The sequence below is a fragment of the Cyprinodon tularosa genome, unplaced genomic scaffold (genome assembly GCF_016077235.1).
Source record: "Cyprinodon tularosa strain WSP-4 unplaced genomic scaffold, ASM1607723v1 ctg1327, whole genome shotgun sequence".
Lineage (NCBI taxonomy): Eukaryota > Metazoa > Chordata > Actinopteri > Cyprinodontiformes > Cyprinodontidae > Cyprinodon > Cyprinodon tularosa.
This window is the reverse complement of record NW_024038145.1, coordinates 29424-101512: the sequence shown is the minus strand read 5'-3', so window position 1 is coordinate 101512 and position 72089 is coordinate 29424. Positions and strand designations below refer to the sequence as shown.

At 41.1% G+C, this 72089-nt stretch overlaps 1 protein-coding gene across 5 annotated transcripts; it reads right to left on the bottom strand.

Annotated features, from left to right (window-relative positions):
- Window positions 1–22148: 22148 nt before the first annotated feature.
- LOC119778391 (NACHT, LRR and PYD domains-containing protein 3-like) lies at window positions 22149–66110 on the bottom strand. 5 transcript variants are annotated; one of them, XM_038277582.1, is made up of 11 exons: window positions 65814–66109; window positions 64115–64261; window positions 59732–59851; window positions 58365–58453; window positions 53782–55576; window positions 51544–51726; window positions 41441–41614; window positions 39313–39486; window positions 36471–36647; window positions 30352–30519; window positions 22149–22736 (listed from the first exon to the last, which is right to left on the bottom strand). In XM_038277582.1, exons 2-11 carry the CDS (start codon window positions 64240–64242, stop codon window positions 22694–22696), a joined length of 3051 nt encoding a protein of 1016 aa, XP_038133510.1. In that variant the 5' UTR covers window positions 64243–64261; window positions 65814–66109; the 3' UTR covers window positions 22149–22693. The 5 variants fall into 5 exon arrangements, with proteins under 5 accessions (XP_038133510.1, XP_038133511.1, XP_038133512.1 ...); XM_038277583.1 differs by having other exon boundaries at window positions 53782–55573; XM_038277584.1 differs by lacking the exon at window positions 59732–59851.
- Between the last annotated feature and the right edge of the window lie 5979 nt (window positions 66111–72089).

Here is a 72089-nt window from a genome sequence, read left to right as displayed (position 1 = left end):
ACTATTTTTCTAAAAGGAAGTCATAGATATTCAATGCTAGATCTTTCAGTCTAAAGGCGATTCACCTGTTTGACACTTGATTGATTGACTTTAATGATGTCACAGTGGAGAAATTTTCCATATGACATCTTGTTTTTAAAAAGTAGGATCATAATACATGGTTTTTGCACAGGGTGTTTACATTGGTAATTATATAGATGGATATATAAATAGTAATTGCACAAGTTATTGCTGTTGTGTTTCATTATAGAGTCTGGTGGCAACAATGATAAATGACCCGCTTTAGTGCTCCTTTTTACAGATGGGGTGTAAAAGTCTTTCACTAAAGGAGCTACTTGATCAAAAAACAGAACAGATTCTGATCAACTAGAATCAAACTTTCCATCAAGGTTTTATCAGCATTAAAACAAAGCTTCTGGTAAAAAGGCTCCAGTTGGTCTGTTTCTGAAAGTCAAAGTCTGTGAAGAGTTCAAAGCAAGAGTTCCTGTCAGTGACGGTCGCAAAAAAATTTTTTACTGCTGACATCTGTCCATAGATCCTGGTTAGTTAGAATCACCTCATTCGAGGGTTAAAGCTGGAGGTCAAACTGGAGGCACAATAACAGAGCGGTCGCATATTATGGGATGTGCTGCTGGTCAGGATCACTTTGACTCTCTTATAGTAGAAGACAAAGAGAAGAGAAAGAAGTCAGACCTGCAGGGAACCAGTGGATGAAATAAGAGAATCTGATCAAACCCAGTTCATCCTCACCTGTTCTGATCACGTGGTGACAAAAAAAAATCCACAACTAGCACATGAGACCAGCACTGATGTTATAAACACTCTTCAGTTCAGCAGCTAAAATCTATATCTGAATCCGACTAAAGGCTGGAGGAAAGTTAGTGAATAATGAGCAAACAATGGAGCGAGCTTCCACTAGATGCTCAGGAACCATGTGTTGGAGAATCATCCTCTGCTCCTCCTGCAGGCACATTTAAAATGCTATAAATCATCATGGAAAGCTTTCAATAGAGCATTGTAATCAGATTTACAGCTGACTTCATCAGAGATGTTTTAGGGTTAAAATCTTCTGTATTAGAACAAGAACTGAGTCTCTCTAAAGAAACAAAATAAAACTGAAAGGATCTGCATATTGAAAATTCACAAGATCTGACATCAAGAACCATCTGGACCAGGACTCATCTGCCTTTAATACTAAATATATAGAATATTACAAACCACAGACATGCTGATGGTTACAAAATGTTTGGAATAAAAATGAACATCCTTAATAACAGACCTTGAACAGAAAAACGTAAACATTGAACTTGAGCTGCTTTTGCTTAAAGGCAGTTATAAATTCATCATGTGAATAAATGAAATAAAAACAATAATATGGAAGAAAAATAGTCTCATTAGAATCTGGCCTCTTTTAAACATTGAATTTATAACACTGAACTTTTGAACCTGTGCAATTATGGATATGATTTTTTTTACTTAAAATTAACCACCAAAACAATCACTTGTAAAAATTCTACTGCAGAAATTATAATGCTAAAATTTATCAGCAGAATTTCACCTTAAACATTTCAAATGCAGAAATTCAGAACTAAAAATGTTTTGACCTTTTGAAGACTGAAGCCAAAGGAATCTGCACTGGATTAATTCCAAGCTGCTTTTAGCCAATCAAATTACACTCATTTAATCACATGACACACCAGTGCGAGTCAGTGGAGCACTCAGTAGCCCTCAGATTCAACTTGGTTTATTCTTTTTTTAGCTACATAACCTGTTAGCTGTTAAAAACTGGAGCAATAGAAACAGCAGAGCAACAGAAACAGAAGAAGAACAAACCGTGAAGAAAACTCTACATATAATTTATCTCTGGATGGATTAATAAGAGCAGTCTGTCTGCAGCCTGTAGGACAGAGGCTGTTTCCATCATTTCTAGGTGTGTTACTGTGTGAATGAGGATCAATGGGATTCAGTTCCATCGATCAGGTTTAAACCATTAAAGCTGAAAATCTGAAACAAACATCTACAGCAGCTGAGGTTCAGGGTAGAATCTGGACGCTTCCAGGAGGTTCTTCATCAAACAGGAAGCTCCAGGTTTTAGAACTAGAACCACCAGAACTACCAGAACATCCTGACCCAACCTGTGGCCTGCCTCCTCTGAGCCCAGACTGCCCCCTGCTGGTGTTCTGATGGATGAGGAAGATGAAGAAGATGTTCTGATGAAAAATGTTTTATTGATAAACAGCAAAGCTTTAGATTTGTTCAGGATATCTATCCTGGTTCTGATCCAGTTACTGATGGAGGAGATTCTGTCTCAGTCAGCATTTAATGATCCTCAGGATGTTGTCCAAACTGTTCCTCACCTGTCCAGGTATCTTGGCTCCGCCCACTCACTGCTGTCTGCATGTTGTTCTGGTTCTTTCTGACGAGACCCGTTGGACCCTCTTCCAGATATCTCTGCTGATTCAATTTGTTTTATTTTATTAATTTCAGTATTAAAGTACTTTGAACCACACAGGCTGTACTATTTATTAATAACTTTAAACGGAATAATTCATTTTTTAAAATTATAATCATAAACTGATTTCAGAAGAACACAGAAAAGGGGACATGGCAGTTAAACTAAATTATAATTTAAAAAAATGTAATTATTTTATGTAAATATGTTTTATGGCAGACGTGGTCAAACACGCAATGTACTTGATTATTTATATTTAGATAAAGAGCCACACCTTTATCTCCAAATGTAGCCAAAAAACACACAAGGCTCAGTGAATCTCCCTAATAAATATATCTATAGATATATATCTATATACAGAGAATTTCTTAAAAAAAAATAATAATAATTTTATTCAGTCTTGTCTTCTATCCTCTTCTCTCCCCTTCCCTTCATTCCATCTAACCTCTATTCAGTTTCCACCTTTCTGCTTTTCCCACCTTCTCTTTTCTTCTATCATCTTCCTTTCCTTCCTAACCTCTTCTCTTTTGTCCTATCCCTGTTCCTTCTATCTATCTCGGTCAGATTAATGTAACCTGGCCGTTTAGACACAGGTCGCATTTAAAAAGATCAGATACATATCGGATTCAGGACATAGCCAAGTGGCCTGGGTTGCATTTGAAAAAAAAAATCTGATCTTTATTGTTCAGACTGTCATGAAAAGATCAGATACAGATCGCATATGGGCAACACAACAACAAATGAATTAAAAATCATACTTGGGTCCCTTCAGGCTGCATTGTGAACACAGCCATAGTTAGATCCTTCATTCCTCTAGTTGCTTGGTTGTAGCGGCTCTGGACACACACAGTTACAGCAACTGAAACACTTGTTTTATCAGGAGCCAAACCAACTGGGCCAGAATACGTACCTACATTATTTCCTAATCTAAGTTCTCCAACAAGCAAAGGAGGATTTATCCAATGGCCAGATTTGAACTCAGGCTCTAAAAAGCAAAAACCATTAATGCTGATGGAGGAGCAACAGGAACGACTGGAGAAGACAGAAGGTGAATGCCATTAAACTATTTATTTTAGAGCTTTAGTTCGTATGAAAACATCAGAGAAAACATGGAAGAAGATTGTAATTAATATGAAACCATATAAAGAAGCAAATTGTTTCAATCTATGAGGTTTTTATTGCTGCTAATTCATCAGTTTAGAAGTGATTACAATAATTAAAAACATCCACAGCAGAATATAAAACATAAAATCAGTTGTATAAAATAGAAAATCTACAGAATCAAGAACAAAACTATTAGAATTAATTCAAAGGAAAATTATACTTTCAAAAATCTCTAAAAAGCAGAAACTTCACACTTCTAGAGGAGAGTCAGATTTCTTTAATACATTTTAAAACAAAGGCTTTTTACCGAGTTAAAGCAGGTTCAAACTGATCAGTAAAATAACAGCAACATCATCAATCTAGTTTATCTTTTTAAACAAACATGTTTCATCATTTTAGGACTTCAATTTACCTGAACTACAGACTCCAGCCTCTAAACTGAGTTCTTTGATGTCCCGTAGTTTAACCCCATAATCCCAGCACCCCCTTTCAAGGTGGCTGGAGCTACTTTGCAACATTAATTAGCTTGTAGCTGACTAACTCTGAGACTGACACACACTTCTATATGTCCCAAATCTTCATCTGAGACTCCTCTATAGATGATCTACTTCATTCTAATATCTATTGACCATAGCTCTAACACTGTGGCTAAAACAGTTGGAGTTTTGGTGGGCCTGGTTTCAACAACACACGTAGCAGGGCTGATTGATGCATTGCTAATGAAAGCCAACAAGACACTGAATTAGCAAAACTCTGATCATTTGCAGCTGAATTCTTAAAAAATCCCCCAGAATAATCAGCAAAACTGAGCAAAGCTCATTAAATCTGTCCTACCTTTGCTTTTATTTTCATCTGAGGATATTTTCATCTGAATGTATGTTTCTGGAATATTTCCAACCAATAGATTATCACTGAGCTAAAAGGTTCTTTTAGCTGAATGATGAATACAAACACCTTTTTTTTGTCAGGGCAACTTTCTTACTAATTTACTCAGGTCCAAAATAATCAACTTTCAAATGTTCACATCCACATATTCACCCAGGACCTGAATATTTACTAGTTTACAATAGAACACCTTATCTGTTCTAGTTTCTATGTAAAAAGAGCTGTTAATTAAAGGCTTTCTCAAAACTTTGCTTGAAAAAGACCATTAACCAGTGAGTTTCTCATATAGTGAGGTGAAGGAGTTTCTAGATGGACATTTTCTCACCAGTCAAACATGGAACTAGTGTTCATACCTGTGGCGTCTAACTGTGGAGGAGAATAAATGAGCAGTATGCTGCAGAGAAAGCTGCTAAAGTTGATTGAGGCGACGTGTTTAGCACTGACGAGGGACCACTAGACATCTGTCTATAATGAGAACTACCTCAGCATTAGTGGACACCTCATTGATGCCAGCTGGGAACTGCACTCCTTCACTTTAGGTAGGCCATGTTTTGTCATTTTAAATTTCATTTTACCAAGACACCACAAATTATTACCACATTATGTTTGCTTCTTGATGATTGCTTTGGTGAATGTGGGTAAAGTTGGATGCTTTTTGAAAATGTTGCTTTCAGTAGTATTATGTGATGCATTCTGGAAACAGGAGATGAGCCCCTGGTCTAATGCACCAGTTCAAAGACTTACTTTTAATTATTATTTAGGTACCACACACATATCATCCTTATCAGATTTTATTCTTATATCTTATTTGTACTCACAATCTAATTTTTCCCCTCTTCTGTAAATTTCTTTCGCACGGCAAGAAAAAAATTTCCCTCAAGGGATTGATAAAGTTATTCTGATTCTGATTCATGAAGCCATTTGGCAGAATTCAAATCAGCCGTTTTAATCTAGATTGATCTAGATTAATTTCAAGACTACAGAAATTAATACCGTATTTTCACGACTATAAGGCGCACTTAAACGTCTTTTTTTCCCTCAAAATGTGAGGTGAGCCCTTTGGTGCGGTGCGCCCTATGTGTGTCGTAACTGCGACTTTTGAGACCACCTCATTGAGGAGATGATGAAAGAGTGGCTGAATGTAAGGAGACCAGGTGTTTTTTTTCCACTCATCACCATCGCTGTTAATCTGTGACTCCATGCGTGCCCATCTCACAGCTGATGTGAAAAACATGGGGAAACAAATTAAGCTGTGCTCGCTGTTATTCAACCGCTCGACATCGGTGTGAACCGGACCCAGCAGGTGCAGCAGAAGCAGCGAGTTTACATGCAAAGTCAATGGTTGACGCGCGTATAGGTGCAGCAAAAGGTCCCGCAGCGCGTTTTGAGCAGTAGGCGCAGCGCGTCGGGAGCGTTTAAGCATCTGCCAACGTGCTGCTGCTGCTCGAGATGGAAAAATTGAAGTTTTGCTGCTGGACACGCCGCATCAACCAATCAGAGAAGCTAAACTGGGAGCTGACAGCGAGACAGACACATCGTTCTGATGACATATGATATTAAGGCAAATGAAAAAGGCTGGATGGATGAGGAGATGATGAAAGCGTGACTGAGGCAGGTGTATGTGAGGAGACCAGGTGTTTTTTTCCACACATCACCATCGCTGTTAATCTGTGACTCCATGCGTGCCCATCTCACAGCCGATGTGAAAAAAAAGGTGAATCAAATGAACGCTGTGCTCGCCGTTATCCCGGGAGGTCTGACAAAGGAACTTCCACCGCTCGACATCGGTGTGAAGCGGCCGTTCAAAGTAATGCTGCGAGCGGCGTGGGAGCGATGGATGACAGACGGAGACCACAGTTTCACGATAAGTGGAAGGCAGCGCCGGGCAAGTTACGCCACCGTTTGCGGATGGATTGTAGATGCTTGGACTAACGTGTCGGCTGGCTTTGTTCTTCAAGCTTTCGCAAAAGCCGGCATTATTTCTGAGGAGCACGGAAAGTGACTCTGACAGCGAAGAAGGGGAAATAGCATGTCTGATTTAGCGCAGCTGTTTAATTCAGAAACAGAGGATGATGACTTTGATTAAAGGAGAAGTTAACTTTTTAACACTTTAAGCCCATTTTCTGTAGTGTCCAGGATGAAATCGAATGATCGCACCAACATTTTGACAATTGGTCCTGTCTCTGCTTTTTGGCTCATGCAGAATCCCCCCCTGGCTGCTTCAGAATGGCTTCCATTGTGCATGTCCGATAATGTCCTTAAAACAACCTTAAACGTTCTTTTTTTAAAATATGCTACTCACCGTGTCGTCAGCGCTGTTCAATGACGTTCCAAAAAAAGTTTCGTAAAGAAAAAACGTTCCTGTAGTTTTTTATTTATCATTTTGTAAATCCCATTGAGTTCTGTAGGAATAGTCAATATTCCGCTGCCACCGGAAACGGAAATGGGGCCTGTTTACACAGTCTTTTCGCTTCACTCTGTGTACTCCGACGTCGAGAATCAAGAATCCACCTTTCGTATTTCATTTTCAGAGTTTTTTAAAGTGTTTAACAGAGACGTTAGCACCTTCCTAGTTTAAGATGTAGAGATGAAGAAAGGATCCAGTTCTGGTTCTGATGATTAAGCTGAATCTGTTTAGAATCAGATCTTTCTGCTTCTGAAGGTGAAGATGTTCTGGTCTGACCATCTGCTTGTGGAGTGAATCCAGAGCAGAAGATCCAACCTAACTAGAAGCTGTGGAGGAGTGGGATCCGCATCAGAACCAGCTGTAGAACCAGCTCTGCTTGGACCTCTGGGTTCTGAAGCTGATGCTTTGGAGAAAATGAGGATTTGGAAGAGAAATGTTCAGGCGTCACATGGATGATGTCATGGATTCAGATGTTGGAGTCACTTTCTGGATAGCTCAGAGAGGAAAGGAGGCAGGAAGGAGTTTAGAGGGTCTGGAGTTCAATTCCTCAGAGAGACCAGAAGGATTTGTTTAATAATATAAACATATTTCAAGAACAGTTCATGTTAACATCAGCAATCTTATCAATTCAGGATCTGGTTCCTGCTGAAAGTCTTCATTTATTATTAAAGTTAATCTATACATGAAGGAGATGAATGTGTTAGAAGAACAGATCAAAGTGTGGAGGGTCTAGTGGTGCAGAGGTCCAGTTAACCAGACCTGGATCAGAAGGTTATAGGATCAAGTCCTGCTGATACTTATTGGATTTTAGCCACCATTATTATCAAGGTTAATATAGAAACTGAGAGGTTAGATCTGCTAAGACAGTGGTCTCCAACCCTGGTCCTCAAGATCTACTGTCCTACAGATTTTAGATGCATCCCTGCCTCCAACCAGGTTATTTAAGGAGGTATTCCCTTTGATCTCCTCCTCCATTTTAGATGTGATTAATCTATCTCTGTTACAGGGATATGTACCTAAAGCTTTTAAGGTTGCTGTAATTAAACCTCTGCTTAAGAAACCGTCTCTTGACCCAGATGACTTGGTCAATTATAGACCTATATCCAATCTTCCTTTCTTATCCAAAATTCTTGAGAAAGTAGTTGCCAAACAAGTTTGCGATCACTTCCACCATAATGAACTTTTTGAAGAGTTTCAGTCTGGCTTTAGAGCTCATCATAGCACTGAAACAGCTCTGGTGAAAGTCACTAATGAAATTCTCATGGCCTCAGATAATGGACTTGTATCTGTGCTCGTCCTGTTGGATCTTAGTGCTGCATTTGATACAGTTGACCATAATATTCTTTTAGAAAGACTTGAATATTTTGTTGGAATTAAAGGAACAGCACTAGACTGGTTTAAATCTTATCTATCTGATCGAATTCAGTTTGTTCATGTTAATGATAGATCTTCAACACGCTCAAAGGTTACCTGTGGAGTACCACAGGGATCAGTGCTAGGACCAATTCTCTTTACTTTATACATGCTCCCAATTGGTAGAATTATTAGACAGCATGGGATTAATTTCCACTGTTATGCTGATGATACCCAGCTACACTATATTGCCAAAAGTATTTGCTCACCCATCCAAATTATTGGAATCAGGTGTTCCAATCACTTCCATGGCCACAGGTGTATAAATTCAAGCACCTAGGCATGCAGACTGTTTTTACAAACATTTGTGAAAGAATGGGTCGCTCTCAGGAGCTCAGTGAATTCCAGCGTGGAACTGTGATAGGATGCCACCTGTGCAACAAATCCAGTCGTGAAATTTCCTCGCTCCTAAATATTCCACAGTCAACTGTCAGCTGTATTATAAGAAAATGGAAGTGTTTGGGAACGACAGCAACTCAGCCACGAAGTGGTAGGCCACGTAAACTGACGGAGCGGGGTCAGCGGATGCTGACGCGCATAGTGCGAAGAGGTCGCCAACTTTCTGCAGAGTCAATCACTACAGACCTCCAAACTTCATGTAGCTCAAGAACAGTGCGCAGAGAGCTTCATGGAATGGGTTTCCATGGGCGAGCAGCTGCATCCAAGCCATACATCACCAAGTGCAATGCAAAGCGTCGGATGCGGTGGTGTAAAGCACGCCGCCACTGGACTCTAGAGCAGTGGAGACGCGTTCTCTGGAGTGACGAATCGCGCTTCTCCATCTGGCAATCTGATGGACGGGTCTGGGTTTGGCGGTTGCCAGGAGAACGGTACTTGTCTGACTGCATTGTGCCAAGTGTAAAGTTTGGTGGAGGGGGGATTATGGTGTGGGGTTGTTTTTCAGGAGCTGGGCTTGGCCCCTTAGTTCCAGTGAAAGGAACTCTGAATGCTTCAGCATACCAAGACATTTTGGACAATTCCATGCTCCCAACTTTGTGGGAACAGTTTGGAGCTGGCCCCTTCCTCTTCCAACATGACTGTGCACCAGTGCACAAAGCAAGGTCCATAAAGACATGGATGACAGAGTCTGGTGTGGATGAACTTGACTGGCCTGCACAGAGTCCTGACCTCAACCCGATAGAACACCTTTGGGATGAATTAGAGCGGAGACTGAGAGCCAGGCCTTCTCGTCCAACATCAGTGTGCGACCTCACAAATGCGCTTCTGGAAGAATGGTCAAAAATTCCCATAAACACACTCCTAAACCTTGTGGACAGCCTTCCCAGAAGAGTTGAAGCTGTTCTAGCTGCAAAGGGTGGACCGACGTCATATTGAACCCTATGGATTAGGAACGGGATGTCACTTAAGCTCACATGTGAGTCAAGGCAGGTGAGCAAATACTTTTGGCAATATAGTGTATATCTGTCTATAAATCCAGATGAAGCTAACCCATTACATAGATTACAGGCATGTCTTGAAGACATAAAAACCTGGATGACTCTTAACTTTCTGCTCCTGAATGCAGACAAAACAGAAGTTATAGTCTTTGGACCAGAGTCTCTGAAAAAGAAACTGATTAGCCAGTCACTTCATTTGGATGGGATTAAACTGATTTCAGATAATAAAGTAAAAAATCTTGGTGTTGTTTTTGATCAGGACCTGTCATTTAAATCCCATATCAAAGAGGTTTCTAGAATTTCCGTCTTTCATCTGAGGAACATTGCAAAAATTAGAAATCTCCTGTCCAGGGGTGATGCTGAGAAACTAGTCCATGCATTTGTTACTTCAAGGCTGGACTATTGTAATTCTTTACTATCAGGAAGTCCACAAACTGTAGTTAAAAGCCTTCAGCTGATCCAAAATGCTGCAGCCAGAGTTCTGATGAAAATTAAAAAGAGAGATCATATCTCGCCTATCCTGGCTTCTCTTCATTGGCTTCCTGTTAAATCAAGAATAGAATTTAAAATCCTCCTTCTCACATATAAAGCCTTAAATGGCCAAGCTCCATCTTATATCAGATTGTTCCTTATGTTCCTAACAGAGCACTTCGCTCTCAATCTGCAGGTTTACTAGTGGTTCCTAGAATTTCTAAAAGTAGAATGGGAGGCAGATCTTTTAGTTATCAGGCTCCTCTCCTGTGGAACCAACTACCAGTTTTAGTCCGTGAGGCAGACACCCTGTCTACTTTTAAGGCTAGGCTTAAAACTTTCATTTTCGATAAAGCTTATAGTTAGGGTGGCTCAGGTTATCCTGAGCTATCTCTATAGTTATGCTGCTATAGGCTTAGACTTTTGGAGGACATAGGGACCCCTTTTTCATCATTCTGCTTCATTCTCTCTCTGTTCTCCTATTCTGCAGAATCTGTTAGTTCAATCTCTAACCTTCTGCTCTCTCTGCTTTTCCTCAGAGCAGCTTTGCCTCGTCTGTTCCTGTTTGGCTGTGACGTCATCCTGGAAAGAAACATCAGCTGTGCTGCTTCTATCAACACCCTTGTTTATAGATGTTGGAGATCGGCCTGTTTTCCAGTGTGGTCCTGTTTCTCTGACCGTGACTGAGTGGATGTGCTCTCTTCGTCCTCTGGCATGGGAGCTGCCTTGGAGCTCGTCTGCCTGGCTGTGTGTTTCCTGGACGGGGCCGCCTTTTACAGCTGCTTTTTGTATCTCTGCTTCTGTCTCCTTGAACCCCAGTGGGCCTCAGCAGATGGCCGCTCACACTGAGCCTGGTTCTGCTGGAGGTTTCTTCCTGTTAAAAGGGAGTTTTTCCTCTCCACTGTCGCTACAAGCATGCTTAGTGTGGGGGATTGTATTTGAGTCAATGAGTCAATGCAATCAACTGGTTTTCCTTAGATAGAAAACTTTGTATCAATTTGACTGTATGATCTGGTTGAACTGTAAAGTGCCTTGAGATGACATGTGTTGTGAATTTGGCGCTATATAAATAAACTGACTTGAAATTGAAATTGCTTCAACACAGCTGAATCAAATGATTGATTACCTTTTCAAGCCATTCATTTGATTCAGCTGTGTTGAAGCAGGGATGCATCTAAAATCTGTAGGACAGTAGATCTTGAGGACCAGGGTTGGAGACCACTGTGCTAAGAGAACAGGTTGAAGTGTCATTATGATTGGCTTTGAAATTAGAAGCAACAGAAATATATATTGTATTTTCTTCAGCGACTGAAGTGAAAACAAAAAGATAAATGTGCCTGGAAAACATTTATCACAGAATTGTATAAATCAAGAATTTTATGCAATTCTGGGTTTCTAATCTAAAGTATGTCAGAGCTTTTAATAGGAAGGTGGTTCATCTGCCTTGGTAGCTCAGAGAGAAGAGATGCTGGCTTAGAGTTTAATGCATCCTGAGTTCAACTCCTGGTTCTACTTTGAAGTCTCAGAGAATTGAATATTAAAAAACTTAGAATCCTGATACATACTATGTGATTTTTAAGGTGAATGTTTATAGCAGAAATATAAATCAGCTACAAGAAGAGGTTAAACTGTGACAGTGAATGTGGTGTATGGCATGCTTGTTAAAGCATTGACTCTCAAGCTGGAAGCTCATGGGTTCAGATCCCTCAGAGGAAACTATCATCATTTTCCAACAACTGTAGAAGAAGAAACAAAAAGATAAATGCGCCCGGAGAAAAGTCCAAAGTGTGACAGGTGTCATAGCAGAGTGGGATTGTCTGCAACTGTAAGGTGCCAGTGGTGCAGAGTCTGAGTTCAGTTCCATCTGTGGTTGATGTAGCCTGGAACTACCCACTGTGGTGGGTCAGGGAGGGGGCCGTGTCCCCTCCCTGACTTCCACAGCAACAACTGGAGGAGGTTATACATCAGGAAACAAGGTCTGACTGGAAATTTTAATGACAGTCAGGAAAATAATAAAGTTCATCTTTTTTAACAAAACTTGAAAATGACCACTTGCATTATACTACATTACTTATTAACAGATGTAACCCATCTTTATTACATAGATGCATATACAACAAACAAGTGTTATACTTTTGACAACTTGACTACAAATAAAACAATACTGAAAGAAATCTTAATTAATTTAACTAATTATTGGTCTCAGGTGGCTTCCATAAGTAATGTTCTTAGACATATATGCAAAATGTTTATATATATATATATATATATATTTTTTTTTTTTTTTTTACAATTTTGGTATATTTACTGATCTAAGTTGGTCACTCTGTCAGGGAAAGACACATTTCACATTTATATAATGTTTTAGAGTCTCTATACTCCAGCTAATGATTAATCACTCACTAAATTAGTTGATGAATATTCAAATAATCAATTAATATGATTCATTTTTTCAGCCCTAGATAAAATACATGAAATGGACTACACAGAGTAACTAAAGCCCAGATGTTCAACTTTTATAGTGAAGTTATTATTTTAATGAATGTATTATTTTGCTTGATACAGAGAGAGTATAGTAGGTAAAAATATAAGAGTGGGAGACACCTCTTCACAATTCTATATCTTCAAAAGAAAATACTGTATTTACCTTCTCTCTTAGTCATTCAAATGAAACCATTTCAAAGTGGAAAACAGTCCTAATTCCACATTCATCAGAGCTGGTGATACTTCAAACATTGATAAACAGCATCTAGTGAGTGAAGTGCTTATAACATTTTTATTAATGTAGCTGCTTTTCTCTTTAAACAATGAATTCCTCTGGTCAGTACTGATGCTCATGTCAAGCATAAAAAAGGGCATGCAAAATAATTTATTAAGAGGAAAGAAATTGAAAAATGGCAAAAAAGGTGGAATGAAGATAAAAAAGGAAGAAGGTTATATAAAGTACAAAAGTCAGTATTAAATAGAAATATTAATGAGAGAAACCGAAGGGAAGAAATAATAATGATCAGATTAAGAGTAGGTCATACTTATTTAAATGACAATTTATACTTAATAGGGAGGAAAAATAATGATAAATGTGAAGGAGTTGGAGAGATAGAAAATATAGAACATGTATTGATGAACTTTAAAACATCTGGACCTGAAAGGAAGAAATTGAAAAGAGTTGAAAGGACAGGCCAAGAATGGAGTCTTAAAGGATTATTGGGAAATAAAGGAAATATAAAAGATATTTATAGATTAAGGAAAGCATTATTTATTTATCTTCAGAATACAAAATTAAAAAATAGAATTTAATAGATGTAAAACAATGTTGCTGCACACTCATGAACAGTAGGTGGCGGTATGCCCGCCCCTTCCCTAGAGCCCGGTGGGATAGAAAACATTTTGAATGGAAATCAGTGGGGAGAAATTAATAAACTTCTGGTCCCAGTCGCTCTCTGTCACTGATTACAGATATGCTGGTTGTGTATTGAAATTGTTTTTTTAGTTCCTCTTTGGTCAAAATCTGGTCAAAACCCATCAATGAGATCGCACCAAACAGGAAGTTAAATGCACAAAGGATCCGGTAGATTTCCAAATAAAACACATCCGATCTTAACCCATGATCCTTTTTTTAAACTAGTTTAATTAGTTTCTCCCGGATGCCACGACGTAATGCATTGATCTGAAAATCAACCTCAGACGCAACGCACGCAGTGGCGAAGGTTTGATCCGTCAGATGGAGTTAAATCACAAAGAATTCAATGTTGAATCGGGGCGGCAGCTAAATGCTAGGCGATGGGTAGCAGCCAAAACGTTGCAATTTCACATAATCCTGACGAGATCCGAAAAACGTAGCAAAAACTAGCAAGCGGGTGATTATGTATGTTCACTAAGTAAATATTATGTAAATAAACCCTACACTTCTCGCTATAAATGTAATCAAAACCCATTTAAATGCAGAAACTGATTGAAATTATTGATTTTCCCACTAAAAGTTAGAGAAATCTCAGCCATGTTTATACCAAAATGTTACAGTTTCACATTATCTTGAAAAATCTTTGCAAGAAACGAACAAGCAAGTGAATATGTACATTCCCTGAGTAAATATTCTGGCAACAAACTATGCATTTCTCACTAGAAATGTAATCAAAACTCATTTTAATGCAAAAACAAACTCAAGTCATTAATCTTTCCACAAAAAAATGAGCGAATGTCGGCCATATATATGTTTATTTTCTTCTCCCAGCTGGAATCTTGAAAGTCACGTGACTAGGACTTAAAACAATAGAAAGCGTATAGGCAGAAGAAACGTAACAGTACCACAAAAAAAATGGCCATTAATGTACCTCCACTACGTTTTGCAGTGTGGACCAACGTAGTGGGGGTACATTTTCCCATGAGACTGGGTTGACACAGACCAGTGTGATGCATTCATGAGCGTCAGACAGCTATGGTGCATTCAGGAGAATGGGACATTTCATACTTACAAGGAAAGAGACAAAAACGGAACAGAACTCATAAAATAATGTATTTATTCAGAAACAGTGTGGGCTTTCTTATAATACTGAATGCTCTATAATTGTGTTTCTGTTATTTTTTGATTATTCACATCTGCTAGCTTTTTATTCTAAAAAATCTATAATATTACAGCAGCAAATTATCAAAGTTTTTTAAAAGCCTGTTTAAAAGCTCCAAATGAGGCTTCGGATCGTACAGCGACAATTGCGCTGTCATTGTTTTACAGGCAGAATTTGCATTTGCTGAATCTTGTCTTTTAACTAGTGATGGATATACAGGAATACAGTCATACAAGTGTCAACTCCTCTCAGATAGAACAGGATGCAATATTTGGCAATTTCTATTTTTAATTTTTCATCTTTTACTTTTTTATTCAATGTAACATGAATGCATAAATAAAGGTCATTTTATTTGAGTGTTAAATTCTGTTTAAAGTAACAGATCATTAAAAATGTCTCCTGACATGTACTGGTTGATTTTCTTTATTCGGACCCCACTGATTTTTTATTAGTTACCCGTGGTTTAATGTTTATAAATATATATTTCACATCATGTGCGCCATCCAATGCAGATCATTGGCTCCATCCACATCTACTGAAAACTAGTGTGATTGGATGAGTCATAGAACGCAAACACTCATTGGTTAGCTCAGTGGTTCCCAAAGATTTTCTTCTGGGCCCCTCTTTGGATTACAATAAAATTTCCACGCCCCCCCACGCCCCCAAAACAAAGTTTTCTTTGTACTTTAATCCTCCCATCTTTTCAGTGGTTGTAGTGAGCCTGCTTTTTGCTGTAGATCTTCTCAAATCTGGGTTGCAGTGTCACAACTGTCCATTATGCTCAGTCAAGCAAGCGCTGTTTTTTTTTTTTTTTTTCATTCATCCATACCGCTTCCCGCGCCCCCCCTGCAATGGCTTTGCGCCCCCCCTAGGGGGCGCGCCCCACACTTTGGGAACCACTGGGTTAGCTAAAGGAAATCATCAGAAGCAAGCAGGTGTTCTTCAAACTGCTAACGTGAATTGTCTATGCCATGCTACAATGTTGGACTCAGAAAAACATTTCTAAATGTCTGAAAGGTCGGACACAGGCGAGAGTGTATCGGTAGATGGAGACAGAGACCAACAAGACCTCCCTCATCCATGGCCCTATCTCAAAGAATTTTTTGAAATAGTGGAAAAATTGTGTTTTGAATTCATATAGTGTTATCTGGCCTTTTTCTTAAAGGTTACTTTATACTTTTATACTTTAAGTAGTTTTTGGAGCACATACTTTTTCACTTTTACTTGAGTAATAAGGTCAAGTTGATACTTCTACTTTTACCAGAGTGTTTTTAAGCTGCAGTATCTATACTTCTACTTAAGTAACAAATATGTGTACTTTTGACACCACTGGAAAACAAACTCCTTTAGGGAGAAGCAGTCACAAGAGTGACACATGTTTCTCTGTCCGAGATGTTTGGCCTCACTATCCAGAAGGGCTTGAGCTATAAAAAACTGGGAGCGGGACACATTGAGGCCTGGGTGTCTTCCCATGGTGTCTGAGAGGAACCTCTTCCTGTAAATTTGTCCACTCTTCCTGACTTCCCCAGCTTTACCATTTATTAATATGGACACATCGTCTCTGTTTAGGAACAGTCTGACATTATTACTCATCTTTCTTCTCTCACTGCTTCTTGCGGTTCTCTCTTCTCTGTTTGGATAGACTTGTAGGTATAGTAGGGGTGTAAATCACATCCATCATAGCGATTCGATTAAGTATTGATTTCCTTACCCAACGATTCAATTATTTTCGATACTCAAGAATACACCACGATTCGATTTGATTAATCGGTTATTTATTTATTTTTTTTTACACCTTACAGACTAAACAAAGTTTCAAGTTTGAAATAAATCAATGAAAGCTGGAATATCTTTATGCATTTTTCTTTTAGAAACAACAGCAAATAACAGAAGTAGAAATGTTGCATAAAAAAATACTGCAAAAATACTGCACAATATCAGTGTAATGAGTTCAATGCAATACCTCGGCTCCAGACGCCCCCCCCCCTCCACAGGCGCTCCGATGCTCCTCTCCCAGATCGTAGCTGACCGCAGACAGCGCCGCAGACAGGAGGCCGGCTTGTTTTGTTTTTATGACCGAAATTGCAGAAAACAACTCGTGAAGTTTGACCAGCTAGAAGAGTGAGGTGCGCAAGAAAGCTGGGACCCTTTTTCCAGGATCTCCACTCTTTTTGGCCCTCATGTCCCTCCGTCGTCGGACTAAACTCGTCCCCACTTCCTCGCCGCCTCGGCCGTATCTAGACCCACAGCGTGTAGCACAGACCACGCTTCAATATTGAGCATAAATCAAAAATGTCTGTGTCAAGCTCACTGCAGCACACTGCTGTAAGAGTATAACCAGGAAGCGAGGTAGGAGGGCAAAATAGGTTTAGCGCCACCCCAGCACGGGAGGGAGAATTACACCCAGGAGCAAATGGATAAAAATAGACCGGAGGAAAAAAAATAAAAAATGAATCGATTCTCTTGCGGACGTATTGATGCATCGGATCGTCGGCTGTTGGATCGATGCATGGATACAAAACTATTATTATTTACACCCCTAAGGTATAGCTGTGGTAACATGACAACAGCCAGATGCATGTCTCGCTCCGCCTAGCTCCACTCACATACATCTGGGACATCGCTCACTGAAAGTGATTTCCCCAACCAAATTTATGGTCTGGCCAATCAGGACGCAGGGCGGGTGTTTCCTGGATGTGACGTAGTGGAATAAAAATAAGTCTGCTGTGCACAATGTTGCCTTTTATCCGCACATTTTCATGGCACAAACGACATTGATCATTTACCAACATTGCGCTGATTCCACTGTTGCTATATCCAAGATGTGGGCTGTTCTGTTTTTTTCCTGCGTAGCTCTCACAGCGTCACGGGTTAGCTTCGGTGTGAGTGGTTGAAATAGCACGTCGATAAAGATGACAGACAAGTGGCTTATCCAATCATATGCAAGGAGTTTTGATAAGGCCCAGCCTTCAGTAAAGGCAATTCCTATGGTGGGTTCCCAGATGTATGTGAGTGGAGCTAGGCGGAGCGAGACATGCATCTGGCTGTTGTGGACCTGTGTTCCTTCATTGGTTTTAGTTTTTTCTTCAGACAATCCAGTTCCTTTGTTTTTGTCACTGAAAATTTTTGTGCCTTCCTTAGTTTTTCTCCTAATTCAGTTGTTTTATTCTGCTTTGCTGTTGATGTTGCCGATTAGAGTTTATGTTCTTTGGTTGGATGATCCTTTTACAAGGTTGTGTTTGAGGCTGAGGGTTGATTTCGTTCACACCGTCATTAAAGGGAGGGGTTTCATTTAGTACATTTTGAAAAGTTTGTTTCTTTTTATTTTAATGGTTAGAATTTTCCCTCCATGTTTTTCGCTGTTTCTGCAGCTGCCTGGGTGTCAGATCTGCAGCTGCCTTTAACAACCCTTTTTCTTTGTGCTTCTAATACCTGTTAAAATATCAATCGGTCTGCGCCAGGTGACGTCAATTGTTTACCTCGGGCGCGGTGCATCGTGGGAAAACCACCATATTAGGCGTAAAGTCGAGATAAGCCACACGCGGCTGTTCTTTCGGCACAATTATTTACCAGAAATGACACGATCGTGTTGTGTGAGAGGCTGCCAGTCCCGGTGTCTTGCCAAGGTAGTTATCCCTGCGAAAATTTGTATCCCCTCGTCGGGATCGCGCACGGAGTAGGAAGAACAACCCGAGTTAACTCCACTTCAATTCCAACGTGCAGAACTTGAAATTTGAAAGGTTTTACGTGCATGAAAGTTGAGCTTTACTGTTTTATTCTTTACTTCACATGTTATAGCAGAATATCGCCAGTGATATTGATCTAAAACTAATAATAAAACACAAACGTTGGCTTGAAAGCTGGTCGCTGACAGCAGTGTCTACTCCTCCCTCTGAAAGCAAACAAGATCCTTGTTCTTTTCCACATGTTCATTAAAAAAATCTCTCATTGTTTCACAGTGTCCAAATGTTCTCATCCCATTGAAAACTGTTGTAAACCGTATACTTGCAATAAAAATGAAATAGAAAATGGAGTGCACGTGTAATCATTAAAGACCATATGCCAGAACTGGCAATATGGGATAAAATAAAACCTGCTGTAATCTGTTCCCCCTGTCTAAATTAGGCAAAAAAGGCCCCAGCTTTTTCATTTTTGGCTTATAAACATCTTTTATGATGACAACTAACCCCTGAAACTTTGGAGTAGATTGACCTTTATTTCTTAAAGTTATAAGGGGGGAACAAATTATAGCAGGCCACCTGCTATAATCTGTTCCCCCTGTATAAATCAGACAAAAAAGGTCCCAGCTTTTTAATTTTTGGCTTATAAGTATCTTTTATGATGACAACTAACCCCTGAAACTTTGGAGTTGATTGACCTTTATTTCTTAAAGTTACAAGGGGGGGACAGATTATAGCAGACCACCTGCTATAATCTGTTCCCCCTGTCTAAATCAGGCAAAAAAGGTCCCAGATTTGTCATTTTTGGCTTATAAGCATCTTTTATGATGCCAAAAATGAAAAAGCTGGGGCCTTTTTTGTCTGATTTAGACAGGGGGAACAGATTACAGCAGGTTTTATTTCATCCCATATTGCCAGTTCTGGCAAAATGGGATGAAATAAAATGGCTGATGTTAGAACACAAACTGTTTATTAAGGATAGTACAACATAGATGAATTGCAAGTTACTATAAACACAAATATAGATTTAAGTACCAAATTTCAACGAGGAAAAAATTATTTCCTTCTGCATATACAGTAGTTTTTAATGATTACACGTGCACTCCATTTTCTATTTCATTTTTATTGCAAGTATACGGTTTACAACAGTTTTCAATGGGATGAGAACATTTGGACACTGTGAAACAATGAGAGATTTTTTTAATGAACGTGTGGAAAAGAACAAGGATCTGTTTGCTTTCAGAGGGAGGAGTAGACACTGCTGTCAGCGACCAGCTTTCAAGCCAACGTTTGTGTTTTATTATTAGTTTTAGATCAATATCACTGGCGATATTCTGCTATAACATGTGAAGTAAAGAATAAAACAGTAAAGCTCAACTCTCATGTACGTAAAACCTTTCAAATTTCAAGTTCTGCACTTTGGAATCGAAGCGGAGTTAACTCGGGTTGTTCTTTCTACTCCGTGCGCGCGCCCGACGAGGGGATACAAATTTTCGCAGGGATAACTACCTTGGCACGACACCGTAGCCTACGGTAATTTCACATTCTGCTTACTTTTTTCCATATAGTCAGAGAGACAAACTCAATCCTTTAGTCCTTCGTTTAGCTATACTGTGGTTGTTTACACTACGCCTTTACGCCAAAAATGGCGTCTTAGCAACAAATGTCACGTGACTGACGGAGACCGATAGGAACATTTCAGAGACAGAAAATTCGTCAGCATACTCCATACTGTATTCGTACAGTGTGAGCATGAAAAAGGAGAATAGAAGGAGAGACGAGGCAGAGGGAAGAGAGGTGGAAACTACCTTTCCTTTTTTCTGTTCTCCTCTAGAAGGTCTGGATTGTTATAAATCGTCTGCCTATGTTTTTCCACCCTAGCTCTTGATGGCACCCAGGGGCGGATCTAGGGGGCAGCTACTTGGGCTACAGCCCCGGCTGTTTCCCCTAGAGCCCTGGATCTCACTCGGAGCTGATCTGAGTAAAATGTGCAGTACCGGAATTCACCAGATGGTGGCAGCATGTGCAGGAAAGCAGCCTGTAGCATTCCCCCGCAGAAGAAGTTGTCACCACTAGCTGTTGCTAAACAGACTGATGTTCCAGGGATGTGAAGCTCTGACTGACTTCCAGACGTTCTTTGTCGCGGTGTTCTATGAAATTCTGGCGGACATGGAGGATGGGACCATTTTCACTGCACTCCTGATTGATTTCTGGCTAAAAACAGCTCCTATTATCATGTCAATGTTGTAACATCCAGTTTAATCCTGTTTACAGGATTGTAAAATAAATAAATAAATAAACAAGCTCCTTTAAGCTGTTTTGTATTATTTTAAATGTCAAGATAATCTGTCTTTTTCAAACTTCTGTCCTTCAGCCTGACAGAAATAAAAATCAGTCACCAAACAGTTTTCCAACACATAGTATTTATCATTTTTCATTACTGATATCAGAGGATGAAAACTGGCTGATAGCAGGACTCAGAAATTAAGAGTTCCTGAAAAGATGAGAGTGTAGACTTTGAGGTAAATCCTGTTCTAATGTAAAATATGACAGATTACTAATATTTTGAGAAGGACCTGTAGATAGATAGATAATTAGATAGCTAGATCATTAATTCAATTCAATTCAGTTTATTTTTATAGCGCCAAATTCACAACACATGTCATCTCAAGGCATTTTACAGTTCAACCATTAGAGAGATAGAATGATGGCTACTATATTCTCCATGCAGTACCAAGCTGGTCAGCACTCAGCTTTGTTCATCTTTCATCACTGTGGAAGATTTCCCAGACCTGGAAGTTAGGGAAGAAATCTAGCTTCATGCTTGATGTTTTCCAGTATTATCTTCCTGTACTGGTTGCCTGTTTGTTGTGAAATTATCTGTAAGATTTTGCATGGGACCTTTTTTTTATTTTTATGAACTAAAATCCCAGCAGAAGGTTTCGATCATTAGATAATAAGATCTAAAGTAATTCCAGGGATTCATCTTGTGAACAAAGGAGACAGCTTTTTCAGCTTCAGCTCCTAAAGGAGCAGCGGTCTGTCTGCCACTCTCTGTGGACAACAAAACTGATTCTTGGGTGAATCACTAAACAGACAAAAGAAAGAAACCGAGATATGGGCATTGATTACTCTGCAGCCCGATGTTGTTCCCTTAAGCAGCCCTGTGTCCAGACGTAAATTTCAATGTTAATTCACAATAAAACATGCTCCTATTTCAATTGTATTTGTCATGGTGTCTGTGACCGCCAATCGGTGCTGATTTATCTATTTTCAAGCAAACCAAATGGTCAACAACCTACAAGGCCACCTGGTTAAACTGGGAAATGGGGCAGCAGCTCATTACAAAAAGCTGGTCAGATTTTTCGGTTAATTTATTAAAAGAAAGGCAGTAGAACAGTTTCCAATGGCTAAAACCTGCAGTATAAAAAAATAAGATTAGGGTTCTGCTCTGGTAGAACACCACAGCCAATAAAAAGGGGGCGTGGCCTCCATCTTCTGCCCTCGCCTTGCACCCACTGGGGCCCATGTCACCATGGGCCCCACGGTCTGTCTCTCCATCATCATCTCTCCATCAGCCTTTCAGGCCACACCAGCTGATCAGAAACACCTGCGCCGACCATCTTTGTCCACGTTGGGTGAGGGGGGCCGTGCTCCTAGCATCAACGATATACTCATAAAAACAAAATGACATGCAGCATAGCAACCACACAGATCCAAAACAACAGTTGACCTCATGCAAAATTAAAACATGGCAATATTAAAAAAATATGAAAATTAGGGACAAAAAATAATCTTCCTTCATTTTCAGCCATCGTCTTACAGACAACAGGGATGTTTTTACAGACAAACTAATACATGTAACATTATTAAGTCCATCTAACTGCTTTGGCGTCTTCTGCTGAAGTCGGTGACAGAGGTGACCTTGCTGTTCTTACACTGCATGTCAGACACTGACACAGAGAAATGAGTTTTGTCACAGTGCACTGAAAATATTGCATTTAAATTTCAAAGGTTGACGCTTTTATCCAAGTTATAAACTGAAATCTATAGCTATTGAAAATATTCTCGCTTTGAAACAATGAAGGGATTTTTGTTATCTTAAGTTGAAAATAAATGGAAAGTTGAAATCTGAATTTATTGGATATATATTTTAACTCTGAAAATCTAAGCACAAACACTCAAACTTAAATAGAAATGAAATCTGACACATTTTGCTTCCATAGTCTTAAACAGTCTTAAAATATCTGAACTCGGTATATATTAACAGGATCCATTCAGACTATAAATTCAGACTCCTTTGTAGATCTTCAGGACATAGATCAGCTTCTCTTCCCCACAACGATGGTCATGTCCTCCCACCACCTGCAGAGAGAAGAAGGATGAACAGAGGAGATCATTGAGTGTTTCCAGCCTCTCTCTCTCCATCAGCTGTCAGTCAGTGATGCAGCACATCCAGGATAAAGAGCAGCAGGGACTTCAGTCCTGTTCAGAGTGGAAACCACCTGCTGAGAGTCCTGAAGGCTTCATTACTGCTGCTACATGTTAGCTGCTGCTCCATTTAGACACAGAAACTGGCTGCTGATCAACATCTCATCTGTTTCTGAATAATCAGCAGACTAATAAACATGGAGGCTGTCCCTGAACACATCTGGATGAGACTAATGACAAGGCTGGCAGCTGGAATGCATTCATTTCACTTCAGTTTAGGTTAGTTAGTTATATAGCACCATTTAATTTTCTGGGCTGTTTAATAAGAACAAGACAGCAGCTTAAGCTGGGATTTTCCACATTTCATGTTTTGTCTTAATCTGTTTTCATAATTTCTATCAGCCTACATTCAAATACAATTGATTTGTATTAACCTTCATCCATGAACTGGGATTATTTTAAAATTATTACAGTAGCATCTACCAGTGGCTTTCAATCCCAAGCCTCAGGAATCCCAGCCCTGCATGTTTTAACCATTTCTCTGCTTCGACACACCTGATCTGAATCATTGGGTGATTAACCAGGCTCTACAGAAACTGATGGTTGCTGAGCAGGTAATGCAGTCAAAGGACAGCAGGTCCAGAGGAGTAGGACTGAAAACCACTGGCCCCTATTATTACTAACTCTATAATCATCATTGTGGCCATTGTTAATGTTCCCTGTTGTTTTTGAAGAATGCTGTTGCTCTAAGTTTGACAGAAAGGCCTTTAATAAGTGAATGCATGTATTGAGATCATAGAAATGGCCGATCAGGAAGCACAGATGATTTCAATAGTCAGGCCATTAAAGCAGCTCCAAATAGTGGCTTGTCCATTGTTTAATCATATAGTAGATGAAGAAGCACCCATGCTGAAAAGGGTTTTCTAATAGGAAAGATTTTTTTTGGACCCGTCCAACCCGAGGACTTTTACTACCTGTACAGACTGCCGGGTCCCAAATTCAGCAAAGCACCAAATAGAGCCAAATCTCCACTGTTACAAAGATAATCTGTGTTGGTCTTAGATGTTTTGCTAGTGATGTGTTCCTCTGTACAGCAGGAGATACTGAACATCTTGGAAAAGCCCATATTTGCTGCACCATCAAAACCATGTTTTTGGCATTAAACAGATAATATGCACATCTTCATCACCTTGCGTCATGATCTCAGCACTAACGCCTGTTCTAATCACTCATTTCACACAACTATTTAGCTCTGCCCAGAGGTTGGGAAAGGAAGGGAAGTCTGTTGCAGAGATGTAGGGAGCACCCCACCATGCAAACCTGACGCCAAAGAGCAGAAAGCCCTGGAGAACTGAATGGCAAAGTGGATTGGGCGTTCTGGCCTGCCTGCAAGGACCATTGAGGATAAAGACTTTGTGGATATGATGAAACAAGCTGACAAAAAGTTCACTGTGTGCAGTGTGGTATATGTTAAAAAGAGAATCAGTGTGTGAAGTTCTATTCTGCACAGTGTTATATAAATAAAATAAAGAAAAAGAGAAGTTTTGTGTGGAGAAGTTTTATTATTTACAGTGTTGACTAAAATGACTAAAATTTGACTAAGACTAAAATTGATTTTTGTCATTTAGACTAAGACTAAAACTAAATCGGGAAGGCAATAACTAAATATGACAGTTCATTTTTTTTCATGAACTGACTGCTACCCTGAGTTGAGCTGTGGAGAAGCTGTTTGCTGCTGCTACCCTGAGCTGAGCTGTGGAGGAGCTATATGCTACTGGTGCTACTGCTACTGTGAGTTTATTTTCTTCCTAAGGAGGCTACAGAATGACCACTACCCGCAATAAGGGTGGAAACAAAGTAAGCAACACAGAGGAAGCTGAATATGTGACAATGGAGGCAGTTAAGCTTATGCTGGAGCAACAAAAGGATCATTATGAGGAGCTGTTGAAGAGGCAGGAGAAGGCCTTCAGTGGCTTTTGTCAAATGATCCTGGACTCTGTGAACAAAAGGGTGGATTCACTTGTGGGAGAGGTGCAGGAAATTAAAGTGAGTTTAAACTACTCACAGAAAGACATTGATGACGTAAAAAAGCAAACACAAATTCAAAAGACTGATTTGGAAGTAGTGAACAAGGAGCTGAAGAGCTTTAAGTCTGAAATGTCTGTCAAGGCCTGTGATGAAAAAATAGACTACTTGGAGAATCAGTCTAGGAGAAACAACATTGTGATCACAGGACTGGGTCCAGATAAGCCTGAAGAGACCTGGGAGGACACTGAAATCAAAGTCAAAAAGTTATTCACTGAACAACTGAAAATGGAGGCCCCAGTAGAGATTGAGCGTGCTCACAGAAATGGAAGGTTCAGGGGTGCAAAGATCCATAGTGGTAAATCTGCTGCGCTTTAAAGACAAACAGCTGATCATGGCGCGAGCAAGAGCCCAGCTGAAAAACTCCTCCATATACATTAATGAGGACTTTTCAGAGAGAGTGAGGAAGAAGAGAGCAGAGTTGTTACCTGCTCTAAGAGAGGCAAGAGCGAGAGGTGACTATGCAGTCATCAGTTATGATTGCTTGATTGTTAAACCCAAAAGCAGGGAGTGAAGGTGGAAACATGCAATATGATGGCATCACATTGTTAAATATGCTATAATGTACCTCAAACAAACTCATGGATCTAAATCTACCTAAAAAAGGTGTGAGAATTGCTCATATTAATGTAAGGAGCTTAAGAAACAAAGTACATGAATTATACAGTTATGTTCATAAGGAAGAAATACATATTATGGCTGTATCGGAGATCCATTTGGATCAGACAATTGTTGATAATTGTGTGGCTATATCTGACTATGATATTTATAGACGTGATCGGAATCTCTTCGGAGGTGGAGTTGCTTTTTACATAAAAAGCCAAATCCCTGTTAAGATTAGGATGGACCTAATGGTTCCTACGGTTGAATGTTTATGCTTAGAATTACATATTCCTTTTTGTCGACCAATTATTGTTGGATGCATCTATAGGCCGCCAAATTCGAGTGCACTGTATGTTGATGAAATGTGCGCTATTCATTCAAACATGTCTAATTTGGGTTATGAGATGTATGTGTTGGCAGATTGTAATATTGACTGGCTCTCAAAAACTTGTCATCTTAAGAAAAAGCTAAAAAGCACATTAAGAACCTGTAATCTTAAACAGCTTGTCAAACAACCAACTAGAATATTCTGTAATGAATCTGGGCATATGTCCTCAACATGCATTGATCACATATTCACAAACCATAGCTCTAGTTGCTCTCAGGTAGTTTCTGTTCCAGTTGGTTTTTCAGATCACAATATAGTGGCTTTAGCCAGAAAAGGTAAAGTGCCAAAAAGTGGGCCAAAAATAATACTTAGAAGAAGTTATAAAAATTTTAAGGTGGAGGAATTCATCAGTGATTTGGAGGATATAGATTGGAGCCTTGTGCTATGTACAAAAGATGTGGATATGGCCGTTAAATTTTTCAGTGATTTGTTTCTCTCAGTAGTAGATAAGCATGCACCACTTAAAAAGTTTACAGTAAGAGCAAACAAAGCCCCATGGATTGATGCTGAGCTTAGACAGAGCATGGCACATAGAGACTCCCTGAAAAAAGAAGCCTGTGTTTTAGGCAAAGTGGCATTTCCTGTGAAATGGAAAGCTTATTGTAAAGAGAGAAATAAAGTGACTATGCTCAATAGAAAGAAAAAAAGGGATTATTATAGAAAGTCGATAGATCAAAAGAAAAATGATGGTAAACAACTGTGGAATACCTTGAATGAGTTAATGGGCAGAAGCAAAATTAAGACACCAGCATTTTTAGAAGTGAATGGACTTTTTTTAACAAAAGGTAAAGATATTGCAGACCATTTTGGTAAATATTATTATGATAAAATATATAAGTTAATGAATGATGCAAAGTGTTACAACAATCTGGGCACTTCATCTCAAATAATCAATGATTTGATTGTTAAGAATAAAAACTGTCATTTCACATTTAAATTATTAAGCACAGATAAAGTTAAAAGTTTGCTTCTAAGCTTACATGAAAACAAACCATCAGGAATGGATGAGATTGATGGCAGATTACTGAAAATGGCTGCAAGTATGATAGCTTCACCAGTCTGCCATTTGTTTAATCTAAGCTTGACAGAAGGGGTCTTCCCTCAAATGTGGAAATCTGCTAAAATACTTCCTCTTTCAAAAACTACCAATGTTAGCCTCTCTGCAGTCAATAGTAGGCCCATTAGTATTCTGCCTATACTTAGTAAATTGCTGGAAAAGGTTGTTTTTGGACAGATTTCAACGTATTTAAACTGTAACAAATTGATTTTTGAATCACAGCATGCATATAGGGAAAATCACTCGACATGTACAGCCCTTACAGAAATGACGGAGAATTGGTTGTCTAGTATAGACAAAAAACTGATAGTTGGTGCAGTGTTATTGGATTTTAGTGCTGCATTTGATTTAGTGCATCATCAAATGTTACTTGAAAAGTTATCGGCATACAGATTTGGTGCCACTCCTCTGAAATGGATACAAAACTATTTAACATCTAGATCACAATGTGTGTTTTTTAATGGAAGCTTCTCATCACCTCAACAAATGCAGTGTGGTGTACCACAAGGCAGTTGCCTAGGACCATTGCTTTTCTCAATTTTTTTTTATGACATGCCATTTGTCCTAAACAGGTGCAACATAACTCTTTATGCAGATGATTCTACACTTTACTTTGCAGCAACAAAGATATCAGAGTTAAAAGAATCACTGCAGTTGGATTTGCAAGTGCTTCTTGCCTGGATTAATGAGAACAGACTAACCTTGAATGTTTCAAAGACAAAGTGTATGTTATTTAAAGCTAGGCATAAAAAATGTGATGATAAACTTGATATTGTGCTAAAGGATATGGACATAGAACAGGTTCAAGAGGTGAAACTACTTGGAGTAACATTTGATGAGCAGCTATCCTGGGAAAAACATATAGATATGGTGGTGAAAAATATGGGAAGAAATATGTCTTGTATTAAAAGATTTAGATCTTTCATGACCTCAGCCTCTAGAATTTTGGTGGTTAAATCGTTAGTGCTGTCTCACCTGGACTACTGCTCTGTGGTGTGGTCAGGTGCAGCTCAGAAACATCTGGCTAAATTACAAACCGCACAGAACAGAGCAGCCAGGCTGGCACTGGGACTGCCCTGTGTGTGGACTCAGAGCTCTGCTGAGCTGCATGTGCGTCTGTCGTGGCTCAGAGTAGAGGAGAGACTAAAATGTAATGTTTTGTGTTTCCTGAGGAATATTATTGTTTGTGGAAAACCTTCTCTTTTGTTCAGTTTGTTACATTATGTGAGAAATGAGCACAATTATTCAACCAGGCAGGCAGCTTCTGGTCATTTGACTCGACCCATTCCGAGAACAGAAGCAGTGTGCAGGTCTGTGTTGTTCAGAGCTGTGACTCTGTGGAACAAACTGCCTCATAACATCTCGACTGCTACTACGAGAGGTGCATTTAAAACACTTTTAAAAAAACACTTTGTTGATAGCCCTAATATATAAATATTTTTGTAACATATTGTACTGTAATGTGATATAATTTGAAATGTATCATGGTTCTTATGATGTGATCATTTGATATGTTTTGTGTATCTGTATAATTTTAAAGGGACCCCAGGAAGAGTAGCTGTCAAATTACTGACAGCTAATGGGGATCCAAATAAATAAACAAATAAATAAACAAACAAATAAACTAAGACTAAAATTGATTTTTGTCCTTGTGACTAAGACTAAATTTAAAAAAGCTAACGAAATTAACACTGCATTGGTGAGTCCTACTGTAGCGCACCTGTGTTCCAACTACCTAATCCTGACCTGTTATGCCTCTGGACATCTGAGCCTTGCTTGATAGTCTTCTGACTTCTGCCTGATCTATGCCCGCTTGTGTAATGACTGGTACCATTTCCTGACCACTGAATTTGCCTGCCCTAATCAGCTCTATTGTATACTGCACCTGAAACTGGTATATGAGGGATTTCTCCTTCGGCACTTCACCGGAACTCTGACCTCCTGGCTCTGACAACCTACCGCATCTCTGACATCGGTTTAGACTTCCCCCTCTGGTTCATCCGGCCTACATTCGCCTGCTTGGTTCTGATCTCCTGCCTGTCCTCTAATCTCCAATACATCAGGGACTCGCTGTGGGGCGTGCTGAGTTTGCAGCCAGCCAGCCTGAGCCTTCCTCTACCTCTGGACTCTGAACTATAAGACCAGGTTAGTGACTCACTCATTCGTTATCATCCACTTCCAGAAAGACATGCACACTAACCTGCTGTCTCCACATCCGGAGGTTCCTGCCTTAGATGCCCACATCTTCCAACCAATTCTGTTTTCAATAAAACTTTCAGAGAAATCTAAATGTTTGCCCGCCTCGAATACTGGATCCTTCAGTTCCGAGCTTGGCACCTTGATTGACCACAGAAGAAAGACTAACACCAAGAAAATTCCAGGTAACATGAATCAGGCTAAACATCACCAAGAACTACAGTACTTCATCAGTTCTTGATCCAGGACTCTCCTGTTGATCAGTTGGACCCACACACATTAAGGTAAAACGTCCCTCTGGTAAACATTAAGGTGATTCTGTTAACAGAAGATCCTTTCATGGTTTCATCATTCAGATAACTGTGGTTATGTTTAGGCCTGCTGTTAACTACATCTATTTATCAATGCATTAAATGACCTGAACACTTTCTATTGCTTCAGATGATCTTTGATGCTGACAGCATCTTCAGCAACATGAAGGCAAAGAAGGCTGATTCAGTAATTTCTCCAGAACCTGTCCCTCCTTAGATCCCCACTTAACTAGGCCATCCTTAGCTTATATACATGGACCGCCTCTTTTGCAGCTGTAAAGTCTGGGTATGGTGGGCTGCTGCCTTTGCCACACATAAGACTTTTTAAAATCCAAAATAAGTAAGAGAATTAAATACGAGTGCAAGCACTGTCATTACTACAAGTCATTTGGACACTATAGACAACATTTTACAGATACTACCAGTCTGAAAAATTCTCTTATCTAATCACGATCCGGCGACCAGACCCTCTCCGGTCAAGTCACATTAGTTCTGAATCAATAGTGATGTGTATTTTTTGCCAGCTTGGGATGCCCATCCAGGGGGAAACCAGTAGCTCTCATAGCTCTGCTTCAACAGCAGGATTTGTTCGTGAACAGCTTCGGAGGGCTGACTGAATTTCAAACATGTTTGATTTATTCCCCACCTTGCGATTCCTGATCGGGAGGTGGTCAAGAGAGGCTAATTATCCATCGTTACCCCCTGTATACTACACAACGCAGGATACATCATGAGGCTGAAACTCTGCCCGATCCAAAAAATTCAGGCACGACTGGAGAATCGGCCAAAAAAGGGCAAAAACTCATACAATGTATGCCCGGCCTTTTTCAAGCCAGGATTATCCTGGTTTAATCTACTATCTTGATTTTCTGAAACTGCTCTCAGGACACACTCCACCAATCTACTCACAGTGTCTCCAGTTTGTAGTCTGGACTCTTTACGAGATCTTCCAGCTGCTGAACATCTGACTTCAGGTTGTTCCAGGTCAGGTCCATTTGTGTCAGATGGGAGGGGTTAGACTTCAGGGCTGAGGCCAAATACGCACAGCTGATCTCTGACAAACTGCAGTTCCTCAATCTGAATGAAGAATAAAAGATGTGAGTCAAGGCAACAGGATGTAGAAAAAAAATCCAACACAACCTAAAAAAAGTCCTAAAATCTTCCCGCTCCAATGCAAACCCAGGTCTGCAGTCCACTTCTTTCACAAAAAACAACAAAGTAGTAAAGAATTTAGGAGGAAAGATGAACAATTGAAACCATTGCAGATAAATTCAACAATCTAATTTATTCAAGACATAACACATAAAGAACTGTGGAGAGTATCTGATGGAAATTTTATTTAAAGAGCTGAACGCCACAGAAACATAACCTGGTACTGGGACGCATGTCAGACTACTGTAGTCAGTGAAGCCTTTCAAGAGCTTCTAAATGTGTTAATTATCAGTCAGTGGTTTTATATTTGTTCCTGTCAGAAAAAAATCCAGGAGATGAAATTTACTTTTAAAATGGGATGATTTCTCTTTCCTTGCTTATATGAAGGCAGGACTGACAGGTGACAGGTGAAGGGACATTCAATTCAATTCAGCTTAATTCTATTGCGCCAATTCACAACACATTTCATCTCAAGGCACTTTTCTGAGATCATTCATCCAGATCATCCAGTCAAATTGATTCAAAGTGTTCTAAGGAAAACCACTTGTTTGCATCAATTAATTGACTAAATCCCTCACGCCAAGCATGCTTGTAGCCACAGTGGAGAGGAAAAGCTCTCTTTTAACAGGAAGAAACCTCCAGCAGAACCAGACTCAGTGTGAGCTGCCATCTGCTGAGGCCGACTGGGGTTCAAGAAGACAGAAGCATAGATACAAAAGGCAACTGTAAACCAGCTCCACAGGTGGCCCCGTCCAGGAAACACACAGCCAGGCAGACGACCTCCAAACCAACCCCCACGTCAGAGGATGAAAGAGAGCACATCACGGCTGTATTTGAATTTACGGGCTGAGTCTTCCAAGGATGCGGTCGACCTGGACTGGATACTTCGAAGTCCTTGAAAATAAGGAGACCGGAAGATTTTTGGCATGGAATTCAAACAGGTCTGAATTCTCTGCCGCGCTATGATGTAATCGGCCTGTGAATACGGCCTTCAGAGGACGCATCTCATGAATTCGAACAGAGCCCACATAAGTCACAGTGAGAGAAACAGGACTACACTGACAAACAGGCCAAACTCCATCATCTATAAACAAAAGTGTTGATAGTTCATGATAACCTGAGCCCCTCTAACTATAAACTTTATCAAAAAGTTAAACATTTTCAAGCCTTAAAAGTAGACAGGGCGTCTACCTCACGGACTAAAACTGGTAGTTGGTTCCACAGGAGAGGAGGTTGATAACTGAAAGATCTGCCTCCCATTCTACTTTTAGAAATTTTAGGGACAACTAGTAAAGCTGCAAATTGTGAGCTAAGTATGTAAGGAACAATCAGTTCTCAGATGGTGCTTGGTTATTTAGGGCTTCATATGTGAGGAGAATTTTAAATTCCATTCTTGATTTAACAGCCAAAGAAGAGAAGCCAGGATAGGAGAGATATGATCTCTCTGTAATTTTCATCAGAACTCTGTATGCAGCATTTTGGATCAGCTGAAGACTTTTAACTACAGTTTGTGGACTTCCTGATAGTAAAGAATCACAATAGTCAAGATTTGAAGTAACCAATACATGGACTAATTTCTCAGCATCACCCCTGGACAGGTGATTTGTAATTTTTTGCAATATTCCACAGATGCAAGACAGACATTCTTCAAACCTCTTTCATATGGGATTTAAATGACGGGTCCTAAGCATCAAAAATATGTTTTACTTTATTATTTGAGAACAATTTAATCCCATCTAAATGAAGTGACTGACTAATCAGCTTGTTGTTCAAAGATTCTGGTCCAAAGACTATAACTTCAGTTTTTCTACATTCAGGAGCAGAAACTTAAGAGTCAACCAGGTTTTTATGTCTTCAAGACATGCCTGTAATCTATGTAATGGATTTATTTGATCTGGATTTATAGACAGATATAGCTAGGTATCATCAACATAACAATGGAAGTTAATCCCATGCTGTTCAATAACTCTAGCGATTGGGAGCATATATATATATATATATAAATATAAAACCAGCCTTCATATATGCCAGTGGTAATTGGAGCACTGGGGGCTGTGACCCCCAAACTGGGAGAGTGGCTACAGCAGATTCCAGGTAAAACATCAGAGGTCTCTGTCCAGAAGAGCGCAGTCCTAGGAACAGCTAAGATACTGAGATCGAAAGAGGTGCTGCACCATCAAAAGTGGGATGGATGCAGTCTCTCCGAATCAGACCAGTGTTTCTCCAAAAAGATTGTACATTTTTAATTAATGGAGCAGGTATGGAAAGCCAAATGTGCCACATGCACATTTGGCTTTCCATACCTGATCCCATTTATAGATATTTACTTGTGTGATTTCTACTTGTGTGGCATTTCAATCTGAAAAACTCACACGAAGAGAAAAGACAATTAGGAGGAATTTATTGATACAATTACTTGTCTTTGGCGCTCAGACCTTGGAAGGGAACATAACACTTAATTTTGATAGATATGTATGAACAGGAGTAAAGAATAGGTCTGTTACCCCCCAGGCCTGAAACTGGTGGTGGAGTGGAGATAGATGAAGTTGGTCAGTCTGTACACTGCTGGTTAGTGAGACGGTCTGCTGAGCTTTATGGGGAGATCCAGTGGAGGGACCCGGAAGAACGAAGCCCAGTTGGATAACACAGGTTGAGAGAACCTATCCATGATGAGCAAGCATGAAGCGAAAGTGGAGAGGAAAAACTCCCCCTTGGGAAGGAACCTCAACATGGCGGTCTTCTGCTGGACCGGTTGAGATGAGACAGAGAACACAGTAAGAGTCTGGGAGGAATGACACTCTGATAAAGCTTTAGCTACGATGGTGGAGGAGGGGTTGGAGGGGGGTTGAAATGGTGTCACCTGAATGAAGTCACAGCGCATCCACCGCCTGAGCACAGGAGTAGACAGTGTGAATCTGAGGCCTTTTAAAATGAACTTTGGATGCCAATTGGCTTTCGCGGAGGTGTGGTTCAAAGCTGATGGTCTGTGTCGCAGGTGGATATGGAAGAGCACTCAGTTTCTTCAGTTGAACTTCCACCTAGGCTCCATGTTTAAATTGGGCCAGAAAATGTTTTGCTCAAAATCTTTCTTAAGGTTGTTCATTAGGATCTCCTATATTCATGTTCACAGCAGCATTGTTGCAGCAGTGGACGTGTCATATAGTCACGTCAGTCAAATTCAGAACTTCTCACAATACCCATTGTTAATTATAAATTCACCTAGCAAAGATAGGAACAAACCCTTGACAATAACTGCTCAGTGTTTTGCTCCATCAGAGCGCTTACAAGCTATGACTGACTCCTCAGGCTTTTGGATCTGAGGGCAATCTAAGGCCCCGACACGAAGTCAAAACGAACACGTAACGCTAATATTTTCCAGAACGTTTGTCGTAAAGACGGAGACGTAAAATAAATGTGATCGACAACACGAATGCATGAAAACGCTGCAAAATGTATGCCAGGCCTGTAAGTGGCGCTGTGGTGCCAAAGCAAAAATAAGCGAAAACAGGCAACGAAATGTTGGGCATGCACAGTAATATTTATACATGGTTGCCCTGCGGGTCCATTTTCGTGGTTCAGTCAAATTCAGGTGCTGAACTATGTCGTCTATATTGCTCTGTTCTTCCTGGAAATATTCCAGAAGAAGAAGATTCTGTTGTAAGCCCGACAGCAGGGTGAGCAGCATGAGCAGCAACCATTCAACACAGTACGGCGCCATTGTTGTTGTGATACTGTGTCGCGCATGCGTGTTTAGAGGCAACGCTATGATGCATGCGTGTAAGAAAAGAATGCGGTTAGAGCTTAAAGATGGAACCGCGAAAACGGCGTTTCAAAATCTTCCCACTCTGAAGGCTTAATAAAAAAAAGATCGTTTACAGACCCCCGAAACGCCGGCTTCGTGTGGATGAGAGGCTGGTTTGGTGAAAAATCTGGGCGTTTTGGCCAGGGTTTGACTTCGTGTGGACGGGGCCTAAAGTTGTGTTTGATCTAAAACTGTTCCTCCGGCTTGAGGCGGCTTCTTCTGGTGAGAGCCACTGTACCTTTCATGTTTAAGTGATAGAGCTGCTGCCTGACCGTGTATGGCCAAAGATGTTGAGGGCTGATTCATAAACAATACCCCCACGCCACCCCCACCCAACAATGGCTTGGTGCAAATTCCCTGCAACTAAACTCAGATAAAACAGGTTTGCTGATGATTGCCCTTGATAACGCTATTCCAGGTATCCACCAGTATCAGAATGAGAATCAGACATACTTTTATAATCCCAGAGGGAAATTACAGTTTCAGTACAGACTTTCGTCACAATACATCACACACTACTATCTAGGCAACTTTAGTTTGTCTGCTAAACCAAGCCTTAGAAACCTAGGCATTATTTTTGACAAAGCATTGTCCTTAGAGCACCACTCAAAACTGCTGACAAGGAACTGTTTTTTTTCAATTGAGGAAAATCTAAACTTAGAACAATTGTGTCCAGAGATGATCTTAAAATTATTATCCAAGCCTTTGTGTCTTTCCATCTAGACCACTATAACAGTCTATTCTCATGTCTATATAAAAAGGATTGTCATGTCTTCAGCAGGTTCAGAACTCTGCGGCAAGGTTACTGAGTCGTACAAACAGAAGGGCTCATATTGCTCCGATTCTAAAAGCTCTTCATTGGCTACCAGTCTCTTTTTCGATTCCAGGCGCTCTGGTTAGAAACGCGGAAGAGTTATTGGTGACCAGAGGGCAGAGATGCACAGTTGCACTGTCTGCATACATTCACCAAATCATGTGGCAGCTCAGGCACTGTTAGAGGACCGCTACTTGGATGTGTCCCTGATCTTTGTCGCAATGGGCAGTTAACAAGTGGGCTTACTCTTAGTCTTGGATGTTTGACAGCTCAAAGTGGGGACTCTAACACACTACCCTCCAAAGCTACAAAAATACTACACTTATTACACATAACATTATCACTAAAGGAGGCAGAGGGATAACTGAACATCTAAGACAGTTAGCAGGAGAGAGGAGAGGAAGAAGAAAAGGTCAAAAAAGTCTCCAGATGGAGAGAGCCTGAACAGCAAAACAGAAAGTAGCTAAGCAGTCAAAACAGGAAACAAACACGATATGTCTCACCAACCGCAGCAGTAGCACTCTCTGGAGAGGGGAGGATGCCTTTAGCATAGGGACCTCATGAGGTGCCTCACTGGTGCTAAGGATGAAATTTAAGGAATTCCACAATTTTCTGCCTGACATGATGCATAAGCCACGCCCACCTCTTGGATATTTTTTTTTTCTATAGGTCTTGACTAGGATCTTTCATGTGTCTTTCCATTGCTTTAAACCCAGTGAGTTACTGCAACATTTAATTTCCCTTTGATACTTATAAAATCTTTTTGAGTTGAACTGAATGTATAACCTAGTCAAAGGCAGCGTGGAATCAACAGAGCAGTCCAGAGTTCCTTCCCTTCCCACACTGCTATTCTAACTCATTAACAGGTGAAGCAACAGACGCTCAGAGGCTATTATCAGAGGATTTTAGACAAAACCTTAAAAAGGTTCTTGGTTTCTTTCTGCATTCCACTCTGTAACCTTTCTGTAACCAACTTTCTTATAGCATGATGCTGGAAATGAAGGTATACTTTTTTGCATTACTGGTTCTAAATTAAGTGGATTCTGTGATGTTTTAACAAATATTTGCAAACACTCTCAAATCAACAGTCTGTATTATGTATTATGCTGTCTGTTAAATGAATAATGGGAAGATTTTTTCAAAAGACTGAAACATTAAAATCTTCAGTATCAGTAGAATTTCAGCCATACCTCTGCAGCTTAGTGTCAACAAAACTTTTACATCAAAATGTCAGGAATAGACTAGAACATAGTGACTTACTTTAATGTCTGTAGTTTGCAGTGGGGAGACTGGAAAAAACCACAGAGCTGCTTCACTCCATCATCTTTTAGGTCTTCGTTCCTACTCAGGTTCAGCTCTGTCAGATGGGAGGGGTTGGTATTCAGAGCTGAGCTGAGAGAAGCACAGCTGATCTCTGAAAAACCGCATCCAATCAATCTAAATGAAAAGGAAAATAGGTTGGCTCAAGCAACAGGAAACCAATTAAAACTGAAATATTGACAAATAAATAATGTAAAATGTAGAAGTCCCAGAAACACAATGAACTGATGTCTGATATTTGATCCAGTAAAATGTATTAACAGTAAAACCTAGCAGAACCAGGACACCTTTTATTAATGCCGCGTTTAGGTCCAGATCAAGTTGTGTTTATTAGTGTCCTCCAGGAGGGATCAGTGTTGGACAGAGTACAGGGGTCCATTTCATAAAGCAGGTTTAAAAAACTCAGACTCAGATCCTCAACTCTGAAATGATTCAAGACATATGGCTGAAGGTTAGAAGATACAACTACAAAGTCGATCATTGACCTCTGGCCTAGAGTGTTCATTATGGACAATCTGTTACTTGCATAGATGTTCAATAATGAATGACCACTCTGGTTCAAAGCTGGGGGGTCTGTGCCTTACAGTTGTCACCATTGTTTTTAACATGGTGAAGTGGTGTTGAAGTCCCCCAGCTTAATGATGGAATCCCCAGCAGAGGCGCTATCCAACAATCCCCAGGGATGCCAAGGCCTGGTACTCCGGGGGGGAGACGAAAAGACTCATCCACACCCTCTATCTCCCCCCACGAGCCACTCCAGAGTAGAGGAGAGTCCAGCCGCTCTCAATGAGCTGGGTTCCGAAGCCCAAGGTATGCATGGAAGAAATGGAGGGTGTGTTCCATATATAGGGGATAAACACTTCTAAGCTTCTCTGGTAAACGCTTATGTCAGGGTGATGGAGAGGAGAGTCCGGCTGATGGGTGAGCCTCTGCTTCAGAACGGGTAGTGTGGAACAGTGGACCAACTCTAATCCCTCATTAGGTGCTTAAGGTGATCGTGGGAGTTTCCCTGTGCTAGTCCACATATTTTTTTGTGGACATGGAGATGGCAAAGGTCACTCGTAATGCACTGTGGGAGTCTGTTAATAAGTACTGAGTCAGGGGACATTTACTAGGGGCCATTGTTCTGCGTTGCCGGCATTAAGTCAGACCTGTTCCTAGTGAATGTTGGACTCCGACAGGGCTGCCCTCTCACACAGGACAGGATTTCTAAGCACAGCCAAGGACCAAAGGGTATCTGGTACGGGGACCAGAAGGTTTTATCTCTGCTTTTTGCAGACGACGTGGTTCTCCTGCCTCCTTCATGCCAAACCCTACAGCATATACTGGGGTGGTTCGCATGTGAATGTGACGGGCCAGGAAGAGAAACAGCTCCTCCAAGTCTGAGGCTAATCTCTGGTTCTCTACTGGAAAAAGGAGGCTTTCAGGTTTGAGGGGAGTTCATGCCTCAAATGGAGGAGTTCAAGTATCTCGGGATTCTGTTCACAAGTGAGGGAAAAATGGAGTGGGAGACTAATAGACGGATCAGTGCGGATTGCTGCTATAATGCAAAAAAAATGTAGTTTGGAGAGGGGAGATTGGAGAAAACCACAGAGCTGCTTCACTGCACCAGTCTGTCGTTGCGAAGAGAGCTGAGTGAAAAGCAAAGCTCTTGATTTACCAGTCGGCCTATGTTCCTACCCTCTCCTGTAGTCATGAAATCTGGATCATGACTGAAAGAACAAGATCCCAGATACAAGTGGCTGAAACCCTCTTTAGGAAGGTGTTCCAGGCATGGCCTACCAGGAGAAGGCCAAAGGCATGACCCAGGAATTGCTGGAGAGACAATGGCCATTTCGGCATTCACAAGAACGTGAGTATGGACTTGTGTTCTCGCAGAGTACATCCTTAACAAGAACATAGGAAAGTATGGACTCGGGTATATTGGGAGCACGCAGAATAAATCTGGGTATATTGTAACAGAAGCGCACTCGTGACATCACCATATTGAAAGCTCATCTGGAGCTGCATCTCACCTCCTTTTATTAATAGTCTCTACATAATAAATTACTACCTTTTTCATCTAGTGAAGGAATAACAATTAACATAGTCAGATAAACACAAATCAAATGAGCATTTTGCCAAATAAAACAAGAAAAAAAAAGCCATCAGAGCCAGTGAGAGACAGGGCTGCTGCAGACGAGCTGACGGAGGTCCTCTGGTTGCCATGGACATTGAAACTTTCTTTTTAAATTACGCCCTAAATCAGTAAATGGGAAATATAGTAGAGCTTAAAAGTATAATGTTCTTGCCTCAAATGATCTGAAAACATACATTTTTTTTAGAACAATTGCAACAGAAGAGAGAATTTTTATCTTCATACTCTGAGCTCTTTGAGCGCTAACCTAAAAGCTGCTGCTGCCGTGATGCATGCTGGGACAGCTGTCAATCTTGAAAACAGACAAGTCTGCTCTGATAAGGAGCGAAATCAACATCCAGGGACTTTGTCCATTCTCAGTCTTGTATTCTTGTGGATTGGAACAGTATTAGGGCTGAGGCTGATGATGTTTCACAAGCACATGAGAATGCACAAGTACACATACTCAGAAGCTGCTTATGTCTCTCTGCTAGCCTGGGAACGCCTCAGACTTCCACTAGGAGGAGGTGTGTGTAGAGGGGGAAGTCTGAGAGTATTTCCTAAGAAAGCTGCCCACACGACCGTGCCCTGGATGATGCGGGAGAAGACGAGTACGAGTACAACGTTACAACGGGAATATCCTCACCAAACTATATGTTGACTGACCTTAATGTCTGTAGTTTGGAGAGGGGAGATTGGAGAAAACCACAGAGCTGCTTCACTCCACCATCTTTCAGGTTGTTCTCACTTAGATCCAGTTCTGTCAAATGGGAGGGGTTGGACTTCAGAGCTGAGCCCAGAGAAGCACAGCTGATCTCTGACAACTTGCAGCGTTCCAATCTGAATAAAGAATAAAAGAGGAGTTGAATTAAATGGAGAGAGTTTAAAACTAAAATAATGACAAAAAAAATATAAAAATGTTGAAAAATAATTTGACTGAAAGCTCAAGTCCGAGAAAAATTATCCACTGAAGTATTAAATCAAACAGAACCAAAACATGTTCTAACATGTTCTTTACAGGTTTAAGATCCTTGGTGACATCAACACACGCTGCTAGAAGATTTCAGTGAGAGCTGTGTTGAATTGATATAGGTTAGAAGTGTAAATGGCAGAAATGATGAGTGTTTTGCTAGCTGTGATAAAGTTAGCTTAGCTGTTATTTGCTATGGCACCTATACAGCTGGTTCAGCTGAATGAAGCAGTGTTAACTGACTGTCCAAACTAGCCTTTAAATGAAACATAAGGGGCTTACATATTGGAGGTCTATATCTATTAGCATTTTTAACTAGTTATGCTGCTTTTCCCTGTAAAATGTACTCTAAATGTGTATATCTGAATTACGGATCAAAGTTATGTAATATACTTTAATGAAATGTATTATATTGTGTTGAATTACATAAATCTGTTATCTTGACTTTTGATGCATTTAAAATAATTAATTGTGCTGCTAATACTATTAATTTGGAGCTAGCTGTGTGCAAATGGATCCAAATAGATTACATTGACTATTTCAGATTTGTATTTATAATTGTATATTGTTCCTGCTGTATTCAGTATACATAAGTTACGAAATCCAAACTACCTGAGAGCCTCAGGTTGATTGTTTAGTAGATGTTCGAACTCAGCTGTGCCGTTCTGCTTCTTGCACTTTTAAAAGTTAGTGAGGCACCAAAGCCCTATTCCTGGCTCTGATCATTTTTTGTTATTTTTTTTCGACAGGGCAGTGGTAGTGTAGAACTAAGGGCAGAAGCGGAGCTATCATGATCATGGCACTGATGCCTGGTCTGATCACAAATTTCACTCACCTGCTTAGCTCCTCCCAGTTCTCATTACCGCTGATCTGTTTCACCTGCTTTGGCCTCTATTCAACCAGCTTCCAGACTAGTCATCAGTGCCATTTTTTAAACCTTTGGTGAGAATTATTCAAGCATTCCTGTGTTCTGTCTGCCTGATCATGACCCATTGTGCCTCTGGACCCCTGACCCTGCATGTCCCCCTCTGACCTGCCTGCTAACTTGTCTTCTGACTCATGCCAAATCTGTCTGTCTATTTACTAAACCTGGAACTGTTACCTGACTCAATTCTGGATTCTCCTAGGCACCTCTTTAGATCACTGACCTCCTGGCTCTGACTACTGTGCACATCATTGACACTAGGTTTGGCTTCACCCTCTGGATTATCCTGCCTTCCTTTGTCTACTCAGCTTATCCACCGACCACCAATAATCAGTGTCTGGGACTCTCTGTGCGGCAACCTCTGCGTCAAGTTGGGCTGGGACTGAACTATAAGACCAGGTTAGTCACTCACAAATTCATTATCATCCACTTCCATATAGACAGGGTCATTAACCTGTTTCCTTCTGCACAGGAGACATTGTTCACTTCGGTTCAGTTCCCAATAAAAATTTTGTGAAATCTGCCTCCCGATCCCGAATACTGGGTCCTATTGTTCTGAGCTTGACAGGATGATCTCTCAGAAAGCACATGACAGCACATGACGCTGCTTTGGATTTGCTGTGAAGGCAAGAGGGACATGCTGCAGGAGGGGCTCTGCAGGCTGTGAAATCAGAGATAGAGGTGATCTGTTTCTGCGATCATGACAGTGATCGGCAGTCACATACGTTTTGATGAAAATCTGATACTTATGACTAGTGCCGATCGATCACTACACTGTTAGAAACCCAACCTGTTTCTTCTGACAGTCACGACCTGCTGCTTGGGTGAAACAACCTTTTGATCCTTTACAGATTTACCTTGACACAATTGCTGTGTGATGTTGTTAGAATAGATCTTACCTCAATATCTGTAGTTTGCAAATGGATGTCTGGAGAAAACCACAAAGCTCTGCTAGTCCAGTATCTTTCAGGTCATTCCCACTCAAGTCCAGTTCTGTCAGGTTGTAGGGGTTAGACTTCAGAGCTGAGACCAGAGATGCACAGCTGGTTTCTGACAAGTTGCAGTAATTCAATCTGAGTAAACAGTAAAAGTTGGAGCCAATATCAACAAAAACAGTTTAAAACTAAAATATTTACAAATAATTACGAAAAGGTAAAAAAATTCATGTGACTGTTAATTAATATGAACTGATGTCTTATACAAGGGTTCTCGCAATGACATTCTTAAAGGCACGAGGTTACAAATGCATCACTCATGAATATAGCATATAAGGAGGTAAATGTGATTAAAAACAGTTTCTGCAGGCATTACACTCAATGTGCTATAATGCACAGGGGAGGTAGTCCAGATATTAATCAAAGGGCTGATTTGCTCTTAAAAAACATAGCAAACTGGTCTTAATTTAAAGCTAAAATGAAACAGTTAACAAACCTAGCTTAATACACAACACTGTGTCTTACTACTATAAATAATTATATTACAAATATGAAAAATATAAACGTAAAAGAAAACACAAAGCATTGTTATGTCATTTTTTGGCAAGGGCACTGCCATATTGCAGAACTCCAAGCATACATTAGATCATAGGTGAAGGTAGATTTCAATCCTGGGCAGTATTATATAAAAAGGTTTATTGGCCCCCATCTATCTATTACTCCATTTTTTAAGGTTAACACCAGTATAACCTACAAATATATATATCTGTAGGTTATACTGGGTTATATACATATATATATATATATATATATATATATATATATATATATATATATATATATATATATATCTGAAGCCTTCCTTTTATCATGTCATATATTCAATTTTAATAGTCTTAACAAAAATGTATATGTATTAAAATTAACAGAAGATAATGTATTGTGAATTGTCAACTATATACTTTTATTGACAGGAAACATTCAACATTTTACTTCCTTAGAAACATCTTAAACAGCTTAGAGCTTAACAAATTAGCCTTATTTCTAAATAAGATACAAAAAATCTGTCATTGTTAATTTACACAAACTTAAAGTGTACTTAAACTTAAAGTGCAGAGCAAAGAAAACAAAATGAAATATTTTGGGATGCCATGATAAAAAGGCATAAGGTATGTATTTTAGGCTTGTCCTGCGGTAATTAACTGAAAATAGAAGCCATGACGGAACAGTTACACATCTTTAGATAATATATCAGTAATTGTTTGGCTTTTTGTCCCAGCTCAAAATCTAAAATGTTCTTTTAATCACTGCAGACATTTTTCAGTAGTAATAAAGTTTTGTAAAATTCAAACAAATGCTAACTTTAAATGGTGTTTTAGCTCCTTTAAATCTACATACATTTAAAGTGCACAGCATGGAAATCATGAGTCAATGAGAAAGAAAGAAGAGGAATAGAGATTAGTAAAGCCATTTCTCTTAAAGCTTACTTTTTTAAGAATCAATGGCAGATTTTTCTTTAGAAATATAAGCATCTCTGCATTTTTGGCAGACAGCTTGTTCCTTTTCTCATCTATAATATTCCATGCTGTGCTAAAAAGTCGCTCACTATCTACACTTGTGCATGGAGCCCAGAGGTAGGCTTGTGCGAGAGCGGGGAAACGACTTTTATTGTCTCGCCAAAAACAAGCGGCTGTCCGCTCCGTGGGATGACTGGCTCTGATAGGTAGAGGTTCATCTGCGATGATGTTGAGCTGCTGATGTCACCGCCACCATGTTCCTCGTCTTCATCCAACAACTCAGCATACATAGCGTTTAAGGAGCCAGCTCGTGGTACTTTCTCTGGGGGCTCGGTGCCAGTCGCTTCCAGGACAAGGGCATCAGAAAGCAGCCTGCGAATCTGGGGCCTGAGTGCGTCGGAGAAATATCTGTCTTTATACCTTTTTTTGGTTGAAAATAAAAATAAAACTTAAATGGATTTACTTAAACAAACAAGATTTTATTTTAGCTGCGCGTAGATGACCTAAATGCACTACCGGGCCACCGTCCGTTTTCTTCTTCTTCCCCACTTCCAGTCGCATACCGATGCAGAGCAACTACAGCGCCCCTAGAGGAATCGGAGGAGTGAATCCAACAAGTAGTGCGTCTCATCGGCCCATCTGATCGGCCTTTATGAAGACCGCCGATCAAACTATTTAAAGCCTTTATCGGCAAATAACGATCGGTGACCCATCAATCGGAGCACCCTTAATATAAACCCATGACGTTTAGACTGCTGTGCCAAGAAGTGGAGGTGGTCAGAATGTCCCTGAAGCATCTCAGAGTGGAGACATTAGAGCGAGCGGTCAAGACATTTCAGGAATAAATGTGCCTAAACCGCAGGTTGGTGAGGCACAGTGCGGACCTCAGGACATCTGACTGCCTGCCATGGAAATGGGGAATAAGTGAATGAAATAATCCATTTCTCTGGAGGTGTGGACACGCTGTGCTGGCCTGTGGCTGAGTGACCCTGTGCTGCATAGACGTGTTCATCCTGACGACTGCTGTTGGAGTTATAAGAAAGTGTGTTGAAAAAGAGGCTTGAATAGGTATAAAAGCTCTATTGATGTTTTTTTATGGTGGGTCAGTAGAGCCCAGCCTATAGGCGGTGAAATTAAAAACACCCAGAGCAGCTTCAGGCTGTAGCCTGCCACTAGCTGTCCAGACTCAAAAGTCTTCTGCCTCAGATAAGCTCCATAACCGGTGTCCCCTCGAGTAGCAGGAATAGTCAGAACCCCGGCTCCACAACTGCATCTTCTTTCCTTGCTATGACTAGAGTCACTCTTTGAATAGGCTCCAAAGCAGATGCAAAGGGATCTACACACTTGAGTTTCCTTTCAGCCTCATCTTCCATCAAACCAAATTTCTTGTGTTTTATGGTTGTGATGCTTCAGTGGTATTTCCGATGTAGGCAACTAAATGGTAATGGCAAATGGCCTGTACTTATATAGCGCTTCTTCAAGTCAGGAGACTTGACAAAAGCGCTTTACACTATATCAGTCCTTCACCCTTTCACGCACACGCTCACACACTGATTGTGGCAAGCTACATTGTAGCCACAGCTGCCCTGGGGCTCACTGACAGAAAACCGTCTGAATCGTTCGGTTCGACTGTCTAGGTTCGGTTTGCGTGTGTTGCGTTCGGTTCATGCGCTGCTCCTTTTTCTCATAGGTGAAGTGTTTACACTCCTGAGCAGAAGGTGGCGGTAGTGCGAGCAAAGCCAACCACCAGTAGTAATGAAGAAAAAGAAGAAGCAAAGCAGTGTAGTCGGGTGTAGCAGAAAAAATCAGTTGTTCTGGAGAATTGTGTGGGTATGGTGAGTGGGAAAGAAAAGGAGTTGGAAGATGCGCCAGCAGCACTTTATAGGTCTGCTGTATGGGACCGCTTTGCATTTAGAGTGACCTACGATGACAGCGAAAAGAAAGTTGTGGATAAAAGTGCAACAGTGTGCAAGCATTGTGCAACATGTTTTGTTTATGCTAACAGCAACATGACCAACATGTCATGCTAACCCCGAAATCCCACATACTCATTCAGCGCCCCGCTGCGCTCCAGACCGCCTGCACAAAGCAAAGCCTCCACTGTGGCTCCCGTCCGCTCTGCATTCCTTGTAGATCGTAGAGGGCATGCGCGAGATGATTAGATTCAAAGCAGCAAAACATGCAGAAATGATCCATGGTTTCTGCAAATCATTAAAAATAATTACAATTCATTATTTTTTTGGGATTTTTTCATTAATTTAAAGCTACAGTGTGTAACTTTTAGCGACATCTAGCGGTCAGACTGCAGACTGCAGCAACATGAACATCTCCCCCCCACCGCTTCTCCCCCCCAACAGTACGGCGAGCGTTACGGGACAAAATGTCTTCCACGACGTCCGCATCACCTACCTTCTCAAGTGATGAGGTTTGTTTACATAGATAATTTTACAGATAGTATTTCATTAGTCTGTGTAGGGTATAGATTTCATGTAGACTTAAGATAATAAATATACCCGTATTTTTTCTACATCGTTGTGACGTTTTGGCGATCTCGCAATCGCTAGTTTGTTGGCTCTGCGCTGCCGTAGCGCAAAGATGTCTGCCTCCATGGCTGCGAGACCCGCTCCTATGTAATTATAAATAACGAATTCTAAGGCAACGCAAATATTAAGGTTAAGAGGCTGAGCTCGTAGATGATAAATAACATAGTTATGTGTAACATATTACATTTCTGACTGTATATCCCTGTAATTATTACACACTGTAGCTTTAATTTAAAAAAAATTTTCATACATTTTTATAATTTTTATTAATTTTTTATTTTTCGGTGTAACAATAAACATATACCGAACCGAACCGAAAACCGTGACCACGAAACCTTTTTGTGAACCGTTCCACCCCTAGTAGACAATGCAGGTGAAGTCATCCGAACTGTATTAACCAAATCTGTGATGTCATCGCTTAGAGTACTTTAACATGCCGGCACCCTTGCCAAAAATTATAAAATAATGCTAAATTCTACATTTATATTTTTCACATTTGTATTATATTTATTGATAATAGTGACACAATCTGAATTAATTTACTTTGGTTAAACTTTTTCATTTTCACAATTTCCCAATTGTACGACAATAAAGGGATTTTCTATTCTATTCTATTCAATGTAAGTGTATTGGGAGCTAATTTGAACCTAGCGGGTCACTACTAGAGGGGTTAAAACGTTTTCAGAAAAACTGAACAAAAATCTAGTCGCCTCCAGTCTCAGACTGTTTTGTGGTTCCAGGAAAACGGAAATGCATTGCTGATGCTATTTTTCCCCGAAGTAGTTTATCTAATTAGGACAGGTCCTCTGTCAGGAAAAAAGTAATCTTCATTATACACATGGCAAAGATTTGGGAATGGAATGAGAGCAGTGTCCTTGATCTAAGAACAAAGTGTAATATTTTGATGAGGCTGGAGCCATGGATGTCTCCTCATTTACATACATGTATGATGCAATGATGTGACAGAGTGGAGTGGTATAAAATGCTTCTTTAAATGTGATTCAAGGCTAATTTAATGAGAAGCTAGCCCGGTTGGTAAGCATTGCCATCTGTAACCCTACGCAACTTCTCTGCATGAGTAAGATTAAGATTTTGGTCAAAATCCGTTATGTCTCTTGCTTATTTAATACATAGACATTGTGAAGTGTTATTTAAATGATTTGTCCCGAGTGATCTCTTCTCAGTAAAGAATCAGGGCGTAAAGCTTAAAAGGTGTAAACACAGAGCTTTCCCTTACATATCTTACAAGCAATTGTCCAATTTCCAATTTTCTTATGCTACATTATTACATATTATGCAACATGTAATTTCAATTAACAGTTTTATTTGCTGGTAACAGAATATCAGTCACTACACCTGCAGCTGGCATGTCTGTATTCAACGGACACTGGTTTAAGAAAGAACAGTCAGTGAGCTCTATGGGAGATTAAGCTACTATTGAAATAACACATGGAGCAGAAAATGGATGGAAAGTTCAGAAAAGAGGTTCTGGAACATCTTGCTACGTGAAACTCTTCCAACGGGGGGAAATTCGTTCAGTTCACTTCATGGCGTCACCTTGTATTTATTGTGAGACTAAATGTGGAATGTTTGGGATTTTATGAATTCATCAAATTAAGAGTTTTCAGAGGGCATCCAATCACAGAGCGGACCTTCCTCATCACCTTATCTAGCCACTTCCTCTCTATTTTGAGAGTAACCACAGCCTTTCCAGCCCTAGTAATGTATTTTACTGCTGGGATGTTTACAGCCCCTTCAATTCTGCTGCTCAGCTCTCAGTCAGGAGAACCTTGATGTTCGAACTTGTAAAGTCTCTCTTTTTCCTCCTCAATGCCATTTTTGTGAATGAACAAGCATGGGAAGTTGTAGCCTTATGCAGAATTATCAGAGGGGTTATTAGGCAGATTTGCAATTCTTTTTAGGGACACGCTCACTTACACTCAGGTGGACTATATTAGGTTTGCAAGGATCCTAAGTTTAAAACATCAGTTGAATCTAAAATCGTAGAGGGCTACGGTAGGAGGAAAGGTACGAGAAGTTTGCTTCATCCTCATCTAAACATACCTGTAAGAAATCCCTATTCAAAGCCAAAATACTCAAACCTTTACTCTACAATAAAACAAAACTGAGCAGTAGTTAGTTTTATAATGCATCTCTTCCATTTTTGATTTGCAGTAGGCAACTTTTGGATTTTTTTTTTTACATACTTTTACTACTATTATACTATTAAAACTGTCACAACATCTTGAGGGTATAGTCAGAGCTACACGATCTGTGAAAAATATCAAGCTCCTCTGCCTTTCCCCATTGATCCAAATAGCTTTTCCAAAAGTACACTGCTCCTGGTAAGAAACAACCAATCAGAGCCAAGAGGAACATTTTAGCAGTGTCTATAGTCCTCATGAACATGCTGCAAAAACTGTTGTTCAAGTGGAAGACTGCCAGCGTGCTGCAGCTATGTGGCTTTGCAGCGCTGTAAAGCATATCTTTAATGATTCTTCCCAACCAGCGAATCTGCTGTGAGACAGACTTATCTCCTGCGTGCCGAAATTCAACATATCACAGAGTGTCTTGCCACTGTATACAATTACTTGTGAACATCCCTGGCCAATTAGGTTATCTGGTAAACATCTTAACTCTTGCAGGCACCCTCCTTTTTTCCTGTAACTGGAGCCAGAGTCTGATAATGTTTTTCTTCAGCACACGAGTGCTGGAATGATTTTATCTATTTGGGCCACATGACTTTTTGGCAGAACAATCTCTTTATCCTTGGAAGGGGTTCCTTTATAAACAGACATAAGGTATTAAGTATGTGCTTATTCGAACATAGCAGCCAGGCCTAAGTGAACTCTCTAAATAAAAAAGGATGATAATCTTTTAATATATCTCAGAGCCGTTTATTCACTGTCATCAGTAGCCATGCTTACCTGCTTGCACATTCATGGCAGGCTACACTGTGGATAGAGGGTTGTAGTGATAGAGAGCAAGGGGGAAGGACCTGTATGATTGTGTAACTTTACAGGGAAGGTCCACAGTTTTCTCAGAACTCACAACTGCAGCTACTGATCACCTGCTATATCCAGTCTAGACTTTCTGCAGATGCTTCCATCTCGGGAAGCACACTTCATTTCCCCAGGAAGTCTAGTCAAAATATTCTGGTTCACTGATTATTTTCAGTAAGTTCTGGTGGGGTGTTGCATCTAACCAGAGTCCACACCAATATTGATGCTGCTGGAGGCTATCCACAAGAATGTACCTCTTCCCTTATTTTTAAACGTTCTCCTCAGATGACCTAATTGTAATTTATAGTGTCTCTATGCTTTTAACCCCTTCCTTCACTGAACCTTTAAGCTCATATCTTTGTGAAATGGTGTAAAATAATGTTTTTTTATGACTAATGTACTAATGTTTCTTTATGTATTCCAATGTATTCTCTATTCTAAAATCATTATTTGTGTAAAGACATAAATAACAAATGACAAATGCAGTAATCTTATCTTATGAATATTTTCCAAATCAAACTAAAACATCAATTACCGTAAATTCTCTAATATAGGCCCGGGCCTTTATTTCACTCAAGTGCATCGCGGTCCAGGCCTTTATTGGAAGGAGGCCAGAATTAGAGACAGGCCTCTATTGCTATTTGAGCAAAACAGACTACCAGTGGAATGAATAAAAATTAGATTTTGTGTCTATTTGAACCTATAAAATATTAGGTTCATTTATTGAACAAGAACAGTTACCATAACGGTATACAGAAATTTAACAACAAATAGCCTACCTGTAATTCAGGCTAAATTCCAGTGACAAAAAACGTAGCAAACATACCAGTAGTGCTACTAGTGCAATGTAAACACTAAACCATATGGTGATAATTAGGCTATTGTTTTATAACAAAAAGCTGGCTTGGTTTGAAGTAAAAAAATAAAAAATCCTCCAATTCTGTTTAATCCTCCTCCTCAGTTTCCTCCTCCTCTTCATCTCTCCCTGTAATCTCCTCATCACTCGCGTCAGTCTCTATAACAAGTTCATTATTGTACAGTTCCTCTTCGTCCTCCTCATGTTCTGCTGCGTGTCTGTTCTCTTCCTCGCGCAGACGGGCAGCAGTCAGGGCCTGTCGTCCAGCAGCGCAGGGCTGTAAAGAACAATACAATTTAGTTTGGCCGTTATTGCAAGTCACAGTGGACAGGCTCACTCACGAATGCAATAGTGATAGTGATAGAAGTGAGTAATAATTTCATACCTGTCCCTCTCGGAAGCACAATATGAGGTCATCCTCACTTCCGTCGGGTTTTACAGACTGCCCACACACTTTGAAGGACTTGATGATCAGGTCCTTGTCCAGCTTGTCCCAAGCAGCGAGAACCCAGTCCACAAGCAGACGGCGAGATGGTGCTTTTAGGTTCCCTCCACTTGTGTATTGCTTGTCTGCGTCCCCGGCCATCCACTCATCATAAGAAGCATGTAGGCTCGCTTTGAAGGGCTGGTTCCACATGACATCGGGGGCTTGCACATACTTAGTGCAGCCTCCTGGGATCACCGCGGTTGTGATGTTGTAGGACATCAATTCCTGTTTGGTAGAGGTGCTGATGTGACAGCGGTAGGCATCCCACACCAGCAGGCGCGGGCGAAAACTGAATTTGCCTAGCACTGACCTGAGCCATGCTATGGTCAAGTCGTCATTCATCCAGCCGTTGGCAGATGTGGTGATGACAGCTCTTGATATTTCTTGCTGCATTGCCTTCACCTCACGGATGGCCCCCCGGAAGACGACATAAGGCTTGAGTTTAGTGCCATCAGCCTTGGCAGCAAGGACAACAGTGAGATGGCTTTTCTCGTGGCCTGTTGTTTTGAGCGCAACACTCTTCGTCCCTTTTACGTCAATGGTAGTGGGAGACACCATATCGAACCAAACGGCAGTCTCATCCATTGCAATTATGTCCTTCTCTGAAATTCTTTTCGAGACGACAGTCTTGCTCACGTAGTCGACGAATGAGACAAGTTTCTCTGTGAGGAGATCTGGGTCCTTCTGAGCCATTGTGGTTCGATGTCGCAATGCGAAGCCATGTCGGTTTAAAAACTTTTGCAGCCAACCGCTGCTAGTCAGAAATCGCGCACCGCCATCACTCACTGTAGGGTAGATTTCCAGAGCCTTGTTTCGGATCATTTTTCTAGACACTCGGTTATGATTGTCCCTCATTGAATGGATCCACTCAGAGAGTTTTGTGTCCAACTCCTCGCTAACCTTTTTTCTCCCTCCTCCGGGCAGCCTTGCTCTCTTTTTGTTTGCTGCGGCTAGATCTATTTTCTGCTTTTTCCAGTATCTTATTCTTTTCGGGTCAATGTTAAAATGTTTAGCAGCTTGCTCCCCAGAGTGCTCTGCAGCATATTCCAGCACGTTCTCTTTGAACTTGATATCAAATTTTCGTCTCCTCGCTGCCATGGTAAACGTTAACGTTAACGTTAGCCTACTGGTGACTGAAAACTGAAGTTCGAGTCAAGAGCGAGGCGATGACCAGGCTACCGTAGAGATGGCTTGGATTCATTAGCAAACATTGCCCCCCTGTGGTACTTGTATGTTACTACCACAAGTATAATGTTGAGGTATGCCCAGAAAAAACGTTTATAGCCCCGGCCTGTATAAGAGACCGGCCATTATTTACCTCCGCTGACAGCGAGACCGGCCAATGTTAGAGTCCCGGCCGCTAATGGAATACAGGCCAATATTAGAGAATTTACGGTAGTCAAACTTATGTCACTTTTTTTATAACTTGTTTTTATTAGTCCAAATGTTTATTTTTTGTTGTTTTAATTACAGTTAGTTGGCTATTTTTGAAATCTGAAGTAGGGAAATAATCCAATTACAAGGTAAAAATTCTTAGAAATTATATTCTATCATTTGAACAGCAGGCTGTTTTACATAAAATATATTAGAATATAATTTTTAAATAAAACGCCATAAAAGCATGACTGAATTATTTGTATTGATTGAACATAAAAAACTAACCTTAGTCTCTTCACTTTGCAGATTGAACTCTCAAGTATCTCACACAGATGCTTCATTCCAGAGTCTCCAAATGATCCTCGTCCATCGATCTGATCTATTTCCAGATCAGTCAGATCAAGATTGGACTTCAGAGCTGAGGCCACAATTTCACAGTCAACACTTGAAAGTCTACAGCCACCAAGTCTGTGATTAGAGGAAAAATGAAGTCAGTTCTAATGAAATCAGAAAATCTAACAAAAAACAAAGACTAAAACATGATGGGCAAACAGAGATGTCATCATCTGATGAACATCTGCTCTCCAGATCAATGTCTTGTCTTTGAGACCACAGAGAATCTCTTCAGTCTCTTCAGGTCCTGGTTCAGCTGCAGACCTGCTGTGTCTCTGATTTGGTTAGAAGCTCCATTGAACCACAGTGATGGAGAAAAACAGAGAAGCCGAGCAACAGGTTCAAGCACTTCAGGCTTCATGTTGACAGAAGATCCTCATCAACATAAGCATTTTTTCCATTGGAGGAGGAAGATTTACAAAGCTTCTTAAGAAGGAAAATATGCTTGATAGCAGGTGTGGGCAGCCCCAGACTCCCCCTACAGGGCACAGGACAGAAAAAGAGGCCATGCAAGTCCCAGATACCCAGAGGCACCCCAGATCACTAGGACACTAGAGAAGGGAAGACAAGAGCACCCAAAGCCTTACCTTGGAGGGGCCAAAACCCCAACGGGGCCCAGCCCCTCGGGGGCCTAACAGTGGAGGCCAAAGTGCCGAGTTCCCACCGGGCCGCAGCAGCGATCCCATGGGCTCTGCCGGTAGAACTGGACCCGGATAAGAATCTCGGGGTCCAGGGGATAACCAACCCTAAATGGGGACCCCACAGGGCTAGGAGGCCCAGGCCCAGCAGCCACCAGGAATGAGAGAGTGGCCACTGAACTACCCAACCCCGCACCTAGAGAACCTCCAGCTCACAAGCAGACACAGGCACCTGTCACTTACAAGGAGCATAACAGGGGGGTTGGAGGCAGACCCTACTTATACTTGGGGACTACAATGTTCAGTAGGTGGGGCTGGGGAGTAGACAGCAGCAACATTCATTCAGACACATTCAGACAATTCCATCCTTACACCCATACAGACATATACAAGCACTCAATGTAGTCAAAGACCAGGGAAAACACAATATTCTTACACTCCTCATACTTACACATTCTACCCAGGCTTTGGACCAATCCTGCTAGGGAATCGATATCCACATCAACTAAAAACATATACAGTGCTTCTAGGAGGTCGTGCATAATGTCCATAAACCGGCACGACAACACAATATGACTTGAGGCAGGAATTCTAACTGAAAGGCAAAAGCAATCTTTTTCTGCTGGAGAACAATGCCCTCTGATTTGGAGGAGCTAATTCTAATGCCTGGCTCATTCACATTCGGCTGCAAAACACCCCAATTAAATTATGTGGGTCTTGGCAGGAGGGAGAAAGCAGAATCAAGTCATGTGGAAAAAGCAGGCACAAAATCCACTGGTCCTAAACCAGACCTGTCTGGTCCTTGGCTGATGTAGAAATCCAGTCCATAAAGTTCCTGAACAAGACCAATGACAAAGGGCAGCACTGTCAGAGTCCAAAATGGAACAGAATCAGGTCTGACTTCGCCAATGCTGACCAGGCTTCTGAACTGCTTGTACAGAGACCAGATGGCCAAGAGTAAAGGACCCCTGACCTGGTACACCTGGAATGTCCCACAAATGAAACCAAGAGGATTCAGTCAAATGCCTCCTACAGGTCCATAAAACACAAATGGCGTAGTTGGGGAAACTCCCGTGAACCCTCAGGCACCCCGCAATGTAAAGCTCTTACTGCTCCTCCTGCAGCTGAGGTTCGACAATCGGCAAGACTCTCTTCTCCAGCAACTTGGAACAGTAACTAACGAAAAGTGGTTGGAAGATAGATATATGTCTCAAGCCTCTTTCTGTCTCATTTGATCTTCATAGAAAACATTTTTTCTACATTTTATTTTTTATGTTTATTTAAACGGAAAATAAAAGAATAAAATATTTAATATTTTCAAATGATTCGAATAGCAAAGGCTACAGCAACCCTGACAAAGATGCAGTCATGAACAAGCATGAGGGAAGAAGTTGAAGAACAAACATGTCAAGAATCAACTTGAACAATGAAGAAGAACCTAAATGGCAGTAGAGCTGAATCAGCACCACCCTATCAAGTCACCAGGACTCACCGTGCCTTTCTGCAGTTCCTCACAGCTGGGATCAATCTCTGTCGCCCTCCTTCTGATGTGTTGTACTTCACCAAGTCCAACTCATCGAGAATGTCATTGGACATCAGCAGCATGTAGGCCAGAGCTGAGCATTGGATCTCTGAGAGACTCTTTTCTGAGCTTTTCTTTGATTTTAGGAAGTGTTGGATCTCCTGATAAACTGAGAGGTCCTTCATCTCCATCAGACAGTAGAAGATATTGATGCTTCTATCTGAGGAGATATCATCTGTGTTCCTCTTTTTCAGGTTATTGATGATTCTCTTGATGGTTTCTGACATATTCTCGGTTTGACCCAGTAGGCCTCCAAAGAGTCTCTGGTTAGACTCCACAGTCAGGCCATGAAGGAAGCGGACAAAAAGGTCAAGGTGGCCATTTATACTGCTGAGAGATTTCTTCATGATTCTCTCCATGAAGTCCTCCAGAGATGCCTCATTGTAGTAACCTCTCAAGAAGTTCTTCACCACCTCTGTGTTCCTGCTGGTGAAGCAGTGGAGCATGTAAACTGCAGCCAGAAACTCCTGGACACTCAGATGAACAAAGCAGTAGACTGGTTTCTGCAAGATCACACTCTCTCTTTTGAAGATCTCTGTACAAACTCCTGAGAACACAGAGGCATCTGTGACATCCAGACCACACTGCTCTAGATCTTCTTGGTAGAACATGATGTTTCCTTTCTCCAGATGTTCCAAGGCCAGCCTCCCCAGCTTCAGAAGAACTTCCCTGTCAGCCTCCATCAGCTCCTGTGGAGTCGTCTCATGTACTTCATGGTACTTGTTCTTCTTCCTCTTGGTCTGGACCAACAGGAAGTGTGAGTACATGTCAGTCATAGTCGTGGGCAGCTCTCCTCTCTGCTCTGTGGTCAACAGGTTCTCCAGAACCGTAGCAGTGATCCAGCAGAACACTGGGATCCCACACATGATGAAGAGGCTCCTGGAGGTCTTGATGTGGGAGATGATCCTGCTGGCCTTCTCCTCTTCATCACTGAACTTCCTAATGAAGTACTCTTCCTTCTGGGTGTCTGTGAAGCCTCGTACTTCTGTTACCCTGGAAACACATAAAGGAGGGATCTGATAGGCCGCCGCAGGTCGGGAAGTTATCCAGATGAGAGCAGAGGGAAGCAGATTCCCCTTGATGAGGTTCATCAGCAGAACGTTGACTGATGACCTCTGTGTGACGTCAGAAACAAGTGGTCTGTTGTCGAAGTCCAGAGAAAGTTTGCTTTCATCCAGGCCATCAAAGATGAAGAGAAGCCTCCAGACAGTGAGCTTCTTTGCTGGGAGCTTCTGGAGGGTTGGATGGAAAACATGGAGCAGCGTGAGAAGACTGTGCTGCTGATCTCTAATCAGGTTCAGCTCCCTGAAGGAAAGCAGGACCACCACACTAACATCTTGGTTCTCCAAGCCCTCTGCCCAGTCCAGAGTGAACTTCTGCACTGAGAAGGTTTTTCCAACACCAGCAACGCCGTTGGTCAGAACCACTCTGATGGCTACATGTTGGTCAGGGAAGGCTTTGAAGATGTCCTGGCACCTGATTGGAGAATCATGGAGGTTCTGGATCTTGGAAGCTCTCTCCAGCTGCTTCACCTCATGTTGGGTATTAACCTCTTCACTTTGTCCCTCTATGATGTAGAGATCAGTGTAGATGCTATTGAGGAGAGTTCTACTTCCTGTTTCATCACTTCCTTCAGGCACACATTCACATCTCCTCCTCAGACTGATCTTATGTTCCTCTAGAGCCTCCTGCAGACCAACATCTGCTGAAACACAGAACAAAAGACGACTGAAGGAAAAAAGAACTAATAAAGTGATGAAGTGTAAACAAAACCTTCTAGTGTTAGCATTATAAGGTCTCTTCCTTTGTATTGTGATGCTAAAACACCCGAATCATCCTCAGAACCAGAACATCATTAAATTGTCAGAGGGCGTGTTTCTGTTTTGTGGCCAGCATGTGTTCACTGTCAGGAAGTGATTCCCAGAGAAGAGAAAATGAAAAAAATGCTAAAGGAAACAAGCAGCAGTGTTCGGCAACATGGTGCATCATCTTAACATTGCCTTCAACTGGCACCTGCCCCCACGAACACAGCAGCTACAGAAGATGTAGGGAGAAACAAAAAGGTTTACTCTTTATTTTCTTACCTTAATGAAAGAAATCTAGAGCAAATGCTCTGATCTGTTAGCCTAGTAAACTAGCCCCACCCGCCAGCGGCCAAAATCATTTTTCCCTGCGAGTGGTCTAGGCTCGATCAATGCCCCAGGCCCTAGAACTGGTGGGCCAATCACAAAGCAGAGATGTGTTTTGAATTTCTGGATGCAAAGCGGGTCGGGGTTTTGAGGGCGGGACGACAAAGATGAGAGACGCTGGAGAAAGAACAACAAGGAAGATGGCAATAACTATTGAAATGTTCTGGTTAGACTCAGCTTTGGAATCAGTTTTGGATGGATTAGACTTGGGGCTTTTAATAAAACGTGAGCAGGAAGAGGCTCTACGCTCATTCATTTTAAGAAGAACGTATTCGCAGTTTTACCGACAGGTTGTTTGTTTCTGTCGCGCTTACTACATCACAGTCAAATGCGCTCATTGATCAGAGCGTTGGCCAATAGACAGACATGGTTTGAAAAACAGCTGGTTGTTCTCATCAACAATCTTCTGATGTCTCATTCATCAGGGCCAGACTAAATTACACGTTTAATCTCAACTACTGTTTATATTCAAATGGCATGTCTCACTCAAAGTTTGGGTTTAAAAAAAAATCATAATAGATTAGAAATTACATTAGACTGATTGGGTTCTGTAGAAGAAATTGTTAGAATGATTCCATGTTGTAAAAAAACATATAACCCTTTGTATATTCTCAGTTTCTGGGTCATGGCTCCAACTAATCAGGATTAAGTTGGAAGGCAATTCCATTATTATGGAACAAAACTGTTCCAGTGCGAAATAATGCAGACATTAGAAGACCCGCTCAATTGTAGTTCTGGTAGCATCCAGCAGATGCTGCCATTCTAAACTGTTTCAAATGTATTGAGCATGGTGTCGAGTTGTCGCCAATTGTGGCAAGTTGGGCTTCTAAATTGCCATCAGTAGCTCAGTGCAGTTATGTACTACTGTTGTCGGAAAATTTTTATTTCTCTTCTATTATATATAAATTTATCCTATTTACTCACTATAAAAGTTTTCACTCGGTCTGTTTCTCTCTCAAGGCCACACCATTCTCTGCATGATGGTGTTTGTAGACCAGACAGCTTCTTCCCATAACAATCCAGATTCTTTCTCAAGGTTTATTCATAACATGTTACTGTTAACCAAAGTGTGTGTAATTTGTTATGACTCTGACTGCTTTCCATTGTTGTAAGTAAGGGGGGGACGAACGCTGACCAGAGCAGAATGCTGTGCCATAAGGGCTGTATGATGAACTGTTCTCTCTTTGCAAAGATATGAATAAATGTGCCGACTGAGTGAAATCCATGAATCTCTGTTTAATTAACTAGGGTGAATAGTTGAATACTTTTTTCCCCCAACTACTTGATGTATCAATACTTTTCTCATCGCCATCACGTCAAAATTGTCATGTTACCCAGGTTAGTGAGATGGTGTGGCTGAGGGCTGATTGTAAGTGCCTTAGTTCATAGCTACTGACAGCTGGTCTGAGATGAGATTTCACAGAGGTTACAGAGGTAAATTGATCCTCTGTTCAGATTCTGGCAAATTAACTGGTTTGTTTACATTCAGCTGTGCTCCTGCCATCATTTCACTCATTCTCCCCACCCGTGCAGCTCCGCCATTTCTCATCAGTCCTCATTACCCCCTGCTCTCCTGCCTATTTAACCCAAGGATTCCTTGTTACTGTCTTGCATACGGAACAATCTCCTGCTGTCAGATATATGGACACTGACCAGGGTTCTGCCTCCTGAGTTCTGCCCCCTGCTTCTCCCCTGGATCTGTAAGCCTATATTTGCCTCTGGTTCTGACCCAGTTTCTGTGCCCCGGGCTACAACTGTCACCTGCCCCACAGATCCTGTTTTTTACAAGGTTAATGACCTCAGCCTACATTCACAAAGCCATCCTCTCAGCACTCAAGGACACCCTACTAAGACACAAAAAATGGATTAAATGAAACAACAATAAAATCGATAAAATAGACATTGGCACGGTCAATAAAAGTAAATCAAACTATAAAACCTTTCCTGTTGGCTTGTGCTGACGTTTCTGGTCCTCTGTTTGTGAGGTCACTGCAGACTTCCCCTCCTTCTTATTAGAAAAGCAGCGGTTTAGCAGGTTCCTCTCTCAATCATTTTGTTTTCATGCATTAAAATTAGCTCCAGCTTTAAGGATATGCTCAGTTATGATATGTGCAGCCCAAACTGATTAGAGTAGTTAGGTTGAGGACAGTTGAAAATTTTACACCAGATGTAAATATGAAGATTTAGTTGAAATCATTGATCAAGAAAGACTGAAAACTTAAATCTCAATATCCAACCACAGACGTGGAATCGGTTCAACAGAGACGACAGAAGGAAGCTCTGATTGGAGATGTTTAGTCTTACCTGCTGCACAGCTGCTCTGATTGGCTGTCTGTGGTCCAGCACCAGATCTGGGTCGTTCTCCATGCTGAGGTTTGCTCCTCTTCCTCAATCTGTGAACACATTTTGTCATCACTGCAAGGTTAACTACCACCGGGGGGGGGGGTTCTTCCACAGCAGGAAGAAAACCAGAAGACCATTGATAAAATCTATGATTCTATTGTATTTACTCTCATGATGGATTGTTTGTTGTTTGTGTCCATTTTAAATTGTTTATGGAAAATACTACTTTTAATCAGGTTCTGTTCAGCCCATTTGGTTTTTCTAATTAGAGGGAAGCCAACCTTTAACTTCACTTTAGTTTCTATCTAATCTGACAGGAATAACCTTTATCATCAAATATTAAAAAACTCCTAAAACAGAGAAGCTTTTAAATATGATAGATATGTATACTTCAACATTAATTATACGTTTTCCTACCATATTAAAATAGTAGGGGAATTGCAATATTTTATTTAGTCTCCCTCAGGAGTCTAATGAGTTGAAGCAGAGATCCCTTTGTAAGCAAAAAAGTGATCATTTTAAGTCGGTCAAATAAACCTCTTGACTGTATTGTGTTGCTATTTTTTCGGATCAACTGCATGTGGAGACCTTCAGAGCTCTTTGCAGACTTTAAGTTAGAAAAACTAGACCAGAGCAGGGTAAAACATTGAGCTGTGAGGGCTGTTATGATTGTCATCTTTGCAAAGACAAATTAAGTTTTACTGAGTGGATTACCATCAATCCCCTTTTTTAACTTGGCTGAATAATTGAACATTGTTTTTCCAATAACCCTTCAGTAATAAGCTAATAGTTATTGCAGTCCAAACCACTCATCAGAAGCAGATGATAACCTTTTATGTTCTGATATATTAAGCAGCTCTAATAAAATTCAACTGTTTGTAGCTACATTTATTGGTGAATCAGTTCTCTTTGTTAGTTTATGGTGGATTGTTACTGTGGATGAAAGCTGGAATCTGTTATGAGTAAAAGAGAACTTTCTAACAGCCTTCAGTCTCCGACCTTTGGCCTTCTTTTTGCAGCTGGTTGATGTCAGTGGAATGAGCCCTGGAATGCACAAGCAGGAAGGAGTTCCTGCTTGTGCTTTTCTAAATGTCCAAAAATAACTGTTGTTGTTCCCACTCCAACAGACACTAGACCTCTGAGGAACCTGGAAGCTGCTGGAGCTTCATAAAGACACAAAGAAACCTGACTGTTTTTATTTTCTCCACACATTGTTCTGTTCTCTCAAAGCTCATTTTAGGTCACAGCTGAACTAACCAGAAATGAAAGTTAAAACCCTGGTTGGTCTCTACTGAGTCATATTCAACAGTGACAGACTGGTTCCTTACTCTAAGTTCGAGGGTGCAGGTTCATTGCAGAAGTCTGGAGGAATATCTTTGGACCAGTCAATCCTCATAGAAGGACAGCTGGATCCTGGCAGTTCTGCTCTCTCTCGGCAGCTCTGACATCTGAAACACAAACATGCTGTTACTCAGATTAAAGCAATCAGTGAGAAACTCTGAGATAAGCCCCGGGAAGGAAGAACACTGCTGAAGAAAAGCAGAGGGTTTAAAAACATTCAGATGCAGACATTGGATCTAACTGAACATTATCTTAGGAGCTGTTTTCTAATGGTCTGGATCCCATGAGTCAAACCAACACCACATAAACACCACCAACAGGCTCATGTCACAGTGTAATGGAGCTGATGAGATCAGATAGAAATTATTCTACAAAGTACTTCTATACTATCCTCTACTAGTACTACAAAGCCCAGAAAGTTCTCGGGTCTCATTTAAGTATTCAGAGACCTTAAGGACCAGCACCAAATACAAGTAGTAAATTCAACAGTCAGTTTATTACTTTCATTTTTCTGTAGTTGAGTTAGCATTAGCTTGCATGACCGGCTCCGTGATGCTGGTGTTCCTTCAGTATGAGCGCCACAAGCGTCACATCACGTGACCAAGAAAACGTAACGGGATTGGCTGGAGGTTGGACGCCACAATCCATTGCTAATGTCTGTGACCTGAAGTAACTCTTCCCTTTTTACGCTGAATTTAGACGCCGAATTTAAGACAGTGAAATAGAGCCAGTTGAAATTTGAATTTTGAAAGGTTGAATTTTTTTTAGATGCAGATTTTTTGAACACTGAAGAATTAAACTGAAAAATAAGTATTGAAAATGTAATCACTTTGAAATAGTAATGTGAATTTTTAGCTCAAAGAGAAAATGACAAAAAAATAAATTTCAACTGTGTAGAAATATCCATCCATCCATCCATCTTCCTCCGCTTATCCGGGGTCGGGTCGCGGGGGCAGCAGCTTAAGAAGGGAGGCCCAGACTTCCCTCTCCCCAGCCACTTCTTCCAGCTCTTCAGGAGGAACCCCAAGGCGTTCCCAGGCCAGCCGAGAAACATAGTCTCTCCAGCGTGTCCTGGGTCTTCCCCGGGGCCTCCCCCCGGTGGGACGTGCCCGGAACACCTCACCAGGGAGGCGTCCAGGAGGCATCCTAAACAGATGCCCAAGCCACCTCAACTGGCTCCTCTCGACGTGGAGGAGCAGCGGCTCTACTCCGAGTCCCTCCCGGATGACCGAGCTTCTCACCCTATCTCTAAGGGAGAGCCCAGCCACCCTACGGAGGAAACCCATTTCGGCCCGCTTGTATCTGCGATCTCGTTCTTTCGGTCATGACCCAGAGTTCATGACCATAGATGAGGGTAGGAACGTAGATCGACCGGTAAATCGAGAGCTTCGCTTTTTGACTCAGCTCTCTCTTCACCACGACGGACCGGTACAGTGCCCGCTTCACGGCAGACGCTGCACCAATCCGCCTGTCGATCTCCCGCTCCCTTCTTCCCTCATTCGTGAACAAGATCCCAAGATACTTAAACTCCTCTACTTGGGGCAGGACACCCCCCCTGACCCGGAGAAGGCACTCTACCCTTTTCCGGCTCAAGACCATAGCCTCGGATTTGGAGGCACTGATCCCCATCCCGGCTGCTTCACACTCGGCTGCGAACCGATCCAGCGAGAGCTGCAGATCACGACCTGATGAAGCCAATAGGACCACATCATCTGCAAAAAGCAGAGACGCAATCCTAAGGCCACCAAAACGGATCCCCTCAACACCTTGGCTGCGCCTAGAAATTCTGTCCATGAAGGTAATGAACAGAATCGGTGACAAAGGGCAGCCCTGGCGGAGTCCAACTCTCACCGGAAACGAGCCCGACTTACTGCCGGCAATGCGGACCAGACTCTGACACCGGTCATACAGGGACCTGACAGCCCGTATCAAAGGGCCTGGCACAGGGCCACACGAGGGACACGGTCGAACGCCCTCTCCAAGTCCACAAAGCACATGTAGACTGGTTGGGCGAACTCCCATGCACCCTCCAGGACCCTGCTGAGGGTGTAGAGCTAATCCAGCGTTCCACGACCAGGACGGAAACCACACTGCTCTTCCTGAATCCGAGGTTCGACTATCCGACTGACCCTCCTCTCCAGCACCCCCAAATAGACCTTGCCGGGGAGGCTTAAGAGTGTGACTCCCCTGTAATTGGAGCACACCCTCCGGTCCCCCTTTTTGAACAGGGGGACCACCACCCCAGTCTGCCAATCCAGGGGGACTGCCCCCGATGTCCATGCAATGTTGAAGAGTCGTGTCAGCCAACACAACCCCACAACATCCAGGACCTTGAGGAACTCCGGGCGGATCCCATCAACCCCCGGGGCCCTGCCACCGAGGAGCTTTTTAACCACCTTGGCGACCTCGCCCACAGAGATTGGAGAGCCCAGTCCAGAGTCCCCAGGCCCAGCTTCCTCAATGGAAGACATGTTGGTGGGATTGAGGAGGTCTTCGAAGTATTCCGCCCACCGACCCACAACGTCCCGAGTCGAGGTCAGCAGCACACCATCCCCACTATAAACAGTGTGTAGAAATAATGACAGTGAATTTTTTTTAGGTCAAAAATGTGTTCTGAATATATTTTAACACTGGAACAGTAAGTACAAACATACAACATTTAAATTTCAGTGGCATTTTTTATTCAAATCCCAGCGACACAGATTTACTTCCATAGCTTTTAAGCTGCTTTTATATTCTTATTTAATTTATGTAAAGCATTTTTTTTATTGTGCATGTACTGAATTGCACTATATAAATAAAATTGCCTTGCCTTGGGATTTGTTTAAAATATGATCAAATAATTAAAAGGACTGTTATTACAACTAATATATCAACAAATAAAAAACGTACAAATTTCAAAACCCTTTTTGCCCCTAGATAATTGAATAAATAACGTGCTGCACTGCAGTTGACCAGAATCCAGGACGATTTTAAAATCCCCACTGGACATTTGTTTTAGGTATGAAAAGTAGGACATGTCCGGGAAAAAGAGGATGTCTGGTCCCCCTACAATATCAACAATCTCAGTGTTTCAGTTAGTGAGTGCTTGTTGCTATGATGCGTCTTTGCTCAGCAGCTTTGCTCGTTGTAAACAGACCAATCAGAGCAAAGCTCATCTAAAAATTCATGATCATACCATAAAAGGAAGAAAACCTGTCGTTTCATTCTGGGGCTTTTAACCAGGCTGCATTAGGGCTCATAGAACAGCTAATATGCCATTTATAGCCCAACCAATGTTACACACCCTATTAGAGACCTGAAGGACCAACAGCAAATATCCTATAGCAGAGGTCTTCAACAGGGGTGTGCGACCCCTAGGGGTCCACAGAGGTACTGCATGGGGGTCACGAACATTTTGGTTGATTAAACTTTTTTTTTTATATCCCCCCTGCAATTTTTTCCACTAATTGAAATGTCTTTAAATCAACATTAACATGAACTCAACAGACTGTAGTAAACAGATTAATGGGGGCAGAAGATGTCTTTCAGTCATTAATGCACACATTCAGCGACACACAGGAGCTCTTTCAATCTGGGCACCGTTTCATTCACAACACCTGTCCCACCAACCAGGAATCAGAAATACTTTAATAATCCCAGGGAGGGATTACTTTAGTTACATTACTCCATCTGTAATAGAGGGACTATAGACCAGTTAGATAGAACACTATTTCATACTATACATATAATTAGGGGGTCCCCGCTCCATCTCTCCATCAGTTTGGGGGTCCTTGGCCTGGAAAACATTGAAGACCCCTGCTCTATAAAATCATTCTATGACCCCTGATATTTCACACAACTTCTTTGAAAAAAGTACATATTTAGAAGTGAAAATTTATTAAAGCACAATTTCTTCTATTGAATATGGCAAAAAATATATACAATCTATACAGCAACAAGGCATAAGAAGCCACCTCTGACAGTTTAACTGTTGGTGTAAAGCTAAGCTCCATTTCTAAAACTGACCATAGAACTATGAGAGTAGAGCCGTCCCTGAAGCGTTGCCTTTAACAGCTTACCATCTGCTGTTCCACCTGAAATATTTAATGCATTTAAACCATTTCTACACCTGAGGCTTCTTCTTCTCCTTAGAACCCACTTTACCAGGGAGCGCTTTAGTTTTTTCACATGAGGACTGACTGTTATCTCAGTGCAGTGGGCCCTCATTTAAACTGATTTACTGACTGATGATACTCCATCACATTTAGTTGGCTTTAATGTTGAAATAATACAAAAAAAAACTAAGGAAATTTAGCTTTAGACAGTTCAGACTCTATATATTCTATCTCTGTGGAGGTACATGGATCAGTTAGAAACTGGTTTCTTACTTTGTCTCTGAGGGTCGAGGTTCTGTGCTGAAGTCTGGAGGATTATCTTTTGAGAAATCACTTCTCACAGATGGACATCTGGGTCCTGGAGGTTCTGCATGATCCTCCCTTGGGTCCCAATCTTCCATCTTGTGGACTTTAATGAGTCTGAGAGAGAAACAAACCAGTCAGTCCAGTGGTCCAGGTCCAGTAAGGGTCCTGTAAAGTAGAGGACGTATTGTGGTTCCCAACTCTGCTCCTCAGTTACGCCTCATGATGTGTTGCATCAGACTGATGCTAAACTGACACGCTATCAGACCCTGCCTTGTTTCCTGCTGTATCTCGGCCTCAGCACTGCAGACGTGTTCTTCTTCATCAGTGGGATGTAGCGTTAGTTTTATTGTTCTGACTGAAGGACTGTGCTAATTAGGGAGCCTCTGTAATCACTGAGTGACGGAAGACTATGCACTCCATCTGCTGAATAGATTGGTCACATAACAAGCGAATACACGACTACAATTATCTCAACAAGCTGGAAAACATAACAGATGGAATTTGAACTGAAAATGAAAAATACATTTATTTATTTTTTTATATATAATCCGTGCAAGAAGTTTTCCATTGTGATTTAGATGTTAATGTTATTGTTTTGAAGATTTTATTTCACATAGCACTATGGGACAATCATGATTATAAAAACTGAGGGTTTATTGAATAAAGTTTGTTAAATAAGAATGTAGTATGTTTTAATGCAGCAAATGTAAAAAGAAGTAATAGTAGAAATAGTTCAGTCTGCGTTTCTGACACATTAGCAGCTGAGTGGAGGCTACTTTAGGAAGCCATCATTATTCAATAATTACCAGCATGGATTTGCTGATATAAAGGAGGAAGTAGATGTTTAATTATAGGGAAAACTGGGATATGTTAACAAAGATTAGTGAAGAAGAAGAAGAAATAAGGAAAATATAAATATTATTCAGGATATGAATATTTCTAATGGTGGTATTTGTAAAGCTGTAACGGAGGCAGCAAAACAGGAAATTCCAAGATTGCATCAAGGAAACGGGAAAAAAAGCCATTTGGGACACAAAGATGTAACAAGGTCATTAGATCTAAAAACAAAGCTTAGAAACATTATAACGTTCAGAATCTAACTGCATAAAAGCAGGAATGTTAAGAGCGAACCTTGGAAAGTTTCTCTGATCAGAAAACAAGCACAGAAAGACAGCGGAGGAGAGAAATAAACCTCTGCTAACCATAAATCAAAAAGCTTCAGACTTGATAAACAATGCATGTGAAATATAATGGATCCATGATCAATCATTAAATGTAAGGAATCTGCAGCAGTCAAGGATCAGATCTGTTTTCCAAACTCATCATAGCATCAGTGGAATGATGCCAGCATTCCTGTCCAGATCAGAACAGTTAGACTCAGGGAAGACTGGACCTTCACAACCATTTAGTTATGGTTATCTGGACCCATGTGGGAATATCTGCAGGATGAATAAAGCAGCTGGAAGTTGCATCCAGGGTCTGTCTGTCTAAATGCATTGTGGCTGTGAGGGAGAGGAGCAGCAGTCTGCATCCATGCTGAGACTCAGGAATCAGAGGAAGGCAGCAGGCAGGTTAGAGTCTGCAGCAGAGCAGGCTGTCAGCTGGAAGCAGCCGGAGGAAGTTCGGAAAAGGCTCCAGTTCAGCAAAGACCCAGAGAAACACTGACCTTCATCAGCAAGAAGACGCAACATTTGATCTTCTTCCGCTCCAGATGGACGCTCATCCGAAGGAAGGCGGTGTTATGCCCAAAAATGCACCCCTTGAACAACATTAACTCCAAAGATTTTGTCCGAGGTTCGGCTGAGTTATCTGTTGTAGTCTCTTGTTATTCACACACAACAATAAACAGTGATGATGACGCGAGCCTGGAAACTGCAAAGCTTTGTCTGAAGCGGAAAATCAAACGTGCATCTTCACAGCACAGCGTTCACAGACCAGTGTGATGCATTCACGAGCGTCAGATAGCTAGGGTGCATTCAGGAGCATGGGACAATTCTAACTTCTTCTTCTTCTGGTATGGAGTGTGGTTCGTGATGGTTTAAATATTGATCCTGATACATTCTACCCTAACTTCTTCAAAACATACATTCACACATTCACACTTAAAAATATATACATATTTGTGCACAGCTTTGTATATCATTCCTTCACTCACAAACACACTTACTATAATTAAATTCTATTAAATAATTTCGTTTTCTTTAGAAATCGAATAATTATTTGTATGTGTTTACTCCCTAAATTTTTCCTCAGTATATCTAATAAATTAACCTTCTCCTTAATGTCTTCAAACTCTCTTCTCATATATCTTCTCTCTCTTTCATATTTATGACATTCTAATATAACATGTTCTATGGTTTCATGGTTTCATATTTATCACAGAAATCACATTTGCCCGTTTTATGTTTTTGTATTTTAAAAAGTGTATAATTAAGTCCTGCATGACCAAATCTTAACCTTGTTATCACTCTTTCCTCCTTTCTATTTCTTCTTCCATTTCTTCTTTCTCCTACCATCTTCTGAATTTTATTAAACCATCTTCCTGTTTTATCTTCATCCCACCTTTTTTGCCAAACTTCCATTAGTTTCTCTTTAATAATACTCTTTCCTTCTGATTTACTTATTTTAACTATAAAACTAATACAATGTCCATCCTACTATCTGTTTGGTTATTTTTTTAACTTAACAATGCAGAGCTTGAATCTGAACATATTATTGTTTTTAATGGTTTTATGTCTTCTACCCATTGTAAAGCTAATAATATTGCCAACATTTCTCCTGTGTATACTGATAATCCATCTGTAATTCGTTTTCCTATTTTTATATTGAATTCTGGTACTACAAATGCTATTCCTAGTTTCTCAGTTTGGAGTCAAAGATTCTTCATCTTCTCAGGAAACGTGTCACAACCAGATCCTCTTCAAATCCACGAATGAAATTTCCCACTGAGCCTGAACTAATCATTGTGTCTTCGCCTCACCTTACAGTTCCGGCAGAGCAGAGTTCAGAGCAAGCAGCACCATGCTCGATCTCTTCAATAAAACCCGTTAAACCTTTCCCCTGGTCTCTCTGAATTGGTTTCTCTGCATATGGGTCCGAGCTTTAGATAAAATCATGACAATAAGTTTGCTTTTTTTCCATTTATTTTACCAGTGATGGGAATAACGGCGTTGAAAGTAACAGCGTTACTAACGCCATTACCTTGTTTTAGTAACGAGTAATCTAACTAATTACTTTGACTGTAACTATAACGCAGTAACCATTGCAGACACCCCGTTACTGTCGCACAATGAACCTTTTTTTCATGATAGGACTCGTGCGCGCCTTGTCATGAGAGAGGGGAGGATGAGATTGGCTGATGTATAGTGAGATTCCGTCTGTCAGTTGGGTAGGTGGGTGTTTCTGCTGGCGGGTGTTAACATCCAGCACACACAGAGAGATGGAGAGTGAGGAGGACTCCATCAGCAAAACAGCGTTTTCCTGATGGAAATACCGGTGTTACGTCGAGCTGCGTTTCCCCATCACATACGGTTTCCCCTGCATCTCCGCACAGCGCAGGCGACACGATTCACCGCGCAAGCGACAGGAAACGCGCATGCTCGCTAAAGGAGCGTAACAGTCGCCCTGTGCTTGCACCACAGGAGAACTATGGAGAGCGTGAACAATCAAATGATAGCCTATATGGAGAAATGGAGAAATATGGATGGATGGATGCCTTTTCAACCTACTGTATTTTTTTATTTTAAACCTTATTTGATGGCCTTTGTGGCAGGGATGGAGATCCATGTTTTATGTCACACACAGAGTATAGATAGATAGATAGATAGATAGATAGATAGATAGATAGATAGATAGATAGATAGATAGATAGATAGATAGATAGATAGATAGATAGATAGATAGATAGATAGATAGATACACTATATTGCCAAAAGTATTTGCTCACCTGCCTTGACTCACATATGAGCTTAAGTGACATCCCGTTCCTAATCCATAGGGTTCAATATGACGTCGGTCCACCCTTTGCAGCTAGAACAGCTTCAACTCTTCTGGGAAGGCTGTCCACAAGGTTTAGGAGTGTGTTTATGGGAATTTTTGACCATTCTTCCAGAAGCGCATTTGTGAGGTTGCACACTGATGTTGGACGAGAAGGCCTGGCTCTCAGTCTCCGCTCTAATTCATCCCAAAGGTGTTCTATCGGGTTGAGGTCAGGACTCTGTGCAGGCCAGTCAAGTTCATCCACACCAGACTCTGTCATCCATGTCTTTATGGACCTTGCTTTGTGCACTGGTGCACAGTCATGTTGGAAGAGGAAGGGGCCAGCTCCAAACTGTTCCCACAAAGTTGGGAGCATGGAATTGTCCAAAATGTCTTGGTATGCTGAAGCATTCAGAGTTCCTTTCACTGGAACTAAGGGGCCAAGCCCAGCTCCTAAAAAACAACCCCACACCATAATCCCCCCTCCACCAAACTTTACACTTGGCACAATGCAGTCAGACAAGTACCGTTCTCCTGGCAACCGCCAAACCCAGACCCGTCCATCAGATTGCCAGATGGAGAAGCGCGATTCGTCACTCCAGAGAACGCGTCTCCACTGCTCTAGAGTCCAGTGGCGGCGTGCTTTACACCACCGCATCCGACGCTTTGCATTGCACTTGGTGATGTATGGCTTGGATGCAGCTGCTCGACCATGGAAACCCATTCCATGAAGCTCTCTGCGCACTGTTCTTGAGCTAATCTGAAGGCCACATGAAGTTTGGAGGTCTGTAGTGATTGACTCTGCAGAAAGTTGGCGACCTCTTCGCACTATGCGCGTCAGCATCCGCTGACCCCGCTCCGTCAGTTTACGTGGCCTACCACTTCGTGGCTGAGTTGCTGTCGTTCCCAAACACTTCCATTTTCTTATAATACAGCTGACAGTTGACTGTGGAATATTTAGGAGCGAGGAAATTTCACGACTGGATTTGTTGCACAGGTGGCATCCTATCACAGTTCCACGCTGGAATTCACTGAGCTCCTGAGAGCGACCCATTCTTTCACAAATGTTTGTAAAAACAGTCTGCATGCCTAGGTGCTTGAATTTATACACCTGTGGCCATGGAAGTGATTGGAACACCTGATTCCAATAATTTGGATGGGTGAGCAAATACTTTTGGCAATATAGTGTAGATAGATAGATAGATAGATAGATAGATAGATAGATAGATAGATAGATAGATAGATAGATAGATAGATAGATAGATAGATAGATAGATAGATAGATAGATAGATGGATGGATGGATGGATAGATGGATGGATGGATGGATGGATGGATGGATAGATGATAGATAGATAGATAGATAGATAGATAGATAGATAGATAGATAGATAGATGGATGGATGGATGGATGGATGGATGGATGGATGGATGGATGGATGGATGGATGGATGGATGGATGGATGGATGGATGGATGGATGGATGGATGGATGGATGGATGGATGGATGGATGGATGGATGGATGGATGGATGGATAGATAGATAGATAGATAGATAGATAGATAGATAGATAGATAGATAGATAGATAGATAGATAGATAGATAGATAGATAGATAGATAGATAGATAGATAGATAGATAGATAGATAGATAGATATGTAGTGGCACTCTGTTTCCCAAAAGTTCGTTGTACCACCTTTGCAGTTTGTCTAACAGCCAATATTTGAATCACTCGACTGAAACCAAGTCTTCTTTTATGATGTTTACTTGAAGAACTCAAAAAAGTACACTTACAGAAAAAAGTGAAAAGGCTCGGTACAGATCGGTCAAAAAATTGTGCTGCTTCCACCGTATCCAACTGCAATCTGAACTCAAACGTAAATACTAGAAAAATATTAATGTTACGCATTACGTAGTGGAAGCAAAATTACTTTTCACAATAAAAGTATCCTTTTGTATTAACTAAGTTATACATTCTAGAACATATACTCATCATGAATTTCTTAAAAGTAAATTAAGCATATTTATACATTTTTAATCTAAATTATTATTCTATATGAACTCCCCATTAACTGGCTCTTACATTACCCGGCCCCTAATTGGTTAAGTTGGAAAACTAAGCAATTATAAACTTAAAACACCAAGAGCCAAATCTTCAAATAAAAGAATGTCCACATATCAACTTGTCTTCTTCAATAGTCCTCTGGCATAGCTTCCTGAAGCAGGCATAGCTTGTTCACAGGTCGCTCCAGTGTGCTGGTACTGGTCTTCAACTTTACTCTTCTCACTGTTCCACTTGAGTCTGGCAATGTTTCAACTACTCTTCCCATGACCCAGGAGTTGCGGGGGGAGGAACTGTCCACCAAAAGCACTACATCGCCTGCCATGAGGTTTCTTCTAGGCTTCAGCCATTTCTGTCGCTCCTGAAGAAGTGGAAGATACTCGCGTGTCCAACAAGCCCAGAATAAGTCTGCAAGATATTGGACTTGCTTCCACCTTCTTCTGGTATAGATGTCATCTTTGCTGAAAACACCTGGAGGCAGGTTTGGTTGGGCCTTCAGAAGTAGCAAATGGTTCGGGGTTAAAGGCTCAATATCATTGGTATCGTCTGAAACACTTGTGAGCGGCCTACCATTGATTATACTCTCAACTTCACACATTACTGTATGTAGGCCGTCGTCGTTGACTGACTGATCTTTCAGTAGGGAATTGAGGATTCTTCGTGCAGTGCGAATTTGCCTCTCCCAAACCCCACCTTGATGAGAAGCAGCTGGGCTGTTGAATATCCACTTTATCCCCTTTGGTTGTAGGACTCTCTCAATCCTTTCATTATCCAACTGTTGGATGGCTTCCCTTAGCTCTCGTTCAGCCGCCACAAAATTTGTGCCATTGTCTGACCTCATGGTGGTAACTTGACCTCTCCTACATACAAAACGGCGGATGGCGTTTATGCAGGAGTCCATATCTAGGCTGTCAGCAATTTCAATATGCACAGCTCGAAGAGTGAGACACGTGAACATTACCCCGTATCTCTTGACAGTACCCCGGCCCCGTTTAACCTCAAACGGGCCGAAGTAATCAACGCCACTGTTCGTGAAAGGAGGTTGGTCTGGAAGGAGGCGATCTTCAGGTAAGCTTGCCATCTTTTGCTCACCAACCTTGCCAGTCATCCGACGGCACACCACGCATTGACCAATGATCTTCCTGATCGCGGAATTGGCTTGTGGAATCCAATATTTCTTTCTTATTTGTGCCAACACATAATTGCGTCCACAGTGGCCTGTTCTTTGATGTACGTCTCTCAAGATTAAAGTGGCAACTTTGCTATGTTTAGAAAGAATCACTGGGTGTTTGGCACTTTCTGGCATAGCGGACTTGTTAAGTCTTCCACCTACTCTTAAGGTGTCATCTTGAAGGATCGGGTCAAGTTTATACAGCACACTGTTGCGGCTGAGTTGGCTTCCATTTCTCAGGACCTTGATTTCTTCCTCAAAGTGTTGTCTTTGACTGAACTGTATTATTTCTGTTTCAGCAGCATCCAGATCATCCAAGGTGAGTACTGTCTTTTTAGTTTGTAGTTTCTTCATATGTTGTTCTAACTTTTTTCTTTGTTTTTCAGGGTCAAGTTCAGTCTGGCTGATTGTTCTTAATGCCTTTTTGCGTTCTTCTTTATGCTCCCTCAGAGCATCCTTTACTTTTACAATCCAAGCCACTGATCGTTTCAGTTTGTTCCAATCCGAGTGATAGGTAAGTAGCAGGTTCATTGGTGCCATACCTTCTTCAACTTTGACCATGTGAACAGCGACTGTATTCTTAACCTCCAGGTCATCTTCTAGGCTTTCCTTCTTTCGCACAGGCTGTTCTGGCCAATCCTTTTCATTCAGCAGAAAATCTGGTCCACTTATCCACATTCCTCCTTCGACCAAGCTTTTTGCCTTCAGGCCTCTGCTGGCTTGATCTGCAG

What these genes read in the sequence shown, in the direction of transcription:
- LOC119778391 (XM_038277582.1), bottom strand. Translation starts at nt 64,242, where the DNA reads ATGGAAGATTGGGACCCAAGGGAGGATCATGCAGAACCTCCAGGACCC. An exon ending in TCAGAGCAGCTGTGCAGCAG is followed by an intron (nt 55,577 to 58,364) that starts GTAAGACTAAAC and finishes TCTGTGTTTCAG; the next exon opens with CAGATGTTGGTCTGCAGGAG. An exon ending in TGCAAACTACAGACATTAAA is followed by an intron (nt 30,520 to 36,470) that starts GTAAGTCACTAT and finishes TTCTTCATTCAG; the next exon opens with ATTGAGGAACTGCAGTTTGT.